This window comes from Lucilia cuprina, chromosome 4 (genome assembly GCF_022045245.1).
Source record: "Lucilia cuprina isolate Lc7/37 chromosome 4, ASM2204524v1, whole genome shotgun sequence".
Taxonomy (NCBI): Eukaryota; Metazoa; Arthropoda; class Insecta; order Diptera; family Calliphoridae; genus Lucilia; species Lucilia cuprina.
Genome location: NC_060952.1, coordinates 46,003,501 through 46,075,589, shown reverse-complemented (window position 1 = coordinate 46,075,589; position 72,089 = coordinate 46,003,501). Strand labels below are relative to the sequence as shown.

At 27.0% G+C, this 72,089-nt stretch overlaps 1 protein-coding gene across 3 annotated transcripts; it reads left to right on the top strand.

Annotated features, from left to right (window-relative positions):
- Window positions 1-28,142: 28,142 nt before the first annotated feature.
- Window positions 28,143-59,694, top strand: LOC111677203 (homeobox protein abdominal-A). 3 transcript variants are annotated; one of them, XM_046948757.1, is made up of 6 exons: window positions 28,143-30,059; window positions 31,712-32,663; window positions 33,959-34,194; window positions 40,471-40,518; window positions 58,865-59,088; window positions 59,241-59,694. In XM_046948757.1, the coding sequence occupies exons 2-6, from the start codon at window positions 31,732-31,734 to the stop codon at window positions 59,586-59,588; spliced, it is 1,788 nt and encodes a 595-aa protein (XP_046804713.1). In that variant the 5' UTR covers window positions 28,143-30,059; window positions 31,712-31,731; the 3' UTR covers window positions 59,589-59,694. The 3 variants fall into 3 exon arrangements, with proteins under 3 accessions (XP_046804713.1, XP_046804712.1, XP_046804714.1); XM_046948756.1 differs by having other exon boundaries at window positions 28,155-30,059; window positions 33,956-34,194; XM_046948758.1 differs by having other exon boundaries at window positions 28,182-30,059; window positions 31,755-32,663; window positions 33,956-34,194.
- The last annotated feature ends 12,395 nt before the right edge of the window (window positions 59,695-72,089 follow it).

The window sequence follows — 72,089 nt, the reverse complement described above, 5'->3', positions numbered from 1 at the left end:
CTGAACAAAGCTAACTGTTGTATTGGAAATCCTTAAGCTATTTCGACGTTTTCTTGTTCAAATAAATGTTAATAATATTTACAGGTGATCATATTACACTTTTCCAAGAAAACGACCATAATCTGTTGTAAATATGTTACACCATATATTAAAATTGATTAAAATCTTTATACCTATTTTTAATCAAATTTTGTATGGAAATTTGGGGCTTAGTGTATGAAAATTAAATAGTATTTTAAATCAAAACGTAATTCGATTTCCTAAAATTTTATCACAAAACTAAATTATTACCATATATCATGAATTGCATAAGAAATCAATTAAGAAGTGACAGATGGTCTTTAGATTTATTAAATTTTTTGTAATCACATACTCTATTAGACATATAAGACATATTTACATTAAATTTTAAAAATTCCAAAAAAAAACTCTTTTATGGCTGAACTGAAACTAATGGTCACAATCTAAATATTAAAAATATTTAAAAATAAAAATCAGACTTTATCCTTAATTATTTTGTAACAATCTTTGAATTTTCAACAGAGTAAACATACTATGATATGTATTAATATTGGAAAGAAATTAAAGCCGGTTGTCAAGTAGAGCTAGTTGAAGACTTAGTCTGATTTCAATAAAATTTAGTGGAAATATTTTCCTGACTCGACAATTTTTTATTATATTCATAATTGTGAGCTGGAACCCCACCGGAGTAGACGGACTATGGGCTAGAGAGTGATGCATTCATAGGAAATGCGACATTATCTGTATTTTAGTTAAAATATTAGGATTTTAAAATGTGATTGCAATGAAAAAATAATGCAATATATCTGATAACATCAAATGTTATGCGAAAATATTCCTCAACCTAAATGTAGGAAATTAAATTTTTTTATAGAAATTAAAATAATATCAAAACGCGTACTACGCATAATAAGCGAGATATTCGCTGAAAACAGATTTATGTAACCTTTGACCTCCAATATCTATTTTTGGTGACTTTTTATCCCTTACTGATTATACTAAGCACAAGCTATCTAAAATACAATCGGTCGATTTAATGAGTATAATCAGTCGGTTTAATCAGTATTTTTTTAATAAATTATATGTTTATGTAGTTTAGTGAAGGTTCAAAATTCATCAACATTAAGTGACAGAAACAGAGAAAATATAATTTGTTTTGCAGCTTCTTTTCTTGGATTTTAGTCCTTGGACCAAGAACATCCTCATTTCCACCATCCATTTATCAGTTCAATTCTTTCTATGAAAATTTTTTTACGAACTAAAGTGTGTGTAGTTAGTTTTTTGGGTAGGAAGGTATTATTTTTCAAACAACATTTCTCTAATTATAATGGTATTCAACTTTTATCATTTGTTATTCCTGGTGTTGCCGCTGTTGAAAATGTAAATACAACATACATGTGGATATTAGAGGGGTCCAAATAATATCGATTTTGTTCGGAAGTCAAACGGATAACAGAAACTCGTGCCGGAGATCGATTAAAAAGCGTAAAATTGGGAAAATATTAAGTCCTATTATGAAATCGAAAATTTATATTTCTTTGGATACCTCTAATGTACATACATACTTATGTATTTTCAAAATTCAAACAAACCCAAGAAGAAATGTTGTTGATATTATTTCTGTCATAAAAATGAAATCAAATGTATGAGTATTACTTGACGATTGAGTAAAATGATAAAACCCTAAAAATAAATATACTAAAACATTTATACAAACTGACAGACTGACATGTACACATACTCTCTTACTAACAAACAAATTGCAAAAAAGTATGTTAAACAAATTACACTCAAAAATTTTGGTACGAATAGGTATGTTCTGCGAAACCTAAAGATTCATGATTTTAATATAAACACATATTCAAAAATTTTTAAAGGCATTTGAGGTGACGTAAAACATCCTATGAAAATTAAAATAAAAAAATAAGAAGAAACAGTAATAAAGTTTTCTATCATCCTGAATATACATTGTAAGTATTCATGAAAGAAAATATTACATTTTATAACCTCGATAGTAATTCCCGAAAAATGAGATTTGGACAAATTCTGTCTGCCGACAGTTACAAGCACATGTAATGTCAATAACTATATGGATCCAACTATTTGTTACAAGATTTATGGTGCGTATGAAAATACAGAAAAACGGGATTTAAAAATTAAAAAATAATTTTATTTATGGATCTTATAATCAATTCCCTCCCACACATATTCGATCATATAAGTTATTTGAATTTCGATTCAATTAGTTTCACGGCATATTTTTTAATTTACAAATACAAAATATTTAATTAAACATACATGTGAAAAAAATGAGTTAATAAGCTAAACCTCTTTTCAGTTCTTCTCAATTATTACTTTAACTCATTTTAGTTTATAAAGGTCCAGATAATAGGAAACCTATAACCGAAAGTTTATAACACATACATAACTAGGAAGTTCAAAGTCAAATTATGCATAATTTCATGAAACTATATATTCAATGAAACTATATATTCAATGTCATAATGCAACAAAAATTGTGACTGATCAAGAAAAACTGTTACCAAATTCGATATCAGCAGATAAAAATACATTAAAGTCAATTGAATTATTTAAAACAGTTTGTTTTTAACCTTGAGTTTGTCCGCTTGTATAAAGTTAAATACTAGAAGCTTTACTGCCTTATTCATAAACATTTATCAATGGTTTATAGAACAAATATTGTATGAAAATTCGATTTCGAAAATTTTCATAAAAGTTTATCAATAAGACCCTTAATGTTTAGTAAGGAGAACACAAAGCGCCAAAACACCCTTTAGAAGAAATGTATAGTTTTTTACTAGTTTAATTTTCTGAGCGTAGTTTTACTTCATTACAAATGTGCACAAAGGATTCCAACTTTGACTTAAGCTCAAATTCATATTCATAGACAACTAAATGATAATCCTTAAGAAATTCGATTTATAAAGTCCCTCTTTGGATCAGCAGACAATCGTCTTTCCCCTCATTCATATATTTTTACACACAAATATAAAAGACAGAAATAAGAGATACATATTGTATTGTCATTGTTATGATTATTTTGTTTTTTTGTTTTGTGTTTTGGTCGAACTACTCAAACTGGATGACATCGCGTACCATAGTCATCGAATAAAACAATTTTTAATATTAAATAAATGGGGAATGGGGTGTAAAAGTCATTTGTGGCCATTTATATAATTGATATTGTTCTCAGTTATGTTTCAATGTTTATCTGGGGACAATATTATGTTTTGCGCCATTTACACCTCTAATGGTTGTGTATTGTCATTATTTAAACCGTTCAATCGTTCACAAATAATATTGTATTATATACATATATATATGTAGGTATGTATGTATATTTTTCAAAATATTCTCGTGCTGCATGAGTGTACGTATTTAAGGAATAAAATGCCTTAAAATTATTTTATCATTCTTAAATGCCTATTTCCATATTTAAATATTCTTGCACATGCATTTTTTACATTGGTTGAATTTTTAATTATGAACAATTAAAATTATACATTTTGGTGGCAGTGACGACTACGTCACTGAGTAGATAGACCGATTTATATAGGATTTTATTAAAATAGTGATTTTGCTCTTGTATCTGTTTTAGTTATTAGAAACAACGAAATCCTCATCAGTTATTTTTAAAACTGAAAATGAAACATTTCCTACAATTAAAAAAAATAAATTGTTGCATGTTGTAGGGTATTAAGTTAAAAAATCTCAACAATATTTTGAAAAACTTCCAGACAGTTTAATGGGTTTAACAACGCGCACACGTTCTTTTCATTCGATGTTAATTTCCTTCTTGAGGTAACTTTGTTGCTGCCCATTTCATTATTTTCTGTCTCGTATAATTCATGCAACATTTTGCGCAAATGTTTACATGAAACTTGGGAGCGTTGTAAGTTGCCTTTAAAAATACTTAGCATTAGATATACTACAAATTATTAATAATTATTCACATTTTTTGCTAATTTCTTATCTTATCAAGTACACTGCATCAGAAGTTTCTTAAGATTTTTCTCAATTTTTTATTAATAACCCCAACATTCCTTAATACAACGTGGGTATAGTTGAAGTTGTGGTTCTTAGGTACTATTTTATTATTTTTTATAATATTAATACTTTCTATGTATACAAATTCTCACAAAAGTTCATTGCGTTAATGATTTAATTAATTTATTTGCAAAAAATGGAAAGTTGAATTTTTACACTTAGTTGGGGAATTTTAAAAATCAATGAATTAAATGAATAATCTGGTTTTTTAATTACCTTTTTTATATAATACATGTACTTATAATTATATAAAAATATGTTATGTGTGAATTCTGCAATGTCTTATGCAACAATTTATGCAAACTTAACGCACAATATGTTCAATAATTGTGTAACAGAATTATGATAAGACTTAATGAATGCAGAACAAAAGTAGTAAACACCGTTATAGTTGACTTAAGTTCAGAAAACACCCAACTAATAACCTTATTTTGAAATACTCCATCAAAACAGAGTCCATAAAATAAAAATGTGATGTTGATTTCAGTTTTTAGAATGTTAAAAAAGCGGATTTTTTTTTTATAAATACTTAATAAAGCATTTTTTTTTAATTTAATTCCGGAATATTTATATTTTTGTTGACCAAAAAGGGATTAGACGTTAAAATTATTGGTAGAGGAATTTTCGTCTACTTCAAAGTTATTTATGTAAAATTTTATCGTGTTATTAGAGTTTAAAAATAAATTTTGACCTTTAAGTTATTTTCTGAAGGGGAGTTTGTATGGCAACTGGGGTCAAAAAAGATTACAAAACTCTGTAGTGTCGTTTAATGTTTTATAAAAATATGTTTTGCTAAGTTTTGTTGACTAATAGAACATTTAACGTTATTATGAGCCCAAAAGTCATATTCGGGTGGTGCGGTTTACATTGACACACAGTCAGATGGACATAGCTAAATCAGAAAGTGATTATTAGGCGAATGGGGTAAATCATTCATCAATATTATTCATATTGGTAAATAATTAAACATACCTCCTAAGTATGTATGGTCTATCTCCGAAAATTAGTTAAACATAAATACTTTACGTTTAAAAAAAAGAGAAGAGAGATATGCAAATATTCCATATACAGTATGCATGTTTATAAGACATTCTAAAAACTTATGTTTGAGTTTCTTTTTACATATAATATCATGTAATTTATTTGGTAAACATTGTATGATTAAATTTTTGCAATTTCAAAGGAATATTTACTTACTTTATAACAGTAAATTTTTTAGAGTGTCTATAATATACACTAATATAAACATATTCATAAATATGTTAGGACATTAGAATAAAATTTGACATGAGTATGTTTTGTGTACCGATAAATCATTCAGCGAAATTTTGTTTGGTTTTGCAAATGATTGATCATAGCACTTATGTAATAATAATAACGATCAGGGGAAAATTAAACAGGAATATGCTTTGCATATACAGTAGTTTTCCGATTTAACGAACCCATATGTTGTCAGGCCTGTTCGTAAAATTGAAAAGTTCGTTATATGCAGTACTAAGTAAAACGTGGGTTTTTGGTAGGAAAATAATTAAAAATAGGTACATAAAATATTTTTTAAATGTATTTTATAAAAATTAATGCTCTTTTTATAAAAATAGCACAAAACACAGAATTCCGAATCTTATATGCCCACCTTCAAACCATATTTGTGTCGAATTTCTCGAAGTTCATCGCTATACTCGTATTTTTAATCGAGTAATGAGCATTGAAGTAATTTTCTTAAGGGGGTTTGATATGGAGGGTAAGGACCGATTCCCATAAAATTTGTTAGAGATATCGGTTAGTACTCGGCGTACTCGTATTGTTTAGCGAGTATTGAGCGTTAAAGTCATTATCTGAAGGACGGACGGACATAGCTACATCGAACTAAAACTTAATAAGAACCCAGAATGTGTTACAGTTTTGGTATAAAAGCACCGCTTGCTACAACTTAGGTTATTTGTTATTTTTGATAAATGTCATTTTATCTTCATTTAAATAATAATATTTTTATTAGTTCGTTAAACAGAGTACAAAAAACAAGTTTGGTTCGTTATTTAAGGTATTCAATAGGAAAAATTAGCTTGTTCGTTAAATGCGATGTTCGTAGAATTGAATGGTCGTTAAATCGAAAAACTACTGTACATATATAAATCATGTTCTAACAGGTGGAGTGTATATAGCACTATGTCTTCTTTAAAAAAATTAACTATTTATTTCTGTTAGTAATTTTAAATAAGCGGTCTTGCGCACTAAGGGGTTAAAAAGTAACATTACGGTTTCTATGTTAAAAGGGTACCGTTATTTAACAGTATTGCTTGTAACATTGCACAAATACCGCACTATGTTAGTTAGGGGTTGAAATAGTTCAAGGAATGAGTTTATCTAATCTAATAATGACAACTGCCTTAACAACTAATAACTGCTGTTATTTTGCTGACACTGCATTATCAACAAATAACTGTCTATTATCTGTATTAGTTCAAGCGTACTGATGTAGAGGTCGCTAATTTAAATCGAATTAGAATTGTTTGCATTTTTCCAATTTGGCAATGTGTAGGTGTCATCATAAATTTGAATTAGATTGCAAATAAAAACCAATTGGAATTAGAAATATAAAAACCATAATCAATTCAAATTTATATGTAATGTCACAATTCACTACACAAACTGGCATCATTCGATTTTTGCTCTTACACTCTTTCCTTTAGCAACGCACTATTTTATGTTCTTGTATTAATTTTAAGATTTCTGTAGTTTACAGGGGAAAGTGCCAAGTCTTTTAATTAGATTTTGTTTTTGTAATATTAACCCTATGTGGTGTCTAGGCAGGAGGGGTATTACCTACAATAAAATACAATTTCTAAATTGGTTCTAAATTCTAAATTATTGCTTTAGATAGCAAACACGTTTTGAGAGAATTCAGTCATTCACATGCAGCTAATGATTTGGTTCCAAAACCAAACAACATGAGCCACACGATACAAGTGGAAGTCAAACGCGCACCACACACTTATTGCAAGAGTCCATTAAAAAGTCGTAAAAAAGTTTACGATTTTCCAGATGAGTTTCTACATTTATTTTTTATATTTCATTGAGAATATACAAACTTAATTTTATTGAAAAATCTACATGTTGGAATAAATGTAGAACTCATAGTATTTTCTTATGTTTATATTTATTTATATGCTTAAAACTGTAGCAGTATCATATAAAACCAAAACACTTTTACAATCAAACACACTCGATCTGGATACAGAATACTAGCCGTACTGGAGGAACTTGTTTGAATCCATTATTCATTGATTTTGACGACTTTGTTTTTGTCATTCCATTTGTAATAAATTGAAATATTCATCTAAGACCCATAAAAGTATATATATATTCTGGATCCTTCTTAGATTCTTAGACGATCTAAGCATGTCTGTCCGTCTACCTGTTGAAAGCACGATAGAGTTCGAATGAATGTAGCTGGTGAGCTGAAATTTCGCATAAATACTTTTAGTTTACTTGTAGTTTGTTTGGTATTAAAAATGGGCAGTTTTGTTAAGGACAGGTCTATAATCGACCCTACCCCAAAATAAAGTCCCCTTCATATATGCAGTAAAATTGACCAGGAACATATTTTATGGGAACCTAAATCTTTTTGTAAAATTTTATAATTTATCAATTTTATAATGATCATTACAAAATTTATGAGTCAAAACCTCCCTAATAAATTTTGTAATGATCAGTGTAAAATTGATCCTACCCTTCAGAAAATGAATTTAATTTAAAAATTTAACATAGATCTTAAAAATTAGAAAATTGATTCGATAATATAAAAGTTTATTAATAAGGATGTTTTGATGAAAGTTATATAAGATTCGGTATGGCCGAATATAACACTCTTACTTCTTTTTTAGATTTTAAGAAATCAATCTCGTATTAAATATTGGTTTAATTTATAAAAAAAATAATTACTGATGAGTTTTTATTTACAAGACTTAAAGGAATAAGTCCATCAAATTGTAGTAATACACTGAAAATTTGTTTTAATTATCAAATTAATTGTATGAAGCAAGTTCTGCTATCAACAAAACAGAAAATTGAAACTTATGTACCTACCTATCATATATATTTCGTTCATATATTTAACTTAATATGAGTTTCGTTTAAATCGGTTGAAACAAAATAATATTTCACTATTGTTTCAGGATGATTTCATAATATTGCATAGCTTAAGTTTGACCTTCACAGTTTAAGTGTTAACATTATTCGATTTAAAAAAAAATTCAGCAGTTTCAAAAAATTTTGAAACTGCTGTATAAACGGTTTCGCTATCTTATAATAATAAAAACTCATATTTAGGTTAATACAAATATTTGTAACTTAATAACATGGATTTATTAGAATATTTTCTATTTTTTTAATATTTCTTGGATTAGGTTTCTGTGTACCAAGGTTTCGCTAATACATATTTATAACGAATAAGTATATATAAGTATTTTACAATAACGAAATTTGTTTGTAGTAACAACTAATTTGACTTAAATAATATTAACACAAATAACACATTTTTTTCTTCATTTGAAAAAATAGAATAATAATCATAGGAATATCCGTTGGAAGTTATTAAATAACACTTCCGCAGAAGCTAAAAAGCTACTTTGAAGTGGTGAATAATGTAAATCTTTACGAATTACTTCGTTTTTGCTACGTAGTTGTGAACTTGTCTATTGAGAACAAACATTATTCTTTTATTAACATTGTCTTTCATTTCGTTATATATTTCCTATTTTCATTTTATCAGTTTATTTAAAATTAAAATCTTTATAACAAGAGCTAAATGCAAGTTGCTTTATAAAATTTAATTATAATTTTTCTTTATATTACGCAAAGTTAAGATTTTGCATGTAAACACATTCATAAATTATTTTTGTAATTTAAAAATTACTTTTATTTCTAGATTTTAATGCGTCATAAATCAGTCGTAACGTGATCATAATTTTGAAGACTGTGATGGTAAGTAAGGAAACGCAAATAAAACTCTTTGGTTTTTATTTTATATATTTTTAAGAATTAATTACCAAAACACAAAAAACAATTAAAAATTTAATGAGTTCTTTTTCACTTATTCATTGGTTTTTATTCTTTTGAACATTTAAATGTCTGTTTGTTTGTTCGTACATTGTGGTGTAGTTGTGTGTGAATTGTGAATGAATTTGTAGAATCGTGATTTATCATTTTTATCATTCTTGTTTAATTTACGATTTACAAAACGGTGGCATCATTAAGACAATTAAAAAGTGATAAAATGATAACAAAAAAAAACTAACATCTTGAACTGAGATGTTGAAGAACTCAAATTGGTTTGACTTTGTTATAAATTTAATTGCTCTCACACATTGTTCTATTTGTATAAGTGTAACAGGACTAACGAAAAAAACAATATAAATATTATTAAAGTTACGCTACAAACCGATATTAAACCCATAAGCGGAATAATTGGTATAAAGTACATACATAACAAGAGCTTAAAGACCAAAACACAATCAATATAAACATTGTATTACGTATGTATGTTTTTTATATATGAGTGATCCCAATCGGTTTTACCGTTGAGAGAAAAAAGTCGCAGTTTGACCCTTTTTCAAATTTCATGCCACTTTAACCCATTGTCAAAATAAACTAAATGTGCGACTTTTTTCGCTTCTTGCCACTTTTCGTAGATCCAAAAAATATTTACTATAGATAAGATTTGTTATGTATTGAAAATGGGCAATTTTAGGCAACTTCAAGGTTCAATACTTGCTTGAAAAACTTCAAAACAAGTTTTGTACAAACTGAAATCTTCTTCCTTAAAAATCCATCTCCCAAATTTCATGTATATTGGTCCATATTGACGCCATTTTACTAAATTTTATTAAGATCGCTACAATTCACCGATCTATCTCCTACAAAAAATTACTCCAACGCTCATTACTGCCTTTAAAATTCTTTCATACTTACACTGAGGAAAAGGAATTATATACGCCTGGTACCAAATTGTCACCAATTTTTTCGACAACATCCGTTGTCAAAGTATATACATACGATATTAACAAAAGTGGTAAGCTCTCTATTGACAACAATCCGTCATCAAGTGTGAGCTAACCACGTTTGTTCACATTTAGGCAACTGATGTGTATACAGTTCAAATTTCGATAGCGATTTGTTGCAATATTGACAACGTTGCTTTGCCAATATTTCATATAAAGGATGTTGTTACAAAATTTATTGTTAATTTAGTGCTAGGAGTGTATATTTCCTTTTCCCTCTGTATACGAAATTTGCCATAAACTAATTTTGTTGAAACGAAAATTATCCTACCAAGAATTATGTAGATCGGCCTATCAATGACCCATTCTCAATTGTTTGAAGTCTACACACCACTTTAGTGGGGAAGGTATATTGGGTTTGTACTGATGTTTGTAACATTCAAAAATATTCGTCCCTAAAGTATACCAATCGGCTTAGAACCGTTTTCTGATGTAAAATGATCGGCGGCGGCGGCTTATTATAGAAAATATCGGCGGCGGCTAAATTGTCGGCTCAATTTAAACTTTTCTTCAGAAATTGACCTTAGAAGCTTAGGCAACAATTTTCAATTTGCAATAATAATTTAAAATAGTGGCAACTCCGTTCAAATTGGTGAATTTATTTTCTAAAATACATGTGTGATTCCAATCTTTATTTACGTTTAAGCCGGCTTAGCTTTTGAGCCGAAAGGCACGGCTTGAAAAATATTACCGGCGGCCAGCCGCCGCTTATTTGAGCCGTTTCGGCTTATATCTCTGTTTCTGAGTCGATTAAGCTATGTCCGTTCGTCTGGCTGGCAGTCCATGTAAGCCATGTGCGCAAGGTACAGGTCGCAATTTACAAAGTATTTTGATGAAATTTGTAGAGATGCTAGGCGAAATAATGGACCGATTTTAGCCATTCGACAATAAGCTTCATCATTGGCCAAAAAAAAGAGTGTATGCCAAATTTCATCCAATTATCTTGAAATTTGTGACCTGTACCTTTCGCACAAGGTTTACATGTACAGCCAGACGGACGGAAATAGCTTAATCGACTCAGAAAACGATTCTTAGTCGATTGGTATACTTTTAGCTATAGAACGAATATTTTTGTATGTAACAAACATCAGCAAAAACCTAATATACCTTCCCCACTAAAATGGTGTAGGGTATAAAAACTAGTATAACGATGAAATCCAACATACAAAACTCTAATCTAAACTAAAAACCATATACCAAAGGATAGATGGGATAGATAGGCCCACACTTGCCTCCATATAACCCCTCTTCTAGAAAATCACTTTTTTATTGTTAAAATATTTTGCTCAAAGGTGTAGGGTATCATATGATCGGCCATGCCCGACTATACTTTCCTACTTGTTATATATGTAGATATACGGGGTTATTCATAAACAAAATTTTATTTTTTAAACGATTTATAAATCAAATTTTGTATGGAAATTTTGTTTTATAAAATTATAAAATAAAATTTTGTTTATGAATATATATTGATTTATAAATCAAATTTTCTATGGCAATTTTGTTTTATAAAATTATAAAATAAAATTTTGTTTATGAATAAGTCCCATACTAGCTGTATACCCAGTATGCTTTGCTACCCTAAAAGCAATATAAATAACAAACCCACTAAACGATTTTGAAAATTGTTGCTACAACAGTTTTCTAGATATATAAAATTCATATGGGGAATCCAAGTCCCCCAGAGGAAAGTCCGCCCTGTTCAGATGAATATTAATGTTCTTCGTGCAAAATTTGAAGAAGTTCTATTCAGGGTAACTAACCCAGTTAAAACAAAGCAAATCCAAATGTTGGCACTTAGAAAAGTTGGCACAGATTATTGTTCAGTCAGCACCCTGCAATATTTCGATGTGTTACAATATACTCCCATAATTTTTGATGGTGGGAATAAAACTATTTAAATATTAAACTTTTTACTGTTTTGAAAAAGTCTTTGGCTTGGCATTTATATATTTTATGGGGAGGGTATACATATTGAATTTGTGCTTATGTTTGTATATAATTTCTAATGTCAATTAAGCTTGTAACTGTGAATTTTGTTTGTTATAATTACATTAGCTATACCCACTGTGCTTTACTATCCTAAAAACAATATAAATAAAAAAGCACCTTTTACCAGATATACGATTATTTTCATATTTGTATTTACTTCTCAGGGATATGCCATGCGAACTATTGCTAGGGTATTCAAACGATTAAGCGTCGATCGGTTAATCGATCAATTTATATCAACCGAATAATTTATATCAATTAACCGATTAAGAAAAACTTATATTTTTTAACAATAAAATTACTGCATATCTTATACAAAATTCAATATTTTTATAATAAATTTACTTTTGTATTAATTTCTTAATTACTTTATAATAAATAATATTTATTGGATGATTTTTATAACAATACTTTAGAAACATTGTAATAAGTTGTTCTGATTTACCTACTTCTTAGAATGGCTTCATGCAGAACATTTCAGATTTCTGAAAAGAAATCTTGAAAATAATGATAACGCCTTTACTTCTTCAGCCCTTCATCAAAGGGCTGTGATGTATTTTTTGTGGTAACTCGTTTGTCATTGTATGTCAGTATTAGTAAACCATGAAACATACGTTTTTTTCGATAACATAATTTGAAGCCCGAAAAAAAATACTAATGACAAATCTGCAACCCCATGGCTGGGGCGGAATCGCAGTATTTGGTCAATGCGGAATTAAGTTAATATACTGATATTTTTAAGCAAGTTATGTACGTTAAAATCATTTTCGGAAATGATCGATTATCAATTTTGAAAAACATATTGATTCTTTAAAAATTTGTACATCTCTAATTTCATTGCCATCCACTTTTAAATGCCAGTTATCTACGTTATAGTTATTTTCTAAAGAGAACCTTATATTGGGGCTAGGTTTAATCGTAGTCAGATATTGTCCATTTTCAATACCAAACAAAAAAAATTGACAAAAATTTCAACTCGTGTTTTCTGCAGACAGGCAGGACCTAATATTTCGATGCGTTACAAACGGAATAACGAATACAATGTAAAAAAGCTAATGAAATGCACTCATATATCGTATACATACCTATATCATTATAAAAGCCTTAGCTTCCTCTTTAAAATCTACTGAGAAATTTAGAATAGGTTGAGATTGAACTAAGTTACTGACTTCTAAGTGCATTAATGTACGTAAACACGTTTTTTATTCATATCTTATCTGGTAATCTGTACATTCTATCTACATATATTATTTACCTGTCTCACTTAGAAAAAAAAAGAAAAAAATAAATTTATAAATTTATAAATTTCTTTTGTAATCGGTTGTCTTTTAAACTTTAAAGTCCTTTAAAGAGCCGATTATGAAAAACTGAGTACACAGAGTTAATACTAATGGTCCACAGTTTCCTGTACGCATAGATTTTTTCATGTTTGAAAATAACTTTTGCACAGTTTATAAACAAAATTATTTTCAATTCTTTAATATTAATTCTATGTTTAGTTCTTCTCAAATATTATAAACCATTCCTGTATATGTGAAATGCTTTTCTATATAAAGAAGCTACTGTTTTTAAGATTTTCAACGAGACCTAGAATTCATACGTTCCCTTAAACACTAGTTCAACTATAACTGTTGCTGAAGAACGTATTGGAAATACTTAAGAACACAACAATGTTCCCAAAAAACTGGTTGTAGAAATAAAGGCTATATAATTATTTCCATGATTTCTTTTCAAAAATCATCAAATAAATTTTCCTTATTATAGAAAAATTATTAAAAAATTATGAAAAGAAGAAAATTTATAATAAAAATATTCAATTATGTAGAAAATATATAGTAATAATATAATTATACTGCTAAATAGTGAGTTTTTCTTAATCGGTTAATTGATAGAAATTATTCGGTTAATTCGTTATTTGAAATTTGACAATTTTCTTTTATTCGAACGATTAATCGTTAAAAATTAATCGATTAACCGATCGACGATTAATCGTTTGAATTCTCTAATATGTACCTAAATTTTCTAATTTTTGAATAAAAAGATTATGTAATAGTCTTTCACTATTAACAATAATTATATGTTATTTTTTATTAGGGAATAGATTTGACTTTCTGAAAATTGATAAACGTATGTATATCTTCTCAATTATTTAACAAATAATCGACCAGATATATAGTACTTTTTTGGAATTTAAGCCTTTTAGTTAAAATTAGGAATTTAGTACTTATTATAGGAAGGAGGCATACTTTCCACAAGTTATTCAGGGTGACAGAAAATTGGTGAGATGCAAACCTTATCAACATCACGCCCATGCAGCACATACTCTTTATTGGTTTTTTACCCTTCAGATCTTCTACCTTACTCTGCTTGTCTATTGGAATTTTGCTTGTATACTGTAAAGCAGATATCGTCGCAACTTTGGCATATATCTTTCACAGCTTACTCACCTTGTTCCCCATTTGTACTATTCATTATTTTTGGGATTGGCTATGATGGTGTTATTATTATCATCTTAGGATTCGGAGTCAGAGTCATCTATGTTTAAAGACTGTTGTAGCTTAAAGCTCTCTCCGAATACATCGTATGTTTTTGGCAATGGAATGCTGTACATTCGGCATTGTTGATTTTGTAGTGTTGTTCAACACTTTAGTTTGTTAGTATGAAAGGAGGGTGATAATATCCAAATCTCCACTGGGTTGTAAGCTCATGTACTTATATCTCTGGTTGGAATCGAACCCATAACCTTTGGTCTTATACAATGAAACACTATCTGCACACATTAAGTGATATAATTATGAACAAAATTCAAAAACTTTCAAGAATTTTTAAATGGTTTTATTGCGAAAAATATCGTTATAATTTTTGCCAAGTAGCAATATAAAAATCAATGTAATTCTGACCTACCCAGCAAAAACTCGGTATTGGATTGTACTTACATAACCACTTACTTTTCAATGACTATTTACTTGACGTCTTCATTACTTTGAAGTACTCGAGTAATGACTTTCTTTCAATCTGAAATAGAAATACTTTATTTTCGGCTTTGTCATTTTGCTTGCACATTTTATTTGTGTATTAAGAATTGTGGTTTATAAAAAAGAAAACAACATTAACTTTGTATCTGAACATTATTTTACGCGCAATAAAATAGCTAAGCAGTGGTGCAGTGAGTAGAACATTTAACAAACAAACCGAAGTCCCTGGTTTGTATTCTCAATGGCTCCTTTTTATTCTTAAAAACAAAACAACTTACTCAACTTCGTGTAAGCCAAATATACTTCTTTAACTACCTATTTGTAAGCGAGCCTAGAAGTACTTGCCTCCAATGACATCACCATGTTAAAATGATGAGTTAAAATGCTAATGAACTAGTGAAAAGAGGTTTTATTAGTATTTCAACTCATTACTTTTCAATGTAAGGCTTTATTTTATCGTCCCATGTACATATAATAACAAGAAACAAAAGAAATAGGCATTACAAAATCCTACCTTTAGTTATTGCAAAGTTATTAATGTGCCTTAGATTCGATTGGTATACTACATTAAGTGTGTAGAACTAATATTAATTGTGCATTGCAAACATCAGCACAAAGGCATAATAACCTCTTCACTGTAGTGGTGTTAGGTACACATAATGAAGAAATACCATAATACTTGGTCATCTATTTCAGATTTGTTTATATTTCTTAAATACGAATAGGTACAAACCTTACAAGTCGTAAAAAATGTGACATACCTATAAAGCTAAAGAAATAAAAAATCAAACTTAAATGACACACTTGACTACGATTTTAATGCTATAAAATGTGGCATATACCGGTTTATAAAATGCCGGCAAACTCGGCAACACCGACGGTGCAAACTACTCACTCTCTTTTTCCCATTCTCTTTTACTCAATAGAAGCACAAAATGAGTGTTTTTTGGTGTAATTTAAAAATTTAACGCTCTTGTATCAGAGTGAATGTTCTCAAACATTTTTGTGTTTTTGTTTTTCTATTTTTGTTAAATTTGCTTTAATGGTGTTGAATTTTTATGTTTTGTTTTTATTGAGACAGATCTCATTCCGGGGACGCCGCATAGCCTTTTTATCATAAACATTTTAAACGGATTTTGCTTGCTGAGCACATCCGAATGGGAATGAATTGGAAATATGCGCAATATGAAGCATCATTATGGCACGTTAAGGTTTTAAAATATCGATTGACGGTCGTATAGTAAATGGGAATTGAAGGATTTTCACATGATTCCCTTAACTATTTACATCCTTACTTACATACATACATATGTATGACTTTTCTTTCGCTACTTCTAGAAATGGGTTTGTATGTTTTTAATATTTTTTTTATTCGATTCTTTGTTTGATTGTTGTCTACTACTGGATTATGGGGTGAATGGTGTGTATTTGCCGAATAGGATTTTTTGTTTTTTTCGAATACACATACATACATATTTTCTTAGGCACTTTTGGTAGACAGTCATCGTACCAAAAATATATATATATATATATATATTTTGTAGGTATAATATAATTGCTTCTTTAAATAAAAAAAGTTTTCATAAATCTTTAATATCGATTAATTTTAATTTAAATTTTAAACACAATTACGTTATTAACGTAAATCTCGTTAACGTCATTTATTTTTTACAGATTAAAATTAGTTGAAATAATTATTTCACTACCTGATAACTAAACGTATTTAAATTTTCTGAAACGTGTACATATCATATTCATGAATATGCATTTGAAACTTTTGGTCTCCCTACACATTATATTAAATAAAAGAGACCCAAGTTTAAAAAACTAATACAGGACAAAGATGAGCTCAATAAATATACAATTTACATTATAACTGAAAGCTGATTCCAATGTTTCTATAAGTTTTTAAGTAAGGATTTTAATAAGGTAAATTAATTAAGCTATACAACAGGAGTTTATGTTACAGTACAGTTATTGATAAAAATAAAATATTTTATTGCTATTTAGAAGACTTATATAATGCGAAGTTAACTATAAACAAACTGATACTCAAAGAGAAACACAGCCTTAGAATTAAAAAGTTTTAGAAAAATAATGCTAATTTGATATGTCATAAAAAAGTGTACAATTGAGGATTTATACGGATATTGCTAAATATAAGTTCAAATATAAAATTAAAAACTAACAGCCCGCATGCCATAAACTATAGTTTCTAATTTAAATAAAAAAATATATGACGAATTGTCAGAAATTGTCATCGAACAATGAAAAACTTTTTGAAACGGTTATTAAATTTTCGTTAACCAGGACGACTAAAATGGCTTACTAACGCTGAAGAACGGCAAAAATCGAAAAATATAGCAGTTACGCCAGGGAACCTAGTGGATAGGAGTTCAATTCAAAGATCACATTAATAAACACTCTACACTCTATATTAGCTATTAAGAAGCCTCACTTTCATATTAAAAATAAATTAACGAAACCGTTAAAAATTTACAAATATGGGCCATAAGTCTGATTGGACCATTTAGAGTCATCTTTTGGTGAACGATTGAAGATTAAATTAAATATAATCCTCGAAAGGATTAATATAGTTTTTATAAAAATAAAGAGTAAAATGATTTAATTTCTTATTAGTACAAATTGTACACACTTACACGAAATTATGTTTTTTATTTAAGTTTTCGTTAATTTTCATATTTGATTTACAATTATCTTCTTCTTTTTTATAAAACATGCATTGTTTTGATAACAAACTGAGGAGTTTTCTTTTGTTTTGTATGGCAACACTGCTAAGTTTAATCTTGTACTCAACAACATCAAAGAGGATTAACATCAGAATCAATTTATTTTTAGATTAACTAATCTGATTATTAATTGGCATTTAATCGCCAACTCAAAACCCCACTCTTAGTGTTTTATCAAGAATCATATTGCAACACAAGTTTTTATGTAAATAAAATAACTGTAAACTTTCTTTTGACGCTCGCTGTTACTCTTTCCTAAATCTTAAGCTAATATTTTATTTTAAATGTGCCACAACGTTCATGGACATTCGACATCCTTTATTATATAGTTATAGTATTGTACTTTTTTAAACAAATATTGTTAAATAAAACTTGAAGTTTAAGTACCGTCTTGGCGGTAAAGACTTTATAAAAGTCACAGTACTTTTTGACGATGTCATAATTATTATATCACATGTATTCTTCCAAATCAAAATTTAACTACCGATTAATAGAGTAATTTCCACACCTCTTCAATCCAACCAACCATTACAAAATGTATTTTTTTCTGAAGTCACAGTCATAAAATCAATCTTTAAATCATTGCAATTATCACCATTTTTATTTACACATTAATGTTTTTGTTGTAAATTTTATTAGAATTATATTTATTGTTTGTTGTTGGTTTTTGACTTTAAACCAAACTTCAATCAGTTATTTTTTTATTATTTTTTAAACAGAAGTTAATTTTTATAAATCTAACATTTTTATAGCGATAGAAAACAAACAGTTAATTGTTAATTGGTCTCATAGCCCATGATGTAAAGCAACTGGAGTTTTTACGACTACTTCCGTTTGTTTGATTTGTTTATTATTTTTTCCGAATGCATTTGTTACGTTTGTGATTATACAATTTGTTTCTTTATTGTATTATTTTTTATTACATTTCTTCGAATTTTATGGATCAACATCATATTTACTATAGAGAATATACTTTCTTCTCATACAGAACAAAAAAATCCAACACTATGAAATTATAGTTGAATTGTAAATAAATAAATACATGAAACAACCAACAATCAGACTGATAAACTGAATGATAGTTCAGTGACAATCAAAGGAGAAAAAGTCATTAAAAAAAGTCGTAAAAAAGTAACCCTGACACTGGTGACCTCAAAAGTGTACAAGAACGAGTAGAATTTTATTGTTAATTTTATGATTTTTTCACGTACTTAAATATTACGTATCAAAATCGAGTAAACAGAAAGTAAACTACTACTACCGACTGCCACTGCTGCTGTGTTGCTATTACTGTTGCTGTTGTTGCTACATGTTGCACATTAAAGTGAAGCAAGTGCTGTGTTGCATTCATATCTTATTATACGAGAAGACAATATAAAACATTTAAATTGTTCAGCCATATAAACTGATTCACAGACATGACGGACAAATCATTCATTCACCCAGTTTTGACTCTTGTTGTTGTATTTTTTATTATTAGTAATATAACGATTATTATCTTTTAATGATATTTTAACGTATGTTTCTTAATATTGCTGTATGAATTTAAGTATGTCTGACGGTTTGTCTGTCTGAATGTACATACATACATGCATATGTATATTTTTGATTTTTGGTTGTTGTTACCGTAGTAATTTTTTTATTATTTTGTCAATTTGAAGCCTGAAGTTGTAATAAAATATTTATATTTGTGTGAAAATGTTGATATTTTTATTATTTGTTTGTTTTGGTTTGTGCTGAGTTACTATGCCTTATTAAATTTTGTGACTTGTGACTTTTTGTCTCATTTCTTTTAGTATTTACCCTTGGATCAAATAAAAAATAAATAAATATAGATGTTTATATAATTTACATCATTCTCCATAAATACATAAAAAATACAAGTGTATGCGAGTGCATGGGCTTAAAAGGTGTCAAGTCTCCTCTGGCGTTTAAGAGCAATAAAGCAAAGTGTGGCGTAAAGTGTTTAATTTGTTATTTATGAGCAATTAATTTTAAATGCCCAAAACATTAAATACTTGAATGTATAAAAGAATACATTTAAATGCACTTAATTGTCAATTTTTTATTTATAAGTTTGTAAATAAATGTGTTGCATGAAGTTGTTACCATAAAAATTGAAATAAAAGTTCACATTTTAATTATTAACAGTGACCTCCGGTAGGTTGGTGGTTAAAGTTCTAGTCTGGCAGATCGGGGGTGGTGGGTTCGATTCTCACCTGAGGCACCGGTTAAGGAGCGCACAACAGGCCCGATAGAGGCCTAGCTATATTTCTTCGGATTTGATGAATATACACAGAAAAAGTATGCACAACTTTTTCCTTAACAATAGTTTGCTAAAATTTAATTTCGATTTTTATAAATATTTTTGTTTGGGTTTATAACGAATTTGTTTGATTCTCACACAGAAGGAAAATATTTTTTAAAAAACACTTTATTGAAATAAATTTTCAGTAAAAATGTTTTCTGATTCAATAAATATTTTTGTTTGAGTTTTATTTTTTTTGTCAGCATATGGAATACAACAATAAAACAAGTTTTTTAATGTACTTAAATGAATTGATATAATTCTTATATGGTTTATATCATTTAATGTATTAGTGTTTAAATTTTCAAAGTACAAAATGGTAGTTTCTAGAATGTGCAACAAAATTTTTGTAAGCATATAAGTACTTTTTTACAATTTTTAATTTTATATACACACAGAAAAAAGATCGATAGGAAATTGGTTACCATTATAAATATTTAGTTAAATTAACTAAAATTGTATCGCTGTTTTTAAAAATCTGTAAAATTAACTAATTTTCTATATTGCTTACTAAAAAACCATAATTATAATCGAATTGCGGTTTAACAATTTCCATATCAATAATTTGAACTGAATTGCATAGGTTATTAATTTTTTTTGTGAATTCAGTCAATGAAGCCGACTTTTATTTAGGATTAAAACGTAGGAACATCAAATATTAGTCGCTGCAACCGAAAAATAGCAGAAAGTAAAAAATATAGAGCACTGCAATCAATTATCAATTGAAAAATATATTTAAAATTTAATTACGGTTAAAGGAACTAAATTCGATGTTCGTAACCGATTAAGAGGTAATAATAGTTGACGTATACAAAAATAAATAAAATAAAATGAATTTATAAATAAAAAAATCGAATAACGCTTGAGGATTACTTAATGCGAAAAAAAATCGGATTAAAAAGGTAATGTTTAATATATTTTATATCTTATAATCTATTTTGCGTTATTTTCCATTAGTGTTAATAATTTTGCAGCTGCGGAAAGGCGTGATAGGTAGTACCTTATAGACATGTTGGACAGGATGAAGAACAAAATCCCTGGCACATAAACATAGCGTTTACCACCAAATTATCAAAACTAAAGGCAAAAGTAGTATTTTTATTTAAATAAGTTTTGCACGTTTATATAAATTCATATATTTTGTAAATATTTTAAATAAAATTAAATATATTTTAAAATACACAAAATCCACAAATTGGTATTTAATAAATAATATTTCAGTTGCATATACCAATAATTTCAATCCACATTACCGAATAATAAACAAAAATAGTCGTGTACACAATATATTCAGTAATAGTAACGGAATTTTTCAATAATTACAATCGAATTTTGATATAGTTGTGAGAACCGGCTGAATTCGATTGGCAACAAATTCGGTTATCACAACGAATCTGTTTTCTCTGTGTAATTAGTCAAATTTGTGTTAAAATTCTATATATTTTTTTTTACAAAATTTTTATAGATTCAATAAGAAATTTTGTATATTATAATTGCCAAAATACCATAAATTATTTATCTGTTTCAGATAAAAAATTTGCTTGAACTTCAGTACAAATAACTTGCGTTATTATTTTAATAAAAAAGTGAGAAATTATAGTCGGGCGTGGTCGACCATATAATACCCTACACCTTTGTCGAAAATATAATGTATATAATATATAAATAAAGCATTTAAGTTGAATTGTACCTTTTCACAGATATACATACTTATGCTGTTTATTGTTGAATAAAATTGTGGACATTAAAGTGAAGTTTTCGTGTGGGTCATCAAGTTTTGTATAGAATTTGGCTTTTGCAGCTTTTTATCGAGATTTGAGTATATTAAACATAATTATGAACTTAAAAGCCCTATTCGGCGCGTTCAGTTGTATGGGGGCTAGGTGCAAAATTTCAATACAATTATTTTACTAAAACAATAACGCAAATTATTTGTATTTGAACTAAAATTCAATCAAATTTTTTATCCGAAACAGATAAATAATATATTGTATTTTGCAATAATAATACACGAAATTTCTTATTGAATCTATAATAATTTTGTTAAAAGTAAACATTAAATGTAAACGCAAATTTTACTAATTCTATAAGTAAAAAGTACTCATTTACTTACAATATTTTTGTTTCAGATTCTAGAAACTACTATGTGGTACTGTGAAAATTGTTCATATTAGTTTCTGTGTAAATAACTCAAATCATATAATCTGGGATCTAAATTTTTTATGTGTAATTAGAATCGCCCATTGCAATCTCAACAAATAGTTTGGAAATTGATCTTTACAACACCGATAAATGCTTTATTATTTAAAAAATAATCCACATTCTTAACGTAGGATAGAAGGGTGATTCGCCATAAGGTAACAAAAAACCATACCCGTTTATCAATTCTTAATTTACATATTTAAAGGATTAATTTATAATATGTTGATAGGCAATCGCGATTGTTTTTCAATTGTCTGTAAAAAAATTTCACTGTATGAATTTTTTGTGCTAACTTTTTTAGCTTTTGTGGTTGAACAAATATGTATGTTGGTTTATTATATAATGTCAATAATAGTGGACATCAAGAGATAATAGTTTTTTTCGATATCATAATTTAAAGCACGAAAATAATTAAATTAATCTCCCGAAATTATGCTGAGTCACAAACGGCAATTAAAAGGAATCCCTGTAATGTAGAATAAAATGTTAAAAATATAAAAATAATATTTGTATTTTTTTACTAATGATAAATCTTACCTCATAGGTGAGGTGGTATGTCCGTGGTCAGTGCGGAAAAGTTAAAAAAATATGTACATTAAGTTGACATAGGAATGATTGAGACGTATAAAACTAACGCCAACATATCTTAATATACGAATTCTGGTTTTTATTCGATAACGCCTCAAAAACGAGTGGCGTACCTACAAACTGATGTAGTATAATATAGCCAACCATGCCCGACTATACATATATACTTGTTTTTTATTTAAAATTCGTCCATATTACAATGTTTCTGCTAAAATTAAGAACATTTTACTCAATACTCGAATATTGAGATCCAGGGAACAGCACAATACATTATAGAAACAAAAGGTTTTTCATGCCCTTCGAATATGGAATAAAGTAATAAAGAATAAAGGAATTTTTGACATTTAAGTTATTGTTGAACAAAATCCGCATTTAGACTTTTGACATTCAATGTCCCATTTGATTTCAATAATTTTTAGTAGGCAAGAGAAAAACCCCATGGTAAAACTTGCATTGCAAAGTAATGAGTTAACAAGCTTACAAAACCTATTTTCACGATGATATCATTGGAGGCATGTACTTTTACATGATTTATTCACTGCACCACCGCTTAGCTATTTCATTAAGCGTCAAATAATTGTTTTCAGATAGAAATTTTATGTTGATTTCTTTTTTGTAAAACACCATTCTTAACACCCAATTAAAAAAACTGTGCAAACACAAAATGACAAAGCCGAAAATAAAGTAGTTCTACATCGAGAAATTCAAAGTAATGCAGACGGTAACTTGTAGTCATTGAAAAGTAAGTGGTTATGAAGTAAAACCCATTATCGTGTTTCTTCTGAGTATGTGACAAATTTTATAATTAAATTAAAAGTTGTTACATTTAGATTATAACTTTTAAATCATTTTAGGTTAAATCTTAAAATTTTTAGTTTGTTTTTAAATTATTTTATTTTTTTCTGAGATTTCAATATGATTGATTATGGTTACTGAATTAAACAATTATTTAAGTTAAAAATATTATAAAAATGTATGTAAAATTATTTAACATCAAGTCAATTTCAGTTGAAATCCTGAAATTATTTAATTTCTCGTAATGCGCTATTTATTTATATAAAATATTCAAAAACTTTTGTTTTAATAATTATAATTTTTTATTCTTATTTTAGGAATTCCTTATCGAGGTTGGAACTAGTCTAGGAGACATCGAAGTTAAAAGAATTCATCATGACCAAAATGCTTTTCCAATGACATTGTGTTAATTTTTTGTTAATATAAAATTAAATTTAAATACCTTTTTATTTGTTATTTTTTGTCAATATTTACTTGGATCAATAATAAATATTTAATTATTATATTAAAAAAATTATTGAAACTACTGGAAATTGCGTTTTTTAATATTATATTTATAGAATATAGCAGTCTACCTACGATAAATGATAACAAGGACAACCAAAAATATGTATTTCACGCACAAAGCAAAACCGCTGGACTTTTTATTTTGACGAATATTGATTATTTCTGATGGAAAATTTCGAAGGATATCGCTGCTGTTTCCTTAACATAATTTTATTTGTTAGATCCAAAATCAATCTAAAAGAAAAACTAAAACTCTTAAAAAAACTGAACTTAAGAATCGATAACTGAGTCTCATGCCGATAGTTTTAAAACTCTGGAATAATTTTGACATGTTGGGATGGATATCTTCGTCCTCCTAGAAATAATTCATTTTTGTGTAAAATTGTTTTAATCAGGTTTAAACTTTATTCAAATTCACACCTAACCGATTTAGTCTTTTTAGAATATAGTTTATGACATCAGATATACAGAATTACTAAAATTAGGAATATGAAGAACTTCTTTCTTTTTACATTATATTATAATTTTTTTAATCAAGTTTTTGCCATTAATAATATCAATATGAAGCCAAAGCCGGATGCATATGTTTGGTCTTTAAGTGCATATTTTATTCGCATAAACACTTTTTTAGAGCATATTTTTGGTTGTCTTTGTGATAACATTATATAAGAATTAATATATTTTCTTTTGATATATAATTAGTTTATAATGCAGATATAATTCTTAAGTAGAAGTTTAATTTTGACAATTTTCACATAACTTTTTTTATCAACCACTAACGACTCTTAAATATCTAAAATATGAATTCAAGTTCACACCTCAAAAATATTGTCACTTTGTGTATACTGTGACATTATTAAAATAGAAAAGTAAAACTATAAAATTTAAAGAATAATTAATAATTTATTAAAACAATATTATAATAACAATAGAATTAATATTGACAACAACATAAAAAATACAAATCATAAAAATTAAAATAATACTTTACGAAAACGTATAAACAGTGAAATTTTAAAAATGACATTATAAATATAAAAAATAATATAATATGCTCATAAAAGTGATAATAATTTATTCAATATTTTATAAAGAATTGTATCATAAAATTACAGTTCAAAATCTAAAAAACTCGCGTTTTTTAAAAATAACAAAAAATATGTTCATACATATGTATATACCCAGCTAGCATTTCTTCGATCACATTGGAGTCATTTATGACTTTTCTGCACAATTAAAATTATCACATATGCGCTCTTTATCTGATCATAAATGTGGCATTTGTCGAGGGAAAATGGTACCAACATGCGGCTCATCTAAAATAGTCATTTATGAGCCCCACTTCTGAACCGTTCCGACTCATTTTTGTATATATTTAGAATCGTTTGTGTGAAAAATACTGGTCGTTTTAGAGTCAATTTGGAATCATATTTTTGAATCTTTTCTGTGCCATTTTTAAGTTTAAATATAATTAAAAATTATAATGTATGGCCTCCGGTAGGTTAGTGATTAGTGTTCTAGTCTGGTAGACCGAAGGTGGTGGGTTCGATTCTTACCTATGGCACTGTTTAAGGAGCACGCAACAGGCCCGATAGAGGCCTAGGTGTATTTCTTCGTATTGATTTATATATAAACGTCGTCCTTTCAAAATAACATACTATAAACAAACCTATTTCGATCATTTGAATAATCTATTTATGATTGCAGTTATTGTTTTTAAAAAAATCGTAGTTAAATCATTAATTAAAATTATTTATACTTGATTTAGTAATTAGTTACCCTATCTATCTTTCGTAGAAGATCATTAAGAAAATTATTAAAATTAAATTATAATAAAATTAAAATTTCATTGACAGAAAATTTACTTTAAAAATACCTATGTATTATGACGAAATGAGAATTTGCCAACTCTTCTAAATGAGTCTTTTATGAATATCTTTTCTAATCAGTTTCGAAAATTGTTTATTGTTTAATTTTTATGTGTAATTGTTATTGTTCCTTCAAAAACAATTACATAAGAACAACTTTTAGATCTTCCAACATTTTAAAATATGATCAAAATATAATTTTAAAAATTATCATATTACAGACATATCATATACATAAATTCATTATTGCAATACATTTTGTAATTGTTTCGTAAACATAATTTGTTTTGTATCATGTATGGGGATCATTTTCGAATCATTTTTTAAGCTCGCAATTTTTTCATCATTTTAAACTCTAAAAATACTGTTTACTGATTAATCATCCAACAATCTTCCAAATGCTAGTTGGGTACACATGTATTTTTACATACATATACATATGTATCATATTGTCTTCTTATGCATTTATGTAGGTATGTATAAATATATTTTAATTAAAATTGTTATACAATAAAAAGTGATAATGAGTGAAAGATAATTAAAATTATTTTGTTATTATAATTAGAATATTCTTTATTCACCATTCAAACATATAATAAAGTGTGCAATTGTCATTAAATGAATGACATGATTCCTTAGATTATAATAGAATTTTTACAAACGAGCGAAAGAGATATAAAATAAATACACAACCGCAAAAATTTAAAAGTTTTACTCCGAATGTATGAGAATGTAAGCAAAAAATAAAAACTATATACTACAAACGTACACAAAAAATTTGAACTCGACTCTGTTGTAGAATCATAAATTTGAAAAAATTTCATAAAAATGTCATAACAGCAATTTCAATTTCAATAAAAATCAAACTACAATAGTAACAATATGTATAAAAATAAAAAATCAAGCCAAAATATAGCAACAACCACAAATAAATTTTAGTTACTGAGAGAAAGATATTAGAGTGTAAATAAATGCTATAAAAATTATACTTGAGAGTGAAATCGAAAATGAGTGGAGTGAAACTTTGGTGAGAATTATTTATTAAACAACAATGTTGTTTTTATTAACAATTAATAATTTAATATTTTAGCTAAAATACACAACAATAAATTTAATTATTATTTTTTATTTTGTTGGTGCTTTTATTAAATAATAACAAACAATCCATTTAATAAATTTATTTTTATTTTACCTTAATGTGCTCATAAAACATTAAATAAATCAACTCAATTGAGTGTTAAGAGCTCTCTAAATTTTTCTACACATTCTAAACAAAATAACTCCGGCCATTCATTGTCTTTGCAGTGACATTAACAACAACAATAAACATTGCAACTACATTGTACAAAGAGAACTTTAGGAGAAGAAAAACAAAACAAGGCAGCGGCCATTATATCCACCACTACACTGACACTATCATACACGTTTTTCTTTCACAACGGCCATAATGCTTTTTGAACACAAACATGAGATGACTATACGACATTCACATGCACTCAGAATGGATCAACAGTTATTGTGCAGGAGTAAAAGAGTAAGCTATAGACGTCAAATAATTCTTATTGACGCTGCTGCAGTTGACGTTTTCAGTATGAATGGATGAGTTTGTGTTTGAATTGTTTTTGGGTTTTACTTTACAATGGGTTTGTGTGTATTTTTGCTTTTTGCTGATGATGAGAAGAAAATAAACATTGTTTTTAGAGTGTAAAAGGGCATCAGAGTAATAAACGCATGTCTGTGCAATAAACGGATTATTAATAGAACTAAATACAAGTTAACGAATAAAAATTAAGAATTTCCGTGTTCTGCTCCAGATAAATCAAAAACAATGATTTTTATTTTTTTATAAATGATTTAAAGAGTTTATAATTAAAGTCTACGTTAAGCACGTGTATATAAATTTTATTAATTTTTTATTAATATTTAATGAGATTTTTAATCTTTTTTATGCTCTTGAACATTTAAAATGGTAAAATACACCAACATAAAATAAAAAACACAATAACAAAACATAACACTCAAATCTATTGGCAACAACTTTAAATAAACGCCAACAGAGCAGCCAGCAGACGATAACTTTGTTTTTTCTATTTCTCAGCAACAACAATTTTCACGTATTTGCCTAAAGACATTGCTTTTACGCTAAAGCAGCACCTCCAAACGCCAACTGTAGCAGCAAGCGCAGCACTGCCAACAGTCGCCAGAGATACACCGATACCGTCACCAATACATTCTATATTTATTATAAATATTTTTGTTGTTGGTTTTGTGTTTTTTTCTCATGTAGTAAGCAGCCTTATAGCCCCAGCCAGTCATCCATCCAGTCAACCAGCCAGCCAGCCATCCAAATACTCGTTTTATTTGTTCGTTTATATGTTGAAGCTATAGCTGCAGATATTACCAATTACACGAATTTTATACTCTTTTAAAAATTTCGTTTTATTATAATATTTATTATCGTAGAGCGCACAACTGTCTGCGGAGTGTTTTTTGTGTGTGACCGAATCGAAACAGTAACAGAACCGACCGTGCTCTGCTTCTAATAAAACTATCTATTTAACTATACATATATACAACAATAATAATATTCCACTTGTACTTGTTTCTATTATTTTTATTATTGTTGTCTTTTTTATAATAATCATAAAAAATAAATCTCCACACTATAAACAACAAGAATAAACAAATTAAATCAAACTAAAAAGATCATTTACGGAAAGAACTTACGGGAAATTACGGAAAATACCTGAAAACGGTTAAAATTGTGAATTGAACTTTTAGCAGAAAATATAAATAATTCTTATTGTCGGTTTAAGTGTTGTAGCACTTGATTATTGTCAAAAATAAATCGACAAAAACAAAAGCATCGAGAAAAAGAAATTTTGCAGCAGCAGTAGCAGCATCATCACAACATCGTTGTTACCGTGATAATTATTATCATCCTCGCCAACAATAACAAAAACAAAAGCAACCACATTTCTACTCAAAGCCGAAAAGCAGCAAAAACAAACAAACACAGAAAGCCACCAACATCTATTGTTACGCCGTCTGTCTGCTAGACTGACTGCCCGTCAACTTCATTGTATTGCACTATAACCATCCAAATCATTTTATACATTTACTTTAGTTTTATACGCAAAGTCATCAAATCAACACAACAATTACTATTTGCTGCTATTAAAAATATAAAATAAAAATAAAATAAAAAAGAAACAAACAAAAAAATTATTTCAATTTTTATAGTGTCAACTGAATAAGAAAGTACAACATCGTCGTGTATCTATTTTTGCCACCAAAATAACATAAAGAAAAAAGTGCGCGTATTTTTTAAAACAAAAATAAAAAATTAAAAAAAAAGTTTTATTTTTTTAAATTTTGTACATGCAACAAATTAATTACAATTTAACAACACATAAAAATAAAATCAATAATAAAATAAAATTACAACAACCTGAAGCAAGTGGGACCGCACACCAAGTCCTCAAAGAAATTTTTATTACTTTTACACCAAAATATTTTACGACTTTTTAAACGCGTGTGCGTTCGTTTATACGTCTAACTATCAACCACATTTAATAGCAACAACGAGATAAAAACACCTACACAGAGTCCTTAAAAATCCATAAAAAATTTGTAAAATAGTTTAAAGAATAAACAAACAAATCATTAATAAAAAGTGTCATATTTCTTAATTTCCGTCGTTAAAAGCAAAAAAATAATAATAATTAAAGTTTAAAGCGACGGCATTTCGAAGAAGATATAGAAAGTGTTATAAACTAAATATAGATGAAATTGCCAAATACAGTAACTACAACAACACCTGTTTCTTAAAAAAACAAGATTTGTTTAATTTCAAATAAAAATATAAAAATTTTAAAAAATTTCGTTGCTTGTTTTTGCATAAAATCAAAAATTAAACACACAAGGTAAACCTCTTTGTTTTATTCTCCATCTTTTCATTTTATTATATTTATTATTTATTGAATTATATATATTAAGCTTTTTTTTATTAGTTTATTAGAATTTTTTTATTTCATTTTCGTTTAATTTATTTAACCAAGCTTTAATTTGTTTTATTATTGTTTTTAATGAAATTTATTTCATTTTACTAACTTGTATGGGATTTTGAGTTTTATTTACTTTTTGATTTGTTTATAATTTGTTTTATTTTCAATATTTAAGTTTTAATGAAATGTGGTTTACTTTTGCGTAAAATATTATATAATTTTCTCTTTTTTAAAAATGTGATAATTTTTGAAAATATCTTTAGAACTACTTGGGAAATTTTGTTAGGATTGAATTACTGTACTTTAAGGAAGTAATTAAATCTCATTCATATTCATATTTTTTAAGTTCGGTTAATAGTTTCCTAAATTTTATGTATTTTTTAATTTATAAAAAAGTATACAAAAATCTTGCCAATAAAACAAAGCTTATTGGTATAAAATATAGGCAATATGTCACTTATTTAAATTCAATAATATCTATGGCAATTCGCTCAAATAATGTAATTGTCCAAAGATCAGCTATTGCGTCGGCAAACAAATTTAACAAACTGTTAAAAAAGAGTTCTCAAATCTTGATTATATCTGTTAGGTTACCAATAATTTAATCTGTCTTTAAAATTTATATGATATAGATCGATTTAATTCTATGAAGACTTTCAAATAATATCCTAATCTGGTATAATATTAGAAGTTATAAAGAAAATTAACATTCAAAACAAAATGTTCAATTAACGCTTTTTTATTTTAGTTATCATAGTTTTAAAAAAGTGATATAATCCGATCAAACTATGTATCTGATAAGTATTTTTACGAAATATTTCTCAAAAGTTTAAATAAAACAGTTTCACTTAAAAGTACTCAATATCTTGACTAAGACTTGTTTGATTTATATAAACCACTAATTAGATAGCTGAAATACTAGCATATTAACAACAAGTCAAATAAAGAAATGCAATTAATACTTAATAATTTCGATTTAACTTTTGTTAAGAACAAATTTTGTACCTATTGTTTAACAACTTAATTTATAATAAATCGAGAGCCAAAAATTGTCGATTTTGTTTTGAATAAAATAATAATACAAATGTGTATATTTAGCTGTCTATTGAATAACAACATTTCCTTTTTAGTCTCCTTTTTCAAAAATTATCATTGAAACATCAACAAAATTTCTTAAAATTTACTTTAAAACTTATTTTTCACAAAGTACATAGAACACAGTTTCTTTCACATCATTGCATATAGAAACGAAATAAGAAATTTTAACCTTTGACATAAAATCCAATTTTGAACTTTTGGATTATATTAAAACATCGAATAATAGTAAACTGAGATAAAAACAACCATCCATAGACTTGATATACATTTATTTTATAAGAAAACAACTAAATTAAAATTTAATTCGTGCCGCTGTTTTAACAACTGTGTCTGTTTTTTCCTACTAAACTTTCTTAAAAACTCGACTTCTTTTGCCTATCTCTCTTTACAAACCCATCACAACTTTCTACTCCTTCACTCATCTGTAACTGTCTGTCTATTAAAAAACAAACACACACACCCACACACTATAGCAAAAGAAAAACTATGTGCAATGTCAAAATTTGTTTTCGATAGTATGCTACCAAAGTATCCACAGTTTCAACCATTTATAAGTTCACATTTAACTACAACAACACAAAATTCATCATCAGCAGCTGTTGCCGCCGCCCTAGCCGTTGCAGCCGCCTCCTCATCATCATCAGCAGCCGTATCCAACGCTAATAATTCCAGTGGCAACAACAATAATAACAACAATAGTAGCAGTAGTTCCCTGAACAATACACTCAGTTTGAATACCTCTAATTCGATTAACAATCAGAATAGTGTGTCGTCATCATTACTTTCACCCAACACTTCCGGCCAACTCAGCAGCAGTCATTTGAATCAATCGTCCAATTCACCTGTATCTTCATCCTCTCCATCGTCTTCAACAGCCTTTGGCGGTCTTAGTCAGCATCATCAGCAGCAACAACAGGCCCATTTTGCCAACAGTCAACAACATCATCACCATCATCCGCATCATCAGTATTCGTTGACTGCCGCTTTGCAATTGCAACAGCAACATCAACAACAATTGCACATAAATAAATTAGCTGCCGCCGCCGTAGCTGCCAGTACACAACAACACCACCACCAGCAACAAAGTAACGGTAATAGTTCTTCACAGCAACAACAGCAATTGTTACTAACACCGCCCTCCGGAAATAACTCCCACACAGGTGACAGCAGTTGTTCGCCTTCACCGTCGGCATCCTCGTCACTGCATCGCAGTTTAAACGACAGTTCACCATCATCCTCGGCTCAGGCGCACGCTAGTGCCGCAAGTTCTGTAGCCGCTGCAGCAGCTGCCGCCGCCGCTGCTGCTTCCTCATCGTTTGCCATACCCACAAGCAAAATGTATCCTTATGTATCAAATCACCCCACGTCACATGGAGGTCTCTCAGGCATGCCAGGTTTTTCAGGCCTAGAGGATAAAACTTGCAGGTAAGATTGTGTTAGAATTTCTTTAATGTTCATGTTGTACACATTAAGTGAAATGGTTAGAAATACACATATCAAAGTACTTATTTTGGTTTAATTCAGGAACAAGGCCGGTGTCGACTATGCTTTATTTATAGTTAAATATGTACCAGATTCAAACCATAATAAAATATATTTAATAATGATTTTTATATTCTTTAATTCAATTGACATTAAAAGGTACAATGTTTTTCTTATCTCAAAAGACCTGTCAGTATATTAAAAACTATTTAAAGCATCATTAATAAGAGATTTTTGACTGTAAATTGTTGTACGGAGTATTTTATAATAAATCAATCGATCAATAAATTTAGTTATCTTAAGTTACTTTTATACTTTTCAATTTCTCAGCGCATGGAAAACAATGCTGCTACAATAATGTTTATGCAACAGAAATCTATTTTTAAAAGCTCAAACCAAATCACTCATTGGTCGACAAAAATCTGTTTATTTAATACAATAGCCGTATATATATGTTAAGTTTCAAACACATAATTATATTTGTTACTGTAGTATGATATATGTGTCATCATTATAATCTCCCACAAACACATCAATTAAATCTGACCAAAATCCATAAACACACATTATTACTGTAATTAACAGGAAAATTACCCCAGAATATTTGGCAGAATATAAAATGTGGCTATTGACCAATATACATAAATCACTTCTAAACCAGAGATTTATATTTGTAATTTATGACTTAAAAACTCAGTCAAATTGAGTGTTAAACAAATCACACAATATTTTGTTTTAACAAACACATATTAAAAGTCATAAAAACTAGAGCACACATGCAGTTTCGAATTGTTTTTTCCACTGAGAATTTACAAGGATAATTTGTATTTGAATTATATAAAGTATAATTAGACTAAACAAACGCACCCACAATCAATAGAAAAATGAACAAATACCAGCATGCAGATTAGCAAATGGATTTATCTTAATTTAACATATACAAACTAACCAGAACTAAAGATAAGTTGACCACAAATCATGGGTCAGAAACACAGATTAAAAATTACAGTATCTTCTATGGAAAAGACAAATTTGCACATCTATTAACCTTGATTAAAAGAATTGTGTGAAATTTGCATATAATTTGTAGGCAATTTACGGTAGTTAATGTTAAGGACTCTTAAGTCCTACTTAAAACATTTTATTTTATACTTTTGTACGTAGCTCAAAAATAACCTTGACTTTTGTACAGATATTTACCTTTTACTGAATTGATTTTATTTTTACTTTTTCAGCAGGTACTCCGACAGTGTTATGAATAGTTATCAATCAATGAGCGTACCTGGCTCAGCCTCTGCCAGTTTTGCACAATTCTATCAGCATGCGGCTGCTGCTTCAGCCGCTTCAGCTGGTGCTATTGGTGTTGATTCACTGGGCAATGCCTGTACACAGCCCTCATCGGGTGTAGTGCCCACCGGAGGAGCTGGTCAAAGTATTGCCGATTTACCCCGATATCCCTGGATGACATTAACAGGTAAGTTATAACATATTTTCCATTATTAGGTGTGTTTAATATTTCTTTATAAAGTAACAGCGGAAGTTAAATGTCTAACTCTCTTTGGGTGGTTTTTCAATCGTTGCTTTTTAATAGTACTTTTCTTTGAAAAAGTCCATGTCATTAATGCTCATAATAAAAATACGAGTATTGTGGACATTTATATTATTAGACAAATATTAAACCCCAGCCAAGAGTTTTTTCAATTCTACTCTTTCTTTCACTTAGTTCTGTATTATAAAGCCAAAATATATTGTCGTAGGTTTATTTTCATTTTTTTCATAGCTCATTGTTGTTATTATTATTTATGAAATTATTATAAATAAATGGTAAAATGAAATTCAAACGTGTATGACGTGTAGCAACGTTCTACTCATAGTATGTCAGACAGGGAGACGAACATATATACTTAAGTATAAAACTAAGAAATATAAACATATTTAAACCAAAAAAAAAAACTGAACCAAACAACCAAAGTCATTGAACGTATTATGGCCTGTCACTATTCACATTTCATTTCATTCTACTACGACCACTTCTATTTCAATTTTGACTTCTACTATCAAACCAAAAATAAATTCAAAACTAATACTCGCCGCACTCAACGAACGCGCAGCTAAAACTAAAAAAATGAAGAAATAAATAGAATTTTGATTTGAATTTCCAGACACGCATGGTTTTTGTTTAAATAGTTTACGTTGTTTTATTCTCTTCATTATTTCATTTATATGTTTGTTACGTTTCATTTAGTTAGTTGATTGTTTTAGACTTCTTTTTGTTATTATACCTCTTCATGTGTGAGTCAAAATTTATTTGTCTTTTTCAATTGTCAAGATTGTGAAGAACTTTTCCTACTTCTCCTCTACTCTTACTTCGATTGAATTTAAGCAAAAGGTAACAATAACGACGCCTTCACACAAATTTCTTTGACAGACATAAACATTTAAATTAGAGAAGAAAAACGAACAACGAAACCGCACCTCTTTGACGATCAAATAAAAAAAGTGGGGAATTTTTAATTCAAAACTTGGTTGACAAATAAAATCAAATAAATCTTTTTGTTTTAATTTTAATCTCTTGCTTTTAATCTCGAGCTGTCATACTCCTTCTACGTAAGAAAAAAACAAGAGTTGCCATGTTTATGTGCTCAAAAAGTTCGTAGGAGTTGGCCAAGACGACATTGAAGATCTTCGTATATAACAAAACTAATGTGGTTGTGATGCAATTGTTTGTTAGCGAATGGAAAGTTGTGATAAAAAAAATATTTTTTGAAAAACAAACAATTGTAATAAATAAAATGTCAGATAGTTTTTTAATATTTTTAATAAACTTTTGGCAACCCTTTAAATTAAACTTAAAAAATTTGAATTTATGAAATCAACTTTAAATTTATTTTAAAATATTATGTATTAAATATTTATAAATACATATCTATTAGACAATAAAACGAAAAATTCACAAACATGAATATTTCTCTAAACAATCCCATATTTAAATAAACATTAAACAAAATGAATATTTTTAAAAATATATATACCAAAATGTATAATTAATAACAAACATAAATAAACACACACTGAAATTCAAAAGCTTTACTACAAATACAACACTTCATCATTTTAAGAAGAAATAAATTAATAAAATATATTTTAAAAACAGCAACAATACAATTTAAAAATAAAAAATCCGTTAGATGTATCATTGAGGTCGTTTTAGTATAATTTTAAATTTGAAATTTTTTTTTGGCGCACGATATTAAAACTGTGTTGATGCCTTGTGGTTTTTTATTTAAACGTAAGAACAACGTCATTGTATCTTCATAAAAATGCTTAGGCTACAGTTAAATAAAAATAAAATGTGTTAAGTTTTCTTAAATATACATTTCCATATACATAATTTTTTTATTTTAGACAAACAGTTGTTTACCTTTTTAACGATTTGTTTGCAAAAATTTATTCTAGCATTTTTCATGAAATTTAGATTGATTAGTTCACTAAATTTATTTATTTGCAATTTAAATAAGAAGTAGTAGTTTAATTGTTCTATTGTTAAATTATCTTATATTTCTGATTTATTTTTGATATATAGATCTGTTTAAAAATTGCTGTTTTTCGTATCTAAAGTTAAAAAAAAAAAAACATTGAGATCAATAAGTAGTTTGTGTAATAAATTTAATAGGTTGAATATAAACTCAAGGCTATAAAATAAATATTTTTTTAATAAAATGTATATATGACAAAATGTGAGTAATTTTAAAAATCTATAAATAAAATTGTTTAAAAACAAAAATGTTATTCAATAGATTTCAAAAATAACAAGGAGTTCATGTTAAAATTATAAAGTGGACAATTGTATTTATATCTTACTATAAAGTAATATACATTTAATTTTCTAGTAACAAACTTGTTACAATCCTCTAATCTCTTTACACCATAATATACTTGTACAACTATTAGTAATCCCAAACGACTTTACTCAGGTCTAAAAAAATCAATTCAAATCAAATAAATTATCAGTCATTATAAGATAATTAAAAAACAATACTACAAAATTTAATTAATTATTAAAATTTTTTGTAACTAAATGTGAAAAAATTTGCATTAAACATAGTTATAATTAAAACAATAATCAACTAATAACGCGATTGCCGTTATGGCCATATTCTTTACATATAGCAATACCGTAACTGGTATTCCTCTTTCTCTTGCTTTGCTTTTTTGTCGCCCTCTTAAACCAACCTCTATTAGCCATATAAAATACTAAATACTTGTATGTTGATTTTAAATTCTATGCATTCATCTTTTATTTAATTAAATTGGTTTATTTTCTGAATGCCACACATTGACAGTTAATTTAAATTATTGCTCTGTGAGTATTTGGTATGTTTAAATGTTACTATTTAGAATGCAATGTGATGAAAACCCAGCAAACAAAATCACTTATTTAGGTCGTTATTATTGACGTGTATTAATGCTTGCCCGGAAGTTGATTAAATGAATTTGTTCATACATAAAGTCCTACTTTTATAATATGAAATTAATTGTTATAAATATTTACCTAATCACATTATTTTACAAAAAAGGATTAATTATTGGCTCTCAAATTCAAAATTACAATGTATGCCAAACCAATACTGATAAAATTAAAGAGTTAATAATCAAAATGTAATGTTTATGTCAATAATAAAATGCTAACAATAATGCTTGCTAGGTAATACAAATATCTAAATATACACATGGGTATGTGTAAACCTAAATAATTGAATGTATGTTTATCTAAGTATTATTTCAAATTCAATTTAAATGACAGAAAAGTAAAAGAAAAACAACAAATATGAAAGTTAAATAAAAACAAATTGCAAAATTCAAAAAGCTTAAATATTGACTGACATACACCATCTGATCATCACTCGAGAAAATGTCAGATACACGTAGATGTGGATTTCTTTCTTCTGTTTGTTTTAGTTAAAACAGAACGAAAGACATAAATATTTAACACATACATATATACTTTTACTTCAAGCAAATAATACAATCAACAAATGCATAAATATTAAATATTTTACATATTTTCACAATAATGAAATTGTCAACCAGCAAAAATAAAAAGAGAATTCTGACAACAAGTACAACGAATAGAATGATGTTGAAATGTTATTTTTGAAAGACTCACAGACAGAATGGTTACAGATGAGAAACCGACTGATAGATAGACTTACTGACTGACAAACTGCCTAATAGATAGATAGTCACATAGTTAGCTGATGTGGCTGTTCTACAATTTGTAGTTATATGAATTTGTATGAATCTTATATTTTTTTCAAATTTTGTTTTTGAAAGGAAGTGCAACTTAATAATTTTGTACGATTTTTGCTCGCAATCTTCTGTCAACGCTATGAAGACGTCATCCGAATGTAATTCCTTCCTTACATTCAGTTGCACAATGAGTTCGTGATGGTAAATGTAACAACTGCGTGTGTGTAAAATTACTAAGATAAAGTTTGTACCAAAGCTTTAATTTATTGCAATGATGTCGTCAACGAAGTGCAGTCATGAGTTAAACATTGTCAGCATTCTATGGGGATTAAATAAATAAGGACCTGGTGTCTGCACCAGACTTCTAGGGACTTTTACAATTGGTTTATAATAGGGTTAAAGGCAAGTGGTAGAAAGAAGAAACTATTTGTCGAATCTTAAGGGCTTAATGTAGTTTAAATAATGAATTTAAATACATTTATTTAACAAACATTGTTATCTTCTCTTCTCTTCTCTTCAGTAAACAAAAACATGCATAATCATGCAAAATGTTACAAAAAAACTAACTCAACTAAAAATAGTTAGACAAAGACTTTTGTAATTCACTTACACAACATTTGATCTAACAGGAACACCGGTCAAAGTATGAAAAAAAACTTTCGTTTCCTTGTCAGCTTTCCAGGGCATTAGAGAATGAAAACAATTTCATGAGATGTAGAACGTATAATAAAAAAAGCACTTGTGTATTTTAATATTGTCATCCGTTTCGATATTCAAAGTGTATTTTGCATTTTGTTTTTAATTACATTACTGTTAAGTGTACAAAGTTTTTACAGTAGATTTAATTTGAAAAAGAAATGCTCCGTTGTTGCAGTTACAAGTTCTATCTGGGATTAGAAAATACAAATAGAAAAAAAATATTGTCAATAATAGTTACATTAATAATTCTTACATGATTAAAAAAATAAAATGTATAATTATCACAACCATATTATGTTAAGTTTTTATTAAAAAGTTGATGATGGCATTTAAATTTAACATGACTGACTGCGAAAAATATGTATTAATAGTTTTGTTGCGACGCCTACATATTTGGTATTATTAAAAAAAGAAGCTAACATTGTTTAATTCCGAAAGTTTTCATTTTAATGAATTATTAATTATGCCACGTATGCATATAGCTCAAGCGATAAAGCACATAAATTCCAAAAATAGCGTTTTTAATGTGGAAACTGAAAAGAGAAAAAAATGCACTGAAGACAACAACAACGACAGTAAACAGTTCAAATATCAAAAATCTCCTTTTACCCGCCATTTAAATGGTAGAAAAAGAAGATATTCTTACAAACATGGCCATGGAAAGCAAACAGCATTAACAAACATGAATGTCATAGAAAAGTGAAGAGGAGCGAACGAACGAAAGCATATACCAATGACAGCAACATAAGAATTTGTGTGTTTTAATTAAAAATACTTAAAGAAAAACTTGGGCAAAACAAAAAATGAATACTGCGCGCCATGTCATTTAACACTCATTCACACCAACATTCCAACTGACACATTCACATGCTTGTTCCTCGTACACGTTGTAGCATTAAAATGCATTGTGAAATGATTCCACTGGATGCCAACCCAGTCAGGTTCAAAACAGACACGCAGACATTTATATAGACTTGTTGGAAAAAAGGGCCACCGTGCTGGCGTTTTAATGAAAATTTAACTTTTTTGTAATTATGGTTGCTATTATTGTATTTGTTGTTGTTGGCTTGTTGCAAGTTTGCCTGGTCTCATTTAAAACCAGATGAATGAATGAACGAACAAACAAGGAAACGGTCAGACGACAATGGCGTCAAATGTTCATGTACTGGTCTGGACATATGCATAAATATGAATTTAAAAAAATAATTTCAATATGATGTGTAAATTGTACAAAATACTAATGAATTTTTTAATTAAATTGTTGGCATAATATTATAATTCCTTTTTTTAATTTAAAAACAACAAAACTCGAATAATTAAGATATTTGTTTTCATTTATTATAATATTGAATGAGTAAATCAGACCTCAGTTGTGAAATTGAAATGAGGCTAAAATTATTTATCATGATAATGAGTCCAAATAGATTTATTTATTGTGAATTCTTGTAATGTATACTTTAAAAATCTATTGCTACTTAACACATACATATATGTACATACATATGTATGTGTACTTCATATAAGAGACTATTTTTAGATGCATATTAACTGCGATATCGCCATTTTTAAAGCAAAATTGTCAAGCATGTTTTGTCAGTTATTTTGAAATGTCTTAAATATTTAACTTAGATAACCTTGACAAGACCACATACTAATAATTTGATAATTTAAAATAAGCGCCCTAAGAAGAGTTAAATCCTTAATTTAACTTTAACTATGTAATGTGTTTATAACAAACCGTAAAATAAATTATGAATATATGACTAATATTTCACCAAATTTGTTCTTCTTTTATTTACAGACTGGATGGGAAGTCCCTTCGAACGCGTAGTATGCGGAGATTTTAATGGTAAGTAAATGCAATAAAACCCAAAAAACTGATGTTTAACTCATTGCCAAAGTTAATGAGTAAAATGACATTGAAATGTTTAAAAAGCAAAAGTGAGGAATATGGCGTTTTGACTTTTTGACCAAAGAGTTATTAAATATATTTGCTGAAGATATCTAAACACATGTAATTAAGAGTTAGCAAAGAAAAGGAAACGTTTTTAAATGTTTAATATTTTTTTTCAAATGTATAAACGACCTTGAAAACATTGAACATTCTTGCTGATACCTGCTGTCTTAAAACAAAAAGACAAAAGTACTTTCTCTCTCTTTGATATTTCATACATCTGTCATTGTCACAAAAAACCCTTTTAAAACCATTCTTTAGCATTTTTTTCAGCAGATAAAATTTCATATTTTGTTTTTAAAAATATTTGATTTTTAACTTTTCACGGTCTGTTGTATTGTTGCATAAAATGGAATCCTTTTATATTACTGCAGTTGTTCCGAAGCCTTTCATTCGCAGTACGTCTCTTTTAATCATGCTGTTTTCGTTCATTTAATGCTTTAAATTAGTACCTGACTATTATTAATAAACAATTCTATTCAATTGTTTTGCCTTTTATTTATTCAATGGATTGTTCTTCGTGATTTTATGTTTTCATAATTTTTAATTGTTTTTATTTACATGCTATTTTTCTTTTGAAATTGTAATACGATCTTTCAATAATTTTACTTCAAATGTCATGTATTCTGCTACATTTTCAAAATTTAAGTATTCTTACATACGACAGGAAACAATAGCAAGTAAAGTATGTAAATGGAGGCATGAAATGATAGGAAATAAATTTTCAATAAAATCTGTAAATTTTTGAGACATTTAAAAATGTCATAGTCCAACTCCGTATTATTCTTAACATTTAAACAAAAATATTTTTTTCCGTAATTTCCATATTGTTTTTCATAAATATAAAAAAATATTTTCCTATTCTTTATTTTGTATATTAATTTGTGTCTGCCAAAACTTTCTTTACCGAAAACAGGTTCAAAAAAAGTACATTGAACAACAAAACAAACAGAAACAAAATAACACGAACAATAGTCAAGCGTAAACATAAACAATCAATAAAAGTATTGAATTTTCAAACAAAGTATTAAGGATACAATCATTTGTACAATTAATAAATATAGAGTGGCCAACATTTGCCATGCGAGCTGATGGTCAACAAGTCTTGAGCACGTACTTAAAGCAATCACCATCTTCTGCCCCCGATATCATCCATAAGTTGTACGTAAAATATGAAAAACTGAGAATAAATAGTTTCATTCTACTTTTAATTAAATTAAACATAGACAGACAGACTGACTTTGACGGGATCATATCACACTTGGTTGCCTGCTTACATAAATATCACTTCGTTGCAACATTCGTCAGTGTATCCAGCAGACTTGTTGTTAAAATATTCTTTAATGCAATAAAAGGCAATACATACAGTAATACTTATGTGTTTCCAGACATTGATCGGTTTCTGGTTACTTACACACAGTCTTTAGGTTACAAATTGTGGCGCTGTCGATAGAGTTTCAAGGGGGAATTTAGCCAAGGAAATACAATAAGAGAATTTTGCCACATTTTGTGTTGTAAATATAATTTTCATATGTTTCGTTTGTGTTTTTCGTATTTTTAATTAAACTGTTAAAGAAATTCCTTTGAGTGTTTGTGTGTGATTGTCTACAACTATAAGGAAGAAGTTTTTATTTCTTATTGCCACAAATATGACCAGTATTGACAGACAAGTTGAGAAATGGAAATTAATGCAGTTGCGCTTGTTTAACATATAATACAGCTACTGTTGCGTACAACGAGTTTCGTTCAAAATATGATGTAGATCTTTTATTTATTTTTCTTTTTTTAATCGCTTGCAACAATGACGTTGCTGCTGTTCATGATCACGATCATGATGGCAATGTCGTTCCATTTTATTGGCATTAAGCAGCAGACAAAAAGTGTTGAAAACAATTTGAAATATAATTTCATGTGTTTTCTTAAACTTTAATATTTAAAAAGTGTTTTCTTCGTCTGATATCTTATTCATATGAAAAGTATTTTCCCGTTAAGAAAATGTGTGTAAAATGTTTAAATTCATAACTTTTGAGCTCAATGATTATTGCCCAAAAACACGCACCTACAGACGAGTTCATTTTAACAATTTACTTGAGTTTTATCAAAAAATTAAAATACTATTTTTAAATTACGTTCTTTTTTGTCAAAACTAAAAAAATTGATGGCGAATTTTTAAAAGTCAACAGCAAATTTATGTGTTTTAACTGTAACTGATTTTATATGTTTCTTTTAAAAATCAATTAAATATTTCCCAAGCATTTAACCAACGATTTAAATATCATTATCATCATGTTTATTTTACATACATTTTGTATGTGGAAAACACTTACTAAAACTTTTTACTGTTGAGGTATCGTTAAGTATTCTGTACATAAGTTGGCGTAAAATCGTAAATAGATCATAAAAAGATCGTTAAAACTAATTTTATTACTGTGAACTTTTTCTGTTAACAAAAAGGTGGTGGTGGAAGAAACAATAGTGGGACACAGCAACCAACATTGTATGTCACTTCAATACGTATACACAAACTATACCAAATGATCTCATTTAAAAAATTAAGAATTTGTTTCATTTATGCCAAACATGTCGGCGTAGTACTTTTACAAAATTGCATATTTTAGCAACAATTTTAAAAATTGATCATTATTATTGTCACTTGCTTGGCAACGCTTGTTTCATGGCTATGTTCTTCTTTTTAAACATTTTAATATTTCCTTTCATTTGTGTTTGAAAAAATCTCTCTTTTCGATAAGATTTCCTTTTAAAGTCCAGCTAAATAAAAATTAAACATAAATGTCTTAATTATTGTAGTCGTTATATTAAAATAAAAATTAAAAAATAAATGATAATTAATTTAATAATCTAATAATTTTTAAATATTTATTTTTAATGATGATGTTTATTGTTATTGTTGGCTGTTTTCTATAATATGTGTGGCATTAAATGAATAAGAAATACATACACACATACTACTTATATAAATATTTATTTAATATTATTCAATTAATATGCATACAAGTATAAATAAATTTAAACTACAGACATTTTCTGATTTCATTTTCATTTAATCTCTATCTGCCAGCAGATCCAACCATCGACACACAGATACATACCAACACTACTAGTATGTACGGGTACATGTAGCGATAAAGTGGTGGTCTATCAAAATGATTTATAAAGACTTCCAGTCATTTGGGGTCACTACATAAGAGATTTAAAAAGTTTTTTTTTTTATTTTTTATTCTCTATTTTCTGTTGTTATTTATATAAATAATATTTTTAAAACAAAATTAATGTTTATAGAAGAAGAAAAAACATAACATGATAAATGTCTTTATAAATATTTTACAGCTTATTGCTAAGTCAAGTATACAAATTAAAAAGTAAATTATTATTTTTCTATGCATATACATAACGGAGTCATACATACATAACGGAGTCATACTTTTTTATTATTTTTGGGAATTCGGGTTATTTTGATACTAGATCTGAAAATTTTGGTCAAATCAAATTATGTAAAAATTGTTATATCGACTCTTAATTTTTAAAGAATAAATAAATGAAAAAGAATGTGGTAATCATTAATTCATATTATGATTATTGTAATTATTACGAATTATCTGAATGATTATTTTTTTGTTGTACCATCAGGCACATAACAATATAACAAATAATGGTTATATAACATAAAAACATAACATATAGGATATTATTCATAAAGTTTTATCAAAGGTTCTATATACCTTTCTGTTCTATAAATCTTTGATAAATGTTTATGAATACGGCAGATAATGTTTGTTTAAGCTTAATTGGTTGTAAATAACATAATATGTTTTCAATGTTATCATTACTTAGTTGTTGTAATAATAAGTATGTTTTAGTGAATCATACTCAAATTTATAATTTCCATGAACATGAAAATGTTTACAGAAACTCAAATATAGTAAAATCTTATTAAAATAATTGTATGTTTTTGATAACAATATATTGTTTCAGTAAATATAGTATAATTGTAGTAAACATGTCGAACCATGTTTTTTCTTCGTATAGTATGAAATTTCACATGTTATTAACATTTCCAATTTTCATATTTTTAATTTTCACTTCCAAAATCTTAGTAAAATACAAGTCAAAAATTATAATTAATTTTGTGATTAATTTCATTCTCTGCAAAACTATTTCTTATTTAACAGCAATTTAAAATTTCCTTTAATTAACTACAGAGTTTACTAATTTAATGTAAAACTTTTTAACAAATTTTTAGTTTATTTTAGAAATAATGGGTTTCCTATGGTAAAAACTGTAAAATACATTAAAATGTTTTTTCTTCTTATCTAGTTTTTAGATAACAAAAATATGTATGTATGTAATTGAATATTCATAAATTTTCAAAAGAAATTAGAGTGTATAGAAATTAAAAGAAGATAATTTTCACTGGTGTTATTTTTATATGTTTGCTTCTTGCCAAAGTAATAAACAATTTAAAAGTGCATTAACATTTTAACTCAACAACCATAAATTTGTAATGAAATTAATATTAATGTTAGTACATACTTAAATTAATTAAAAATCGTGAACAAAACACACTGAATGAAAACCAAATAAAAACAACAACAGTAACACAACATGGCTTTTTCTTAAATGAATACTGCAGCCAAACACGCAACACAACCAACAACAATATAACATGTTTTTATTATATTTGAAAAAATATTAATAAAACTACTGATATTAATAATTATAATTATAATAAGTGTTATAGTTAAGACAATGGCTAAACAAAAACATTTCAAGAATTATTAAACTATTTTATAATTACTAATTAAAATAAAATTTCCATATGAGCTCTCAAAATAGGTATTTTACATATATAAAATATCTATTAAAAGATTTTTATTATAATTAACATATATTTTTCATTCTAATGTATTAAAGGATTTAAAAGTTTTACTGTAACTATTAAACCATGCATAAATACATGTATGTACATCGTTTTTGTGTGTGTATGAATGTATCTTTTAACCCCAAGGTGGTAGGATTTTGTTTTACAGGGTGAAAGGTTGGATGAGAGGAAGGGAAAATTCTTTTAGCAAACACAGCCCAATAGCTTTAAGCAAAGGTAGAGCTCAGTTTTGGTGTGATGATACAAACATGTTAATTGGATTTTTGTCTGTGAATTTAAATTACATTGACCACCGTTACCAACCCACCATCGTCATCAATCGTAAACACCCCTTTTTCGTTCCAAAAACAAAAACTAATATATATTGTTTCTGTTGTATTTTTGGTACTCCAACAATGTATTGTATTTCACAAGTAATTTAAGCCATTTCTTTGTTCTTTGGCTTCGTATTTGCAGCCATTCTGAATTGTTTGCTGACTTTTGTTTTGTTTTGCTTTATCATCGACCTACGCTGGCAGCAAAAAAAAAGCCACAGAACACAACAGATTAACCAAAGTTTAATTTTCATCTTCAGACGAAACGTGTTGTAGCGACAAATTCCACATATTTTTTCCAATTTTTTGCTTGCAAATCAACAATCAACAAAAATTGCACAAACGTGCCGATAACACAACAATGCATATTTTAGTAATGGCCGTATACGAAACAATAATACCAACACCAACCACAAAATTGTTTTAAAAAATATAGGAAATTAAAAAAAAAAAACAGCAACAACAAAAACTATATATGAGTAAAAGAATGTACCACAAAAGTGAATAATATTAGAGTAAAAAACAAAAGTATATAATTATGAAAAATACATTTAAACACATTACAAGTTTGATTTAAACTATAGTAAAATATTCATCCAAAAGAAAGAAATGAATATAACAAAAATATTCCGGCAAAAATTGTATTAGTTTTACAACTAGTTCTACAACGCAAGATTATAGCATGTTCTACATTGGCGTTGAGACCAATGTTTTTTGTTCGAAATTGTCACTTTAGGAATTGGTTCTGAGGAAGCGTTATGAAGTCGACACTTATTCTTTGGAACGGTTCTGGAACTAGTTCTTTAATCAATGATTTTTGTTCAAATTTGTCAACCGCTGAACTAGTTCTAGGGAAGCTTTAGAGAACGTATACCCTAAATTAATTTAAAAACAGTTATTTTCTCAGCGGATTAGCAATAAGGCCTCCACAAGTCAACAAAAATGTGAATTATTTTGTCGCATAAACTTTTTCCAAATTTTGAAAAATATTGACCTTATAATTCTCCTCACAACTGTAAACATGCATTCAAATGAATATAAAGGCTTATCTCGCCTCATAAATTAACCCTTACCGCTTTGACGCTGTTTCATTATTCTTCGCTTGTTGTTTTTGTAATTTTCTCTTTTTAATTTTTGTAACCGACTCAAAGTCAACAAAACAAAGGCAGTCGTCATCATCCACAGCATCATTAAATGAATGTATAAAATTTCCAACCAAATCTTCTAACACTTTTTCCCTTTTTCAAAATTTTCTATTTTTATTTGATTTTTTTTCTATTTGTTACTAACAGTGGAAAAAACACACAAAATGTATACTGTCAATGACATTGGCATCCGTTGGTGTGTTTGATTTTGGTCGGTTTGGATTATTTGAAGATAAGAATTAATATTTAAAAACTGACGAAACAGACAGAAGTATACAATTGTGTTATTTGTAATGATAAACTCTAAACTTCCTAACACTGGGTGACTGCAGCAGCCTGCAAACGTCATTGTGCTGATGATTTGCCCTCGTTTATTTAATTTGCTCCCTTTATAACTCCAATGTTTAAATTCACAAGCACTTTTATAGACATCCCTGCAGTTCGGGGTGGCTATCTTGTTATATAATCTTATTATTTTAATTTTTGACACTTGATTATTTACATACTATAATAACTGAAAGGATACTAAATTGGTAAATTACCACCTGCTAAAATACTTGGGGACAGTAAAAAAGTGACCATAGACTTTCTATGTATTATCATAAGTACGTAAATGCAAATCCCTTGAAAAATGGATACATTGATTCATAGTAAAACTGTTAAGTAATATAGTTACATATCTATGTACATTTGTAGAATTTATAAACAACATGTTTGTTGTTGTCAACAACATACAAAACTTTTGTAATTAATTTTTCATTAGACAAATGTGTCTCTAACATTCGTACTTTAATGCATATTTGTAAAAGACAGTTAACTAATCAGTCAGTTATACAGTCAGCCGCACTGACAGTGGTTCTTTTGTTTCATTTGCTAAAAAAAATCGAAAAAACCAGTAGCAACAAGGAAAATTATTGTTATAAATTGAATGCAGTGTCATTCATGTCTAAAGAGAATTATTTCATTGCAACGTTTGTCGATAGAACGGCGTCACACTCATGCTATTTTAATATAATGGCGCTTAAACAACAATGCATACATTAACAATTGTTCTCAAACACAATGGCAATTAAATATTAATAATAATAATAATAATAATAATAATAGTAAAAATAATAAACAATAAAACACTATAAAACGCAGACTTAACACAATTAGAATGAGTTTTTGTAAATAAAATGCAGTTAATTGTGATTAAATTATTAATATTTTTTTTTCATTTTATTACTTTCTAAATGTTTACTATACGTAAAAAAACTTCGCCTTAATTATTCAAATGATTAAATAAGTAACAAAATATGCAAACAAAAATAGTTAACAAAATGATTTTGATAATATGAATATTATAAAAAGTTTACATTAACATTGTTTAAGCTATTTATAATATTAATTGCATAGTTGTTTCCTGAGCATTTAGGCCATTTTTGAGCATTATTTTATCTTTAATAATTTTACTGTTTTATAATTTTCCTAATAAATATTTTAAGTTTTATACCTTTTATATTAGTCGGCTAATAAGTATTAGGTGCTTAGAAGAAATAAATTTGTTTATTGTATTATTTTCCAATGTATGTTATTTAATATTTCTATTATTCATCGTTATTTACATAATTCACTTTTTGGTCACATTAAATTTTTTATTAAATAAATTATGCAACATTTCAAGGAAGACATAAAAATAGAATAATTATAATTTCTTTACCATGCTTGAGGTCTAAAAATAAAGAAAACCTTTAAATATGAATGTGAAATGAACATTAAAAATAATTTATAATTTAAATTATAAAAATGAACGACCACACCTTGAGTAACTAAAAACCTGATAGTTTTTAATCATATTCTTAATACAAGTTATCTTTAATATTCATCATATTGACGCAGCAGGAAATAGTAAAGGATTTTATAGTATGTTTTAGATTTATTGAATTGTTTATTTATTTTTTAACTCTTCTACCCAAGAGTCACACTTCTTTTAAGCGTAAATAGGCTTAGAATAATGCATAATCTTTTATCCACGAACATGATATCCAAAACATCTTTATAACATAAAAAAAAAAATAAAAAAATGCCTGTATTATACATACAGAAAAGTTTAAACTTTTCGAGACTCTAACAAAATAAGGGATGATTTTACTCACTTTTTAATGAACAATATGATGCCTGATAAGAACACTACATTAAATTGTAACAACAAACACCTAACAAATGCTAATTACAAAACTATATTTTGCAACAAATGCTAACTTACTATTTTATGAAGAAACATTTAACAAAATCTTTTAAAGCGTTTCTTTCTTTGAAACTTCCGTAAAACCCCAACTCCTTAACCGTGTTCCAGAAGTCTTTTAGTGACCAGGCAAGTAAGGCTGTAAGTAGCAAACAACTACTCACGATAGCAAGTAATCATGAGGGATTAATTTTGTATAAAAAATAATGGAGAAATATATTTCACGCCATTACAACCATCTATTGATATGGCAGCAACTAATTTATATTAACTGTTTTTATTACAATTTATGGCAGACTGTGTGTATAGATTTCTTGAATTTCATTTCATTTATACATAACATACATTACATAACAACCAGACAGTATGTTCGCGTATAGGGGTGGTTTTGGTTCGTTTACTCTTTGAAAAACTGGTTTTTCAAAGTTAAGGCAAACAAAGCCTGCAAAGAAAAGGCTTTGAACGAATACGAGCGAGTCTCCAAGGACCAATTTAGAAAATTAAAAACAAACAATATTAAATCAATGAATGGCCGCCTCTGCCCATTATTGTTTTTAGCAATAATACAAGCTTTTGTTAAGAACTTAAATGATGTTTATGAAATTTAAAAGATTTTAAAGATATTTATAATTTAAGACACCTATGTATTTATATGTTTTGGAATAGCCACCCTTATATTACTTCAAGCTGAGAAATATAAATTTTACTTTTTTTCCTTTTAAGAACTTACAATGTTGTAATAAGAAAAAAATTTAAAAAAGCTGGTCATTACTAACATTTGCCCTTAGTGTCTTTATGGTTTTAATTTTTTGAGCCTGTATGTGTAGGTTTGTATTTTCATTCTGTTGTTTTTCCTTAACTCTTAGCAAGAGTGAATGTAATAGCCAAGATACTTTTAAATTTGTTGCCAAAATATCTCATGTATTATGTGCTTAGTTTGCTGAGAATAAATACTGAGTTTAAAATGAAATTTAAAAAAATATAAGGGCCTTAAAACCATGAAAATGTTCTATGGATATATGCAATTATTTGACCAAATTTTGTTTTTGTTTCCTTAAAAAATTAATGAAAATTTGTTTAATTTAAGACCATTATTTTGTGTTATTGAAATTTTGAATGCTTCGCTAAAAAAATATTTTTAAATATTAAAATTTAATAAAATTTCCTAATGTTGGGCCCAGTTTGGTAGTTTCGCTCCTGTTTTTATCCAAATGTTTGTTTGTTGGGTGGCATATTAATGAGCCACAATCTTTACAAACGACAAGCAAAATGTATGTGTGGCTGCAATAAGTTACTAAAACCCTAGAATATTTGTATAGAAAAAAACTAAACTGCCTTATACAAACATTTACCAAATATATTTCACTGAAAGATGTCTGCTTGATTTTTTTAATTCTACACGAGGGTGTGATAAGACAAAATACCCACAATAAATGTGAAAAATATATGACCCAACCTAGAATGCAAGTGTTTGGGTAACTTGAGCTAAGAACGAAAGCTCTTACAACAGAACATTCACACATACACTCACACATCCTTGTAAAGCAAATCTCTAAATTATAAGAAAACACATGACTCCTGGTACCCATAGAAGTAAATGTACAAGAAAACAAGAAAATCTGACTAACAAAAATATAGAAATAGAAAAAAAACAGTACTGAAAATAACTTATACAGGACCAAACGGAACGCAAAATATTTAAACCATAAATTTTCCGAGGCACATGTTGTTTGTACTTAAAAACATTCTTCCCTCTGCTTTTGTCATGGTGCGTAGCAAAAGAATAAATGAAAAACGAAAAATAAAAGCTTAAATTGCAAATAAATAAAACTGAAAAAAGGGAAATGAAATTTTTGGTACGTTTTCATGAATATGTCAGACCCAGATGTATGCTGGCAAGGGCTCATAATATACAGACGGATTTAGGTATAAGATGGACTGACAGACAGATAGAAACGTAACACATTTTAATGTTTATAAATCGTAATGTATTTGTATGTGTGTGGGTTTCATAAGGATGTGAGGGTTTAAATAATATGCGTAACCCGAAAAAAGTGGTTGCTATTAAACATGTTACGCCTAAATGTAGTTTTATATCTCTTAGTTTTTTACTCTTGTTTTTTTGTAACTAATATGTTTTCGAAATTATATATTAAGCTTCCAGAAAACCATAATCCATAGGATTTAACAAATTTATATAATTTTTTAAATGTCTACAGCGGTTATATATTTCATTGTAATTTTTCATAATTTTTTTTAAGTTTTAAAATCCGAGGATTTAATTTAAAACATTGAAATGAAATAATGTGCAATGTCAGAATATTATATTGATAGTTAATTATCAGTTCAAATAATAATTTTACAATTATTATTTTTTCATATTCAAAATGAAAGTGAATTAACTAATTTTATGTTTTTTTTTTCTATCAAAAATCCTTTTATATGTACAATGTACATACATATGTATATACATATGAACATTTATTTTTAAATTCAATTCGTTTCATTTTTATTATTGGCTTATTGTTGGTTCTTATATGATGGTTCATTGATTTTTTATTGTCAGTTTTTTCTTTTTCCAGCTTTTATTGTTTTTCTAATGATTTCACACACAGAAACTTTTGTTTCTTTAACAATAATTTAATGATTTTTATGTGACTACTTTTTTAGTTTTGCCATTGTTATTCAATTGACTGACGACACACGTACCTCCACGCATAAATAGTTTTTTTTTCTTTTACGCAAATTCATGTAACTAGTAAAGTACTGTCCCAACGATTTAAACAGGAATATACTTTTTAGACATACGTTTCTATAAAAATCCTCTCTAAAAATTTAACTGGATTAGGGTCAATTGATACATTTATACTTTTCATTGCACTACAAAGAATATAAAATTTATAGTATTTGTAATGCAAATAAAACTCAATTGCTTACTTTATTCATTCGAGGAAATTTATAAGTCAAATTATAATTTAACTGTCTTTAGATAGTCTAGGGTATAGTCACGAAGTTGGTTAATATGTTTATCAGCCAGGAATATGATATCTGATTCAGTAACCGTTAAATCGGATTGTCACCCCGGATTGCAGGGGTACTTTGGAGTGCACACACACCCATTTACATACTTCACAGTTCATTGAACATCATAAATGTTTGCTACTTATTTTTAGAAACATTTTATTTAAAATAATAATTTAGAAAAAAAAATTGTGTATTTGTGTACATACATGCGTATTAATCTACATATGCATGTGTTTCTTATAGGTTCAACTAATCAGATACTTTTTAATTATTAATATTTTAGCTTTATTAAAATATCATTTAATGGCGCATAGCTGTTGCTAAAACGGCATTTTTCACATCAAGGATTTAAAAACTTACTTCAGATATAACAAATATTTTTTTTCTAACAATAATATTTTAAAACATAAATTTTTAATGGAAATATTAATATTTATTAAAATATTTCTATTTAATATTATTAAATTTGTTTATCATTTGCAATAATATTGTCTGTTTTTTTCTATATTTAATATTTTTGTCACTTCCTTAAAAATACACAAATTTTTTCCACTTTTGAGTTTAATTTCGTGACAATAATAATTTTTGTTTCTCTTACCCCTAATTCTCAGGCACTTTCTTGTTATTGTTGTAGTTGTGTTTGTTCCTTAACGATGGTTTTTGTTGTTGTAATCTCTACCATAATGGTTACTTATTATACAACTAACAATGCTTTCAATGGCTGTCTGAATTGTTATTATACATATTTGCTTGTTGTTGTTGTTGCTGTTGTTTTTGTTCTAATTCAACATGTCTGTTTTTTATGCGTAAGGATGTGTGTTTGTTTCTTTTCAAATTTTGGGGTTCAATATTCCCGGCAACCACCATTATTAGAACATTTTGTGTAAGCATGTATGTTTGTCATTGTCAGTGTCTCAAACAGCAGGGGGTCTTTTAGTTTAGTTAGATGTCGTTTATTTAAGTTAATTTTATATACATTCAAACATTTTCTTGTTTTTCCTGTGTTACCTGCTTTAAATTAAATATTAAATTATAAAAGATAAAAATGTTATACCAACATTTCTTGTTCAAACTAAACGAAAAAATCAATAACTGAAATGAATTTAAAGAGATACAGAAAATGTTAGAGAAAAACGTTTTATAGGTATCTCTTTAATAACTAAAAATAAATAATATATGAAGGATTTAGTAAAATAAACTGATAAATAATAGCAATTTGCTTACATTAATATTTGCCTTTGTGGCTACACCATAAAACAGCTCCAAACCATTTGAATTAAATGTACTCAACTATCGCTTTACCTTATTATTTTATGAATTCAAACTCATAAAAACTTTAATTGTTTAACTGTATAAAAAACATGCTTAAACATCTTGATGATTAATGAGGTGTTACCAAAAAAATAAATATACCATATAATTAACAATAAATCCAACTTATTTGGTCAAGATACATATAAATGTACATTTATACAACAAACAAACAAGTAATACCCGTACAACCAAGGTGTTGTCTTATGGTCATAAAAAAGTACTTATAAAATAATAAAATGTATCATGATGATCATGATGAGGAGTTTACTTCTGAAACAATACTACTACTACACACAGTGAAAAACTTAACGAAAACATTCAATATTATACGAACATTAAAAAGACTATAAAAAAATAAATTAAATACATTTATAGAGGCTATAAAAATAATTTACTAGCTCTCAACCCCGAAAACAAATAAATATTTAAATGTACACAAAATGACTTAATAATTAGTAAGGGTATTGAAAATGAAACTATTTTTAATATTATAATAAATAATTAATTAATCAACAACAACAAACTATTGCTAATGCCATGTTTAATGGTTTTTTAAACTTTTTTGTTATTTCATACTTTTATAAAGGAAATTAAAACGGAAATAACACCATCACTTATAAAGACAAATTGTTTGAGAAAACTAAAAAAACAGTCGACAACAACAAAAATAAATTCATTTAAACTATTGAACACTTTATAAAAATGTTGCTTTGCTTTTTTACTTATGATGCCATAAAACCCATAAAAAAGCTATTCAAAAAATTATTTTTATTATTATTATTATTAAAAATACAATTATATTATTTTTAACATTTATAAAGTCACACGATAACATAAATTACATTAATGAAATAATAAACAATTTTTTATTATACTTAATTTTGTTTCGTTTCTTCTCTCCCTGTCTATGTATCTCTCGTTTCGTTTTTAAAATCCAAAAAATGTGATCTGTTATGAATTTTAAAATTTGCAAAGAAAAGAAAAAATATATTTTATATCATATGTATATATGTCTTTTGTATGGTCAATCATATAAAAATATGTATTACAAAAATTGATCTGCCAACTCTAAATGACAGAAGTTCTTAATCTTTTAAAAATATTTTTTTTGGAAATTTTAATAAATGTGAAAAATAAAAAAATATAAGACATATCGGATATTAAATTAGTATAGAGTTCAAAAAAATGTTTCCGTTTTTTTTTTTAATTTTTTTTATTTATTTATTAGATTAAGTTTTTAATTACAATAAGTTGTTGTAAATTAAGAAAAAACTTCTTATAACATGATCATATGGAACAAAAAAACTAGTCTTTTCTTAAGCCGATTTTTATTAAAGAAAATAAACATTAACAAACAATAAATATAATATTTAAGAATCTCTGTAATAGGTGAATAAATTGTTATTTGTGTCTGTTTTTTTTCATACTTTTGCTCTTTAGATAGTCATTCGAACGATAACTAAAAGTCTATTCAAAGAAATGATACAAATAAATGACAATAATACTCGTAAAACTAACATTTATTATGTCTACATTCAATTTTCTTTAGACAATTCATTCTACAAATACAAAATATGTATTGTATGGAATTTTATTAGTTGTCATTTGTTTAAACACAGTGAAAGAAAAAACGAATAAATGAATGAATTTTTTTGTTAAGTTTATACATATTTTTGGTGTTTTGGATTTTTTTGTTGTTGTTCATTGTCTACAAATTCTTTTTATTTCGGGTTTTTATTTTTGGTTTTATATGAAAAATTGATTTGTCAGCGATTTTAAAATTCTTTCAACATCGTTTTTATTCTTCTTCTTATAAGTCTTTGTTGTTATTGTTAGTCTTTCATAACTCTATAACATTTTCGATACGTTTATATTTTACATACACTCATATAGAAGATTTTTGTCTGCCTGTCTGTCCATTTATTTCAATGTAAAAATATTTGTTTTTTTTATATTTTTGTTATATTGATTTGTTTATATTTTAGTATCGTACTTCCCGGATGGCATGTTAAACGAAATCTAAACATTTTTTCTTTTTGAAACTCCCAAATACCAATCGAACATCCATCCATTAAACCGGCACAGTCAGAACGTCTGTGTCAGTCACTGTATATATTTTTTTCTCAGTTTCTTAAGAATTTGTTAAATCGAATATTATTGCTATATGTACTATTTCAATTGGTATTTTGTAGATTTGAAAATACTCTTTTGGTTGTTGATGTTATTTCAAAAATAAAAACTCATAAATAATGTTAAATAAACAATTAACACAAATTAAAACAAATGTGGAGAACAGTAAGAAAAAATCTTTATTATTTATTTAAATTAAATAATGCCTTGTTTTCAAATTAAAGTATAATCGTTAGATTTTACACAAGCATACATTGTACAAAAAAAACATTAACAAACTATTAATAAGAAATTAAGCTGGCTATAAAAAGCATAACTGGCATTAATTTTGAAAAAAACGAAATTATATTTTGTACTATAGAAGACATTTCAAAAAGATACAATTATTAATGTAAATTTTAAAACTAAATTTATTAAAATACTTTACCAAATAAAATCGCAGATAACCCTCTTATATTTTATGCATATGGCAACACCAAATGTTTTCCTTTATCAAAAACAAACTAAAATTCACCACGTGTTAATAAATTCAACACACACAACTTTGTGTTTGAGCACACAGAGCGAGAATTCAATTTCACTCAATGAGCTAAAATGCACTGAGAGTAGACTGTTGTCATTGTTTTGAATTTGTTTTGTTGTTTTTTTTATCGCGCACATGTCTACCTGTACGAAAAGAAAACCGTGGTAGTCCGGCAGCCATATTGGATGCCATAATTGTTATTTGGTGAAGTTGTTTTTGTTGTTGACAAAACATTAATGCAATATTGGTATCCCTTTCGCACTAATTTAAGGCCATTAAGAGAAGTGAAAAATAATTAATCTTATGTAGAGCAATAGAAATGATTTATTAGTGTGTTTATTACATTGGTTAGTTTGGCAAGATAAATTAAATTTAAATATGCTAAAATTTAAAACCATCAATATAATAAATCAAAAGGCGAACAAATTTGTAGGCAATTATAATGTTAACATTTAACTTATGACGTGGTAGTATTTTTGCACTCTCTTTTTTTATTTTTGGTTTTTAAAAAAAGAGGCTTGCGAAAAAATTTTAATTTTCTTTAAATAATTTTTAAATTTTATCCTTGTTTTTGTTAATAATTTTAAAATAAATTGGGTGTATAATTTACACCACTTCTTCATATATGCTTAACAATTTCACGTTATAAGTTAAAGGTTAACAATGAAAATAATTTCAAGGAGGTTGTGAGTTTGTTTTCCATTAGAACCTCTGTTAAAGGAGTGCACAACAATTTTAAACCTACCTTTAAAAAAAAACGAAGTGCTTCGAAAAGAATAACATTTATCACCACTTCAAAAGTAGCATTAAGTGAATTGTTTTATCTTCTGTGAAAGTGATTTTTAATAACTATTGAAGGAACAAAAATAATAATTATTTTTTCAATGCTGAATATATAGTTTTTGGTCTAAGTCAAATTAGTTGTATTCTTTAATACTACAATTTCACTTTCAAAAAAAAAAAACACAAAAATTAATTCTTGAATATGATTTCGGAAATAGTGAATTTGGAATCAAATTAAAGGACAATCCTTTCATAGAGTAAAATTCTACATCTTTTTCGCATTTTACCGAATACTTTAATAAATATATTTTTTTAAATTTCTTCAAATACCTTTAAAACCTTATTCATAAACAAGTTTTAATTTTATAAACGGATTATAATTCAAATTTCATATGCAAACATTTATAAAATAAAATGTTTTTTGTGATAAAGAGGTTTAATCGAGATTTTATATTTGCAATTGCATTTCCACATCCTCTAGAAAATTTATTTAATTTTGTACTTTAAAAAATTAATTCGAATTTTGAAACTAATCTCAAACTTGTCTTCGCTTTAACTAAAAAATTGTTATTTACGCTTGAACAAAAATATTTTGAAAATATTACGCAAACATCAACAATACACAATAATAAAACACCATGGTAAAACTGCACACAATTGATTTTTTCCAAAAACCATAAAAAATCATAAAAAGTATTTTTCCAGCAAATAGCTAAAAAAATAAAAAAAAGTGTACAAAACATATCTAAAGGGTGCCATAAACAAAAACAGCTTATAACTGAAAAACTCTAAAGGTACTTATTTACAATAACAATTTATATAGGATTTCCTAAATCTTGTTTCAAAACTATTTATTTTAAAAAATAATATAAAATTTTCCCGTAACCTTATGCACTACAACTAAAAAAATTAGTACAGGTAGCATAGAAAATTCCTAAAAAAACGTGTATACAAGAAATTTGCACGCACAAAAATATTGTATAATCGCAAAATTTACAAGCGCAACTAAAATATTTGTTGTGTGTATTATTTTATTCTTTTTTTTTTGTAAAAGCCGACGCGATATCAAGCAGTGTTAAACCCGGCATGTAGTCCATCAATTGCAACCAGTCAGTCAGTTAGTTAGCTAAACATTCTGCCAGACAGCAGCATTCACTCAACACTCAGCAACAGAATTCATACAAAACATTTAAAATATAAAACAAAGTTTTACCCTTTTTTCTTACGCCAACTACAAAATGCACGATGGGTGCCAAAAATTAGCAGAAAACCCATAGAGCACTTGTGTAAACTGACAAAAAAGGCAGAAACTAAACAAAAAATATATATATTTCATATACAGACAGAAAACAAAGGTATACATGCTCTATAGGAAGGCAGCTAAGATTGGAAATTAAAAAAAAAAACATTGATTTTGTGTAAAAAACGAAATTTCAAAAATTTGTTAAACATATCCTGTAGTTTTTATGATAGTTAGAAAGAAACAAAAAAGTAAAATTAAACAAAATTGTGCGTCATTCATTAGAATAATTTAAATTAATTCAGTATTTTCATATTGATTTGGTAACAATAATTTGTAAAAATGAAGTTAAGGTTACCCTTATTTGTCGGCTAAATTAAGTTTTGGTCTTTTGTCTTAAAGATAACATCATTTGAGTCATTTTAGTTTTTTACTTCTCAAGTGTGTGTAGCAAAATATATTGTCTTTTGTAAATTGTTTTAAATGTCATGTTATTATTAAAGTTTTTTTTTTTTGCATTATATTTTGTTGCTAATTAACATAAGATAATTTGCATATCTCTTTGTTATAAGATGAAAACAACAACAAACAGTTAAGAAATATTTAATTAAATTTTGTTTTTTGCTTTCATGTGTTTCCAGGTCCTAATGGTTGCCCTCGTCGTCGTGGTCGTCAGACATATACACGTTTCCAAACACTAGAATTGGAGAAAGAATTCCATTTCAATCATTACTTAACACGGAGACGAAGAATTGAAATTGCACATGCATTGTGTTTGACAGAGAGACAAATAAAGATTTGGTTCCAAAATCGTCGCATGAAACTTAAAAAAGAATTAAGAGCTGTTAAGGAGATAAATGAACAAGTAAGTGTTGAAAATGGAGCATAAAATTACAAAAATATAAATTTAAAGCAACACTTGTCAAGCATTTAAAATCAAAGCAGTAAAAATTCTTAAATTTTTATAGTAATATGCAACTAACCCTTTAATGTTCTTATTTTTTTTAATTTTTTCAGGCTCGACGTGATCGCGAAGAACAAGAGAAAATGAAAGCCCAAGAAGCCATCAAATCCGCCCAACATAATAACAATAAATTGCAACAACAGCAGCAGCAACAACAGCAACAACAACAACAGCAACAACAGCATCAGCAACAACAACAACAAGATCATCATTCTATAATCGCCCACAATCCCGGCCATTTGCATCATTCCGTTGTGGGGCAAAATGACTTGAAATTAGGTCTTGGTATGGGTGGTGGTCTTGGTGTCGGTGGTGGTCTCGGTGGTAACCTTGGTATGATGAGTGCGTTAGATAAATCAAATCATGATCTTTTAAAAGCCGTTAGTAAAGTAAATTCATAAATTTGTTTAAAAGATTGCAGAGAAGTAAACCCCCTTAAACATGTACTGAATTATAGAATTTGATTAAAACACAAACTATTAAAAGAAAAATTTATTACTAATAATAAAAAAAAAAACAAAAACAGTTAAATGAAACATTAAAAACACGAAAACAAAAAGTTGATATAGTTGCAACAAAATACGTAAACCTTTACATAGTAATTTTAGTTTGTAAAAGATCTTTAAATCTCTATAAATATTTAAACTAATCATAATAAATTTAATATTAAATAATTATTTACATTTTATATATATAAAATAAAATTCGAGTAAAAAAATAAAATATAAATTATATAACATTAAAAAATAAACGTACACATATAGTTACTCTACATACATTAACTATTACTCGTATATATTTAAACATAAATAAATAAATAAGTATAAAATAGTACATACACCCACATACAAACAAAAAAGCTACTTACATAAGTCTAAATAATTTTATATATTTTATTTTAAATAAATATTTTCAAAAAAAGCAAACGAACTAAAAAAATTAATAACTTATTAATGTAATATGTTAAATTTAAGTTAAAGAATTAAAAAAAGAAAATAATTAATATTTAGCAACAAAAGTACTGAATTCTTTTGCTTTAAAAGTAGTGTTTAAATTATTATTTTTAAAATGTGTCTATGTGTATTTGGTATTTGAAATGCAGTGCATTTCATTTTACAATTTTATTTAGTATTTCTTTTGATTTAAAATTTGTTTCTTTAAGTTTTCGATGATTTTTATTTTTTGATATAAACAATAATTTTAAATAAATTGTTTTTGTTTGCTTTACTAATAATAATTAATAATAAAATCTCAAAATTTGTTTATTCTTTTTTGTTAATATTTAGTTGAAATTAAAATTTGTATAAAAAACGTAACTTAATTTCGTCTGAAACTTTTATGCCATATATTTAGTAAATTTAAGAATTTATTATTTTAATTATAAAAAAGTAAATTCAACAAAAAAATAAAAAAAATTATTTAATGTTTTATTGATCAAAGAAGTCCAGTTTAAAGACAAGCTGTTGAAATATTCATATTAAACTCGTGAAGCTATTTGAATTTTGGATGTATGTTTTTAAAGGATTTTATTTAAACAATTTTAAATAAAATTTAAATTTGGCTTTAAACTCAAACACAAAAAGTGCCAACATTTATGAGGTTGTTCGACACAATGGGATGAATGTATAAAATATATGAATCTATAAAAATTCTTGTTTTATAGACATTGGTTCTTAAAAAGATCTAACATGGAAATTAGAGAGATTGCATTGAACATTTTATTAAAAACTTACTTAAAAAAATACAAGTATAAATGGAATATGAAAATTCTGTCCCAAATATATTGTAAATACAACAAAACATTTTTCTTCTTTAATTTGTACAAGATTCACAATTAAATGCTTATATCTCAGAATGGCTAAATTATAATAGATTTTCATTAAAAGGATTTTTATTTTGACAATTTTTAAAAATAAAAAGTGGAGGCAATTAAAATAGTATTTTAATTGAAGGTATAAGTGAAAGTGCATAAATTTTTAATTTATACAATGCCATTTACATACTCATTTATTTATTTATTTTGCGCAAAAAACGTTAAAAATATTGAATATTATGTTCATAAACATTTTGTTGAATTTACAAACGTAAAATTTTATGGTTATGAATTTATTAGCAAATTTTTGCATTAGTTTTATTTTTAACATTAAAATATTTTTTCCCAAAATTCAAATGGCTTTTGTCATTTATATCTTCCATTTTATTAAAATAATAAACCAAAATTATTATTTTAGAATATTTAATACAAAAAAAGGTATTTTATAAAACAAAATCATAAATATTTGGGTATGTTACATACAAAAACATAATCATCTTTAAAAAAACAAAAATTTTCAATAATTTAAAATTAAAACAAATACGTAATTATGTCGTTTGCCAGTGACTAAAAATTAATTTTAAATATAAAAAATCTGAAAAACGTAGTTTTTAAATTCTATTCATATAACAAAATTAAACTTAAAACATAACTGTACACGCTAATTGCTTTAAATAAAAACAACAAAAATATTTACAAAAAATTAAAAATATATGTATAAATTGTTAGGTTGGCTTTCAAATAAAAAATAAACAGAAAATTTAAATCAAAAAAGCCAAAAAAAAAAATAAAAATGAAAATTAATAAAAAATTAAACACAATCTCAAAATACGTATTAGATAATAGGGCCAAAATAACTGTAAATTATAAATAATTATATTATAATACATATATAAAAAGTATATTATTATAATAATTAATATTATTAAATTACAAATAAAAAACACTTCCGTTAATTAAAAAAATACACTTAAATACGTACACAACAAACAAATGTGAGTGAATCTGATAAATAAGAGTAAAAAATATTTATAAATAAAAATTTAACTCAAAATCTATTGAAAATTTTGCGTAACGTTGAATAGAGTTGGAAAAATGTGTAATTTATTTTAAAAGAAAATTACAAAAAAAAACTTCACTCAAAACTAAATACGTAGTCTACAAAAACAATATTTAATAATAAAAACTGAAATATATATACAATATTAATATTATATACAAACATAAATGAGAAACTCATACATACAAGCAAACATTCAAACATACTGTCATAAACAAATAAATTAAAAAGAAAATCCTTTTAATGTAAGTTGACAACAAACAACCTTTCAACCCTACAATTTAAATAATACAATAAACGAAAACAAAATGAAACGAATGAAAAATAAGAAAAATAATAAATAAAAATTATTTAAAATCTAAATAAAACAAAAAGCTTTTACAAATCGTTTTCTTCCAACTATGCTAAAGAAAAGCCAAGTCAGATTTACATTTTTATTTTGTCGATTAAAAATACTTGTTGTTTTTGTAATTAAAGTGATATTATTTATACTTTTTCTTCTTCTTGATATATATGCAAATATGCTTTAATTTATTAAATTTTGATTTCTCATCTTTCTGTTAAAACAAAAATTAAGTTTTCCTTTCTAGCTTCTTTTAATTTAAATTCATTATTATATTTTAATATTAATTGTTGTTAATATTTTTTAATTAGTTTATAATTATAAATATAATATTAAACTTAATTTGTATGTTTATAAATTGCGTTCTTTTTTAAGTTGTAAAACATTTGTATTATTAATTCTTATTTTAATTATAAAAATATATTTTTTTTATTCATGTGTGCTCAAGCTCATTAATGCAAAATTAAAAAATGAGAAGAAAAAATAACAATTGTTTTTTAATTAATTGTTTTAAATGTGTTTTACATATATTAATTTAAAAGAGTTCGAATTTTGATTACGATTGAAATAAAAGATGTCATCAAGCGATTTTACTTCATTGGTTCTTGTTTTGGTTTTTGATAAAGTTTCAAAATATTCCAGAATAATGTTAAAAAATAAATCAAATGCTTCATTTTTTTTTAATAAACCCCATTTTTAACATTCTGACTGGGGTAGGACATCATATGTTCGGCTATGCCTGACTATAAATTTGTACTTGTTTTTAATCACGCCTATTCTGCATTTCGATTACGTTTACGCATTCAGTTACGCAATGATCGAAAAAATCTATTCGAACAAAAAACTGAATCGTAAGAAAAAGAAGAAGCAATTCCATTTCGTTTTAATGCTTTACGATTGTGTGTATTCTGCATTTCAATCGTAATTACGTTTTTGTAAGTTGTTGTTTATGTGGCGGAGAGTCGTATCGAAATGCAGAATACAAAAGTTGCCAACCGGGGAAAATTTCGATTCAAATTGAAATGCAGAATAGGGGTTAATAAAAACTATTAAGAAAGTACTGTCGGGAGTAGCCGACTATATTATACCCTGCACCAGTTATTAGTATAAAATGTGATTTATTATTTTATTCAAATAATACAGCATATATATGAAATTTTTCCAACATACATTTTAAATCATTTTATTAATAAAAAACTAATTTCCTGAAAGAGATTTTATATGAGAGCTAAAGGCAAATATGAACCCAAGTCATTTAGGTGAATTGCGGATTTTTAAGTGATTTTCTTTAGTGAGCTTTGCGTGAGCACTGGCATAAGGGTCATAAGGGCGTAGGGTCATCAAGACTTAAAACTTAGTTGTACCATTTATTGTGTGAAAAATTTTATCCAAATCGATTTTTTAGATTGGGTCACTTGACACTAAATCGCCCATATAAATGCACATCAAACCAAATACAGGCAAATCCCGGTCCTTTCGTTAAATCGAAAAATTCATTATATCGAAATTAGTTTTTATAGCAAATTTCTTTATTTAATGGACAATCAACCATTTAAATTAAAGTATGAAATTACTATCACAAATTTTATTTCATGTGACTAACAACAACGCACATGGTTTTCCATTTTAAACATCTAGACGGTTTAACAAATTTGCTGATGGATTTTTGTTTTCTAAACACATTTATTATATGTTATATCCAAGTTCAATCTAAAAGATAAAATTAAACTCTTAAAAAAAACTGAACTTGAGAAACAATGACTGAGTCGCATGCTGAAAATTTCAAACCCTGGAATAATTGTGTAATATTGTATTAATTCAATTCAATAATTAAACTTTATTCATGCTAAAGTTATCATTAAATTCACATATAACGGACTTATGCTTTTAAGAATATAGTATATGACATTTTGTTTGATAGGTCAGATATGTACAATAACTAAAATTAGGATTATGAACGACTTCTTTTATTTGAACATTATTATATTATAATTGCTTAATCAAGTTTTTGACATTAACAATATCAATATAAAGTCAAAAGCTGGATTGTTTTAGGTATTTTTACTTTTTATTCGTTATATCGAGTATAAAATTTCTTTAACGTTCGCTATAGAAGGTAGTTAATGTTAAAATTTTGCTGTTCGTTATATCCGATTTTCGTTAAAGTGAGATTCGTTATAGCGGGATTTGCCTGTAGCAGCAAACAAATTTATTAACAAAAAACAAATAGACGAACAAATTTAAAAATTAATGGTAAAAAGTCCAATTTATCCATTTTTATATATAAAAATTTTCTGATAGAAACAAAGTTTTCTTTTTAAATAGTTTTTCATCTAATAATGAGCAAAAAAAGGCTAAAAGCTTTAAAAGCTTTTCACTACATAGTTTTAAGCATTTTTATTCATTATTTTAATGCGGCGAAGACATTAGTAGCACGTAGTTGTCACCCAATATACTAACTTGGGCATAATGTTCGTTGTTCACCGAGTTACTCACAACACCACTGCTTAGTTGTTTTAATATGCGTCCAAAGAAACACCATTTTTTATGTGTGTAAAAATGGCTAAACTCAAAATTACAGACGGTAAGTAGCAGACCTTGAAAAGAAAGTGGGTATGTAAGTACCAGTCAGAATCCAGTTTTTGTATGTTAGCGCTGTTTGTGTTTTAGGTGGTGATATACATATCCATAAATCCCTAAGTTACAATGAACAAATTTTCACAGGAGAAGACAAATAAATCCAATTTTCCGAATTAATATTTGAAGGTTAAATTCAAATCGGTTTTTGGCGGTCAACTTGGCCGATCCATGAAAGGCATTTTTGATTTCATACAAATTTTTGAAAATTGGAACTTTTCTTTGAAAAAATTCTAAAGTTAAAATAATCTTTTGTTTATGTGAAAAATTCAAACAAATTTTATTTTTTTTTTTAATTTTGAGGTAATTTTAGAAAGTAAAGTTTTAGAATTTTGTTGATGGGGAACTTATATTTTCATAAATCATAATAAGTCAGAAAGTTGATTTTGATTTTTTTGTTATCTAATTCTTTTTAGATTTCATAGGACGATATGTATGTATGTATGTATGTATGTATGTATGTATGTATGTATGTATGTATGTATGTATGTATGTATGTATGTATGTATGTATGTATGTATGTGTTAGTTGTTAAGTGCAAATTAGAGAAATATGTACATACATATGTATATTTTCGAAATACATTCATACGTACATACATGAATTTAACCACAGTAAGTTCAAATTTATTGTCTTATTAATCTGTGAGTGTAGTAAAAATAATAACAATTATTTATGATTCATACACAATGTAATTAATTAAAACAAATTGATTTCGGTATTATTTAAGTCATTTGCACATTCTTAATATAAATAACAGCATTAAATTGTGGTAATTATGAGCTTATTAATATTGACAATTTTTGTTAGAGCAAAATTAATAAAAGACATTGAAATTTCTACCCTCATGCAAAAAAATCATATAGAAAAGAGACTTCTTATGCATCACAGACACGTTTTCCTTATACAAACATACATAGATGGGAATATTGCAAAAAAGAATCTTTAATTAAATTTAATTAATTCAAAAACAAAGAAGGATACAAATTTAGTTAGACTTATGTATGTATTGTATAAACGGATTATAATAATAAGTATGAATAAAACATGACATAAATACATATACTAAGTACATGTGCACATATGGATCTGTATATACATTTACTTTCATGCACTAACATGCTCATACATATCCTGGCTTACGTATAGAAAAATACATTTATTTAAAGGAGATTGTATGTTTGTATTTATATTTATGACAAACACATATGTGCGTGTTTAAACGGTTAAATTGATGCGATTTGTGTGACAGGAAAAAAAGAGTGCAGAAAGAATGTTTTCTTATTTTGCGTATACATTTACTTCTTTTGATTGTTGGTTTTTTTCTGTTCCAATAATGTGTTCGTTTCCTAAGGAAATGTAATGTCTTGAACGGAAACGGAAATGTTAAATTGCTTATGTATGCAATAAAAACAAACTTTACAAAATGACAAAAAAATAAAAAGCGCCATATCAAATAGAAGCAAAAATAACTTTACATTTACAGTGAAGCACAAAACAGGAAAATAATATCACAACATCTAATGAAAATTTAAACAGTTTATTCATTTTTGCACATCTAGAATACCTCCACACTAACGTTGGCAATACTTATTCCATAGGAATTAACTTTTGTTAAAAATCTTCTACAAATTCTCAAAATAAAATAATATAAAACAAATTTTTTCCTATTCACTGTATAAAACATTGAAACTCGTATGTATTTTTAAAACTTTTGTACGAAATTTATATTTGAACAATTTTTTGTGGTGTGAGTGGGTGGAGTTTTGCGTAGTAGAACTTTTTGTTGTTTTTTTGGAGTGGTTGGGGCATATAGAAAATATGATGGCCCATAATAAAGGCCGTTTAAAAGACGAAAAAGTTAGAAAATGAAATCAAATCATCATTCCGGACACGTTCTTAATGTTGTAGTTCATACACAGACTCAATTTAAATGTGTTATTAGAATCATTTACTTATACGTTTTCTGTTCGTTATTGTTTCAAGTTTTTCTTCTCAATGTTCAGTGAAATTAAAATTCTATGAAGAATAAATAGAGTTTTGTATAACTTATAAAATTCATGATTTTTTTGTAAAAAAGGCACTTCTAAATCACTTGTTTAATGTTACGTTAAATTGCTAATTTTATGTTTTTAAAATTAATGAGTTTATGACTTTGTTACCTACCAGACACAGACAAAAATGAATTTGAATAAAAAACAGAAAAAATATTTTGACATTTTTAAACCAACCAGATATTTATTGTAAGATAAAGAACTATTTTAATTTATTTCTTAAACACATTTTTGTTAGCACTCCACCCCTTAGTTGATCCCTGTTTAATTATAACAAATCACAGATGTTCCTGATCCCTTGCGTTACCATAACCAAAGTTCATTACATTTTGCTGTTGTTATTTTGTATTTTTGGTGATGTTTAAATTCAATGCATCTCTTCTTAAATTTAAATAATCAGGATAGAATTTGCATTTTTTGTCGCCTTGTATATAAAATTATATTTGAAAGTCAAAGTAAAATACAGCCACCAAAACAACAAAATTGTAAAAAAGATGTGAATGTTGTGAAAGTGTGGTAACAGCAGTTTTAAATTACATTTTTGTCCATTCGTGTTTTCATTATCGATAATACAACAATTATAATGTGCACTTGCTTATTGTGTGAGTATACTGGACGCCAGAACTTAAAAGGAGTTATTGCTTTTCGTTTTGCCAAAAACCTAACATGCAATTATAAAATCCAGTTTAATTCATGATGGGCTGTAAATAATAAAAGTGGGATTGATTTAATGTTAAATGGGTATTCCTAGTTGTTTACCGAAAAGAACATCAAAATATGTCCATAAGATATCAGTTAGAAGAAATCAAAAACTTTCCAAAAAGTATTTTTTACTAATAATTTGTATAATTATGTTATTCTTTGTGGACTCTGGCTTTTTCATTTGTTACATTTAATTGAAACATAGATTTGCATTAATTTTATGCAACCTTATTTGCTGCACATTTTTCTATTTTTTTAATTTTCTAGTAACGAAGTGTATATAATGTATTTACCTTACTTCTCAACCCTCTTTCGAATCTCAATAGAACATCGGCCTAATCTAGCTACATACTGATTAACAAAGGGTGTTTTAAACATTTTAAAATTAAGCAACATTCAACGCCTGTATTCGCGCCCATTTGTTATCACCATTTGCGTATGTACATACAATATAGTGTTTATCATTTGGAGTTGTTTCATTCTAATTCTCTGTGTGTGATTGTATGAATTGTTTGTCGTTAGTCTGTATCTGTGAGCAAAAGGGTCGTTAGTTGCAGATGAACCCATTAAACCCAACCATTTTACATGTTTTTGCTTCCAGCTCCTTTTTGTTTTGTTTGACTTCCTTCATCATTCTATTTCTAGAGTGAGTTTCTATTGTCATTCAGCTTCATTGATAATGCACAGGTTGTTATTTTTTTGGCCGTCTATTTTTTATTTTGCAAATAATTTTTCCATTTTTTTTGTTGCAAAAATATATATTCCCTGCTGTGCGTTTTTTCCAGCATCATAAATTATTTAAACGGCAAACGAAAATTAACAAAAAATGTTTTTCGTTTGGCGTCTAACAAATATTTTACATTATCCAGGCAACCCTCACAAATAACGTATAAAAAATCATAAATTGCAGATCCATATGTTTTCCTCTTGTCTACGTAAATATGTTGTATTATTCATCCACACATTTACACTCAAATACAGTAATTTTATTTTTAAACAATTTAAAATTTAATATTAGTGTAATTTTTATATTTAAATTATATGTATATTCGACCGACTTACATTAGTCCCGTAAGTCCACATAGAATACTATCCTCAGAATAGAACTTTGTTGGGTTTGCATTCTGTCCGTAATCTTAACAAATACATACATAAATATGTATATTAATTGTGCAAAATATCTAATAGGTAACTATTCTAATGATATAAGTTGACAATAGGGACATTAAAATAATAAATCAAAAATAATAAAACTTTCTTGTTTATCGGTAAAATTTGAAATAACATTCAATAACAGACTCAAAAATGTAAAGAAATAACCTTTCTTCATGTATGTAGGGAAAACAGAAGCATTGCTACATTCGATGTAGAAAAGTTTATATTCCCATTATCGTCAAACAATTTATTTTCCTAGTTATAACAAAGTAAATGTTGCACCAGAAAGAAATATAAAATACAACACACGCCAAATTTATAAGGAATTCATATTGGGATAAGAATGCCACTTTCATAAATTTAAACAAAAGTTCATAGATACTATGGCACTTTTTGGTGTGTCATAACGTTCATGGACATTATTGCACTCCACCAAAATAATAAATAATTGTCTATAGGACTGCTTAAATCTAGAAATGTATTTAAACATTAGAATACTGAAAAATCTGAAGTTAAAATGTAAACATTTATTAATATAAAATTAGTAAATCTTGTTAAATTTATTTCTAAGATGCCCCTCACTTTTAATTTTTTTACGAAAAACTTTAAAAACTACATGTTTTTTTATTTATTTATTTTTTTTAATATATTAACATACATACTCTTGCACATTTGTGACCAACACGTAATGTTTTAAGTTCGTAAATAATTTCATTATTATTAATTTTAATAAATTTGATTAGTTCTACTTATTGTTTGTATTTAGAACTTATACAAAAAAAATGATATCCATCCAAATACAGAACAAATGTTTACAGATGTTACTCAATTTTCCCGACAGTTTCTCTTTATTCTTCGGATATTTGCACAACAGACTCCATTTGAATTTATTCTACCTTTTTTTTGTTGTTTTTTGCCATAATTTGCTAAAACCAATTTAGACAACAGCGATCAACAATATTTCATATTAATCCTGGAACTACAAAAAGAAAAAAAACAAAGAAAAACACAATTTAAACACCCTCAAATCGATGGTGTTCCACCATTGTTGTTACTTGATGTTCTGTTTTTGATAACGATGGTACAAACTACAACCCTCCTCCCCTTTTTCGTTTTGTTAAAATTTTGTTTTTGTTAAAATTAATACCAGATACTACAGAACCAACAACTACGAGTTATTGTTGCTCTAGTAACGAAACCTCGTACATGCTCGTAGTAGGAGTTTTAAATGTAAAAGTTGGGGGAGAAAGAAAACGCAGCAAATATTGCAAATTTCTGTTGATTTAATAAAATTACACTCACGAGACTAATTTATATACACGAAATGGCAGCCTGTCAGCCAACTAAACTTCCAGGCAACATTGAGCTTATTGGTATCAGGTATAAACGTACAAACACACTTACGTAGAAATATGAATGTAGACAGACAGACAGACATACAAATAAATAAACAGAAAATTACAAACAAACGTGTTAGTATTTTGAAAATATAAACAGTGGTCTGATGAGGTGGCAATAGAGGAATTATAATGTTAAAAAGAAAAAATCAAGAAAAATTTTAATATACATATAACAATCGAATACTTTAGAGAAGAAAAAATAGTTTAACAAAAAATGCTTTAAATACGCAACAACGATTTTTAGTAAGTATAAAATATTTGTGTATGAAAATACACAAATATTTTAGTTCTAAACATCAGATATATATAGAACTTATTTATATTTGTGCCTCTGGTAGTGAGAATCAGTGTTGTCAGGAGCTTCAATAATAAATAATAAAAAGCTTAATTTGTATACCTTAAGAACTGTATTAAGTAATATAATTTAAAAAAAGTAAGATCGTTATATTCGCAATGCCGAATCTTATATACACACTTACATATATACCATATATACAAACAGTGTGTAATAAATGGAATGCTTCTTTATAAGCACTATTTTCATATTTTGAGTTTGAAGGGGATCTTTATGGGGGTAGGGTTATGGTTATGGACAAATTCTGAAAAAAATCGGTAGAAAGAAATTTGGCTAATATGAAAATTATTTATTGTATCGGGGTTATGAGAAAACGAGGACCGATGTTGCCCATTTTCAATACCAAACAAACCTTACCTTAGACAAAGCTCTAGAATAATTCATTCCTTAATTCTTTTTTTTTAAATTCAGTTATATTTTAAAGAATTAACAATTCTTTAAACTCATTCTCTTTGATTTTATTCCTAGAATTAATTCTTAAAGCTTTCGATGTAGATAAATTAATTTTCTAATGAATTAATTCGTATGGAATGTTAAATTTCTCCTGAATGAATTAATTTTGTTTGCATTCAATCTGTTTGCATTCAATCTGAATTAAAATAAATTTCAACAATTCCTATTGATTTTTAAATTCCCTCTGAATGATAAAAATTTTGTTTGAATTTAATCTATTACAATTTGAATTAAAATTTTTTCAACCATTCAATTTGGAATAGATTGAATGAAAGTTTTGCTTTATAATTCAAAAGCATTCTGTATATTAAAAATTGAATTAAACAATTTTTCTTTCATTCAATTTGTAATAGAAGAATTAAAACATATAAAAATGTTCATTCAATTAAATTCATACCTATAAATAATGAATTCTCTTAGGCATTAATTCAAAGGAATAGGACCCCGAAATGTTACAAACGGAATGACCAAATCTATTTATTTTTTGATGGTGGGTATATTTAATAATCGTGCATGAATTTGACAGAAATATTTATACCATAAACCATTTTAGTGGAGAGGAAAGGGGACTTTGTGTTATTTTAAGGAGCTCCCAAAATTAATTGAATAATAATTAACTTAACTAAATAACTAGTCATGGTCACTATCACCCATTTTCACCATGACTAGTCATTTTTTAACTTTAAGTTATATTGACATTTCTCATATAAAAATTGTCTTATCTGAAAGAATAATTATCAGTTAATCGATAACTGGGGGTAAATTGTTTAAATGTACTGGAATCAAAATAAAATTCAACATAAAACCTATATCTTCTTTATAAGTATAATATATATAAAATATATAGAGGACAAACTGCTGAACTGATTTTTGAAATTTTTACAGTGTCTTTTTGTATATTTGGAATAAGTATATTGGAAAATCTAGAAC

Coding starts and splice junctions, on each gene's coding strand:
- LOC111677203 (XM_046948756.1), top strand. CDS start 31,732: ATGTCAAAATTTGTTTTCGATAGTATGCTACCAAAGTATCCACAGTTT. Junction 32,664..33,955: donor CTAGAGGATAAAACTTGCAG/GTAAGATTGTGT, acceptor TTACTTTTTCAG/CAGGTACTCCGACAGTGTTA. Junction 34,195..40,470: donor TCCCTGGATGACATTAACAG/GTAAGTTATAAC, acceptor TTTTATTTACAG/ACTGGATGGGAAGTCCCTTC.